The sequence below is a fragment of the Microcaecilia unicolor genome, unplaced genomic scaffold (genome assembly GCF_901765095.1).
Source record: "Microcaecilia unicolor unplaced genomic scaffold, aMicUni1.1, whole genome shotgun sequence".
Classification (NCBI taxonomy): domain Eukaryota; kingdom Metazoa; phylum Chordata; class Amphibia; order Gymnophiona; family Siphonopidae; genus Microcaecilia; species Microcaecilia unicolor.
Window position 1 is genome coordinate 1 of NW_021963743.1, and position 57,535 is coordinate 57,535.

Sequence of the window (57,535 nt, forward strand, 5' to 3'; positions counted from 1 at the left end):
GCAGACAATACAAAACTATTTAAGGTTGTTAAAACACGAGCGGACTGTGAAATACTGCAGGAAGACCTTAGGAAATTGGAAGACTGGGCATCCAAAGGCAGATGAAATGTTTAATGTGGACAAATGCAAGTGATACACATTGGAAAGAATAATCCAATCATAGTTACCTGATGCTAGGGTCATCTTGGGGGTCAGCACTCAATTCAAGACCTAGGTGTTGTTGTAGAAAAATAGGTAGAAATCTTCTGCTCAGTGTGCGATGGCGGCCAAAAAAGCAAAAAGGATGCTAGGAATTATTAGGAAAGCATGGTGAATAAAGACCAAAAATACTATAATGCCTTTGTATTGCTCCATGGTGTGACCGCACCTTAAGTATTGCGTTCAGTTCTGGTCGCAGTATCTCAAACAAAAGATTAGTGGAATTAGAAATGGTTCAAAGAGCAGCAACCAAAAATAAAGAGGATGGAACTCCTCTCATTTGAGGAAAGGCTAAAAAGGTTAGAGCTCTTCAGCTTGGGAAAAAAAAAAAAAAAAAAAAAGATGGATGAGGGGAGATGTGATTGAGGTCTACAAAATCCTGAGTGATGTAAAACAAGTAAATTGATTTTTACTCATTCCAAAAATAAAAAGACTAGGAGACACTCCAGGAAGTTACATGGAAATACTTTTAAAACAATAGGAGGAAATATTTTTTTTCACTCAACAAAAGCTCTGGAACTCATTGCCAGAGGATGTAGTAACAGTGGTTAGCGTATCTGGTTTTAAAAAAGGTTTGGACAAATTCCTAAAGAAAAACAGTCTGCTATTGAGAAAAAATGGGGAAGCAACTGCTTGCCCCGGGATTGGTAGAATGGAATGTTGCTGCTAATTGGGTTTCTGCCAGGTACTTGTGACCTGACTTGGCCACTGTTTGGAAAACAGGATGCTAGGCTAGATGGACTATTGGTCTCACCCACTATGGCTACTCTTGGTTATGTCCTAAACCAAACACCAGAGGGCGCCTATACCACAAGTGTAGCAAAATTGTTTCCATATGGCATTCTTGCATCTGGAAAGTACGTTAGAAACCTCTGATCCACTGGAAAGTCCAACAGGCATGAACTGATGGACAACATCTACAGGTTATACTCTTCAACTGGATGGCAGAAATTTGACCATTTTCTAATATCAAGTGAACCATAGGTTAAAGATTTCTGGGTCATACCTCATCACACATGTGAAGTGCAAATATCACTGCTAGGATGCCTGTCGATGGGTATCTGCCATGTCTGTTCATCCAAGTGTCAAACACATACTTCATAAAGGCTGGATTGTAGATCAATATCTGCATGAAGTAAAAAAAGTTATGGTTTTGAAAAAGTTACAAACTTGAGGCAGCATATGAATGAATGGATCGGGTGGATGTGAAGCGACTGTTCACGCTATCCAAAAATACTAGGACTAGAGGCATGAGCTGAAGCTACAGTGTGGTAAATTTAAAACGAATCGGAGAAAATTTTTCTTCACCCAACGTGTAATTAGACTCTGGAATTCGTTGCCGGAGAACGTGGTACGGGCGGTTAGCTTGACGGAGTTTAAAAAGGGGTTAGATAGATTCCTAAAGGACAAGTCCATAGACCGCTATTAAATGGACTTGGAAAAATTCCGCATTTTTAGGTATAACTTGTCTGGAATGTTTTTACGTTTGGGGAGCGTGCCAGGTGCCCTTGACCTGGATTGGCCACTGTCGGTGACAGGATGCTGGGCTAGATGGACCTTTGGTCTTTCCCAGTATGGCACTACTTATGTACTTATGTACTTAAACTGAACAGTTTTATCGGACCAGGTATTCCCCAATAAGGGGCTGATGCAGCATGAAGTAATAAACCCAGTAAAATCAGTGTCAAACCGCATGCCTGCAAACACACGCAACCCTCTTAATAAAAATAGCTCCAGAAGACAGACAACACTCATATCCAACAGTTTTTTTTTATTCCTATTCTAGTCCAGTGATTTATTATCCACACTAGTCTCATCAATAGCTTCTAGGCAGATAAATCATAGATATCTAACTAGATATAGACATTTACAACTATCATAGTCTACAGTTTAGGCAATATCATAATAATTAAATAAATTTTAAAAACTTTGACCACCAGGTTTTAGTTTTGGAGGGGGTGGGATTGGATTCTGAGGGGAGAAAGGCTTCAGCTGGCGGGGGTTGGGGACCCTCATCAGCCAAGAAATATGGGGTTGTAGCAAGGCCGGGGTGGTGTTGTGGCAGGGAGGCGGGTGAAACTGTGCCCCCCCAAACATTGAAGTCTGGCTACATCCCTGAGTTGTCCCACTGGGTCAGACCAAAGGTCCATCTAGCCCAGTATCCTGTATTTAACAATGGTCAGCCCAGGTTGCAAGTATCTAACAGGATACCTTATGGACTTTTCACCAGGAATTTTTCTAAACTTTTAAACCCAGTTATGCCAACTGCTTTTTGGCAACAAGATCCAGGGCTTAACTATGTTTGAAGGAAAAAATATTTTCTACTATTTAAGATTCATAGAGTGTCCCCTTAGTCTTTGTACTTTTTGGAAGAGTAACAATAGACTCGCATTTGCCCGTTCCACTCCACTCGGGATTTGTTTATCACAGTCCCCTCAGCCGTCTTCGCCAAATAAAGAGCCCCAAACTCCCTCAGTTTTTCTATCCTTCTATTCCCGAATTAATTTTTGCCACCCTTCTCTCTATCTTTTCTAATTCTGTTATATCTTTTTGGAGATGCAGCAACCAGAATTGTACACAGTACTCAAGGTGTAGTCTGACCATGGAGTGATACAGAGGTATTATGATATTCTTTGTTTTTATTTTCTATCCCTTTCCTAATTCCTAGCATCCTGTTTGCTTTTCTTGGCTACTGTCACATACTGAGCAGAAGATTTCAATATATTGTCCACAATGAAACCTAGATCTTTTTCCTGGGTAGATATTCCAAATGTGGACCCTAGCATCATGTAGCTATAATCTGGATTATCCTTCTCAATGTGCATCACTTTGCATTTGTTCACATTAAATTTCATCTGCCATTTGGATGCCCAGTCTTCCAATTTATTAAGGTCTTCCTGCAATTTCTCACAGTCCACATGCATTTTTAACAACTTTAAATTTGCAGATGATACAAAACACCTCACTCATCATTCTGATTTCCAGATCATTTATCAATATGTTAAATAGCAACGGTCCCAGTACAGATTCCCAAGGCACTCCACTATTCACCCCTCTCCACTAAAACAGCTGGCTGTGCATCAGGCGGCTCTTTAGACTAAACTACTGGTCCAGGAATACACTATTCACAAACTGTCACTTCCTCCTAAGGTCCCACTTGGAGTAATGTGTTCAGCTTTGGAGGCCGTATCTTGCTAAAGATGTAAAAAGACTGGAAATGTACGCAAGTACATAAGTAATGCCACACTGGGAAAAGACCAAGGGTCCAGCGAGCCCAGCATCTCGTCCACGACAGCGGCCATCCAGGCCAAGGGCACCTGGCAAGCTTCCCAAATGTACAAACATTCTATACATGTTATTTCCGGAATTGTGGATTTTTCCCAAGTCCATGTAGTAGCGGTTTATGGACTTGTCCTTTAGGAAACCGTCTAACCCCTTTTTAAACTCTGCCAAGCTAACCGCCTTCACCATGCTCTCTGGCAACGAATTCCAGAGATTAATTATGCGTTGGGTGAAGAAACATTTTCTCCGATTTGTTTTAAATTTACTACACTGTAGTTTCATCGCATGCCCCCTAGTCCTAGTATTTTTGGAAAGCGTGAAGACGCTTCACATCCACCTGTTCCACTCCACTCACTATTTTATATACCTCTATCATGTCTCCTCTCAGCCGTCTCTTCTCCAAGCTGAAAAGCCCTAGCCTCCTTAATCTTTCTTCATAGGGAAGTCGTCCCATCCCCGCTATCATTTTAGTCGCCCTTCGCTGCACCTTTTCCAATTCTACTATATCTTTCTTGAGATGCGGCGACCAGAATTGAACACAATACTCAAGGTGCGGTGGCACCATGGAGCGATATAATGGCATTATAACATCATCACACCTGTTTTCCATACCTTTCCTAATAATACCCAACATTCTATTCGCTTTCCGAGCCACAGCAGCACACTGAGCAGAAGGTTTCAGCGTATTAACGACGACACCCAGATCCCTTTCTTGGTCCGTAACTCCTAACGTGGAACCTTGCATGACGTAGCTATAATTCGGGTTCTTTTTTCCCACATGCATCACCTTGCACTTGCTCACATTAAACGTCATCTGCCATTTAGCCGCCCAGTCTCCTAGTCTCATAAGGTCCTTCAGTAATTTTTCACAATCCTGTCGCGAGTTAATGACTTTGAATAACTTTGTGTAATCAGCAAATTTAATTATCTCACTAGTTACTCCCAAAGCTACAAAAATGGTATGGGATTTGCATTGCAAACCATACGAGGAGAGACTTGCCGAACTGAACATGTATACCTTGGAGGAAAAGAAAACAAGGGTGACATAATACCAGTGTGTTTCTTCTACCAAAAAAGGTGCCAGTACTCAAATGTCAGGCCACCCTTCAGGGATGAGGTAATCACTGAGGGACTCACCCCACAATAGCCAGGACCCCTGCAACCAGTCACAGAATCTATGACAAGGCAAAATTGGTGTGTAGAGCCTGAGCTCTTTCATTAAAACATGGGGACCATGGGCCAATTTCAGTACACAATGGAAAAGGTGCCGGTACTCAGTACCCCCTCAAAAACAGCCCTGCATAATAGACGTTCAAATATTTGAAAGGCATTAATTCACAAACAAATCTTTTCCAGAGGCAGGAAGGTGGTAGACCTAGAGGACATGAATTGAGGTTGAAGAGGAGCAGACTCAGAAGTAATATCAGGAAGTACTTTTCACAGAGAGGGTGGTGGATACATGGAATGTCCTCCCGCGGGAGGTGGTGGAGATGAAAACGGGATATGGAATTCAAACATGCGTGGGATAAACACAAAGGCATCCTGTTTAGAAGGAATGGATCCACAGAATCTTAGCAGAGATTGGGTGGTAATGCCGGTAATTGGGAAGCAAGACCGGTGCTGGGCAGATTTCTACAGTCTATGCCCTGATCGTGACTGAATAGATATGGATGGGCTTGAGTGTAAATTTAAAAGGGGCTTCGACATTAGCTTCAGAACTTTTAGTACAAGAAGAGTGCTGAGCAGACTTCTACAGTCTGTACCCTGAGAATGGCAAGGACAAATCAAACTCGGGTATACATATAAAAATCACATACCATGTAAAATGAGTTTATCTTGTTGGGCAGACTGGATTGACTATACAGGTCTTTATCTGCCATCATTTACTATATCTCTCTATATAAAACGCACCTCCAACGTTCTAATGAAGCCTCAGAAATTTCTCTCCAACGTTCTAAAGTTGAAGTTCCTAGATTGCAGTATGTCTGCCCCGCCCATGCGTCACAACGTTATGACATCGAGGGCGGAGCACTGACACTGAACGAATCGGATCACACGGGACGCGGACCTATCAAAAATACCTGCATGCAAGAGGGAAGAGGTAGGATCGCCGAACCGTTGCTACGCGACGAAATGTAGATTTTGTTATAAGGAATTCTGATTTCTGTGTATTTTAGAATATGTCTTATAAGGATGCTTATTTTAGAATATGTTTATTCTGTGTAGTTAATATGTAGAATACCTTTTTAAATCTAATGTCTGTCCAACTCTTTGTCTGACTTTCTAAGTAAGACTGTAGTTGAAAAGGTCAGCATATGGTTTGAGTTAGCTGCAGTCCTGGCTAGGTGAAAGAGAAGTCAACTCTCTTCTCCTTGATTAATTAGGTAAAGGTAGGACTGGGCTTTCTGAAAGAAATAACAAACTATAGCTGTATGCTATTAAGTAAGACTGGCCCTTGACCCCTTAATGAATGCCAGAGTTCAGTTAGCAGTTAGTATGAAGTTGACTAGGAATATGAGATGTCCCTTAGCCCCTAAATGAACCCAGTTTAAGCTATAGCTGAGAAATTAATCATAATGAAAATGCAAGAGACTGGTGCCATATTGTCTAATGTGAGGGGCCCCAGGTCATAAGTCAGTTTGAGAAATATTAAACCTATGTAACTGATATTTGGAATATATGTATGGTAATAATTAGTTCAAGGCAGGGTAATCAATCTATTCTTTACCATCTGGAGAGTAAGGGGGGCTAGGAGGGAGATAGAACGGTATATAAGTGGGAGTAGAAGCAGCTTACGTCAGAAGGAACAGACAGAAGAAGAGAGCTGAAGGAAGACAGACAGCAGAAGAAGAGAAGAAGCTGAGACAGAAGCCATAACATCCAGAGAGCTGAGAAAGGGAAGAAGAGAGCTAGAACTGATGTCCTACTTTGTTTGCTGGCAAATAAAGAAGATTTCTCCCTCATTCTGGTGTGTGCTGTTTGACTCCTGAAGTACCACAGATTCTGCTAACAATAGGGGTAATTCATGCATCAATTCCTGCAACAATTCTTGGTGGCAGAGGTGGGATCCCGGACCCTGCATCAATCTCTGGCACCCAACTGACTGAGGAACATTAGCCGGGTATGTATTCTGTATTGTAATCCTAGCTAGGAAACTGTAAACCAGCCCCTCATAAATTGAGGGAAGGGGAGTCTGATCAACTCTCAGCGAAGGCCTTAGTAGCTTTTAGTCTAGTGGAGATTAGAAGCGAAACCGCTTGAGCTTATCTGTATCTGAGAAATTTGAAATTGTTGGGTGGGATTTTTTGTGCAGAATGTGTGATGCATGAATGAATGTTAAAAGAGTGCGGACTTCTTATAGCTGCGTTTCCAATTAACGCGAGTTCAATTGGCCAGCGACGGAAGGAAGCGATTGTTGTCTGTCTACCTAGTGTCTCGAGAGTGGGGACCCCTTACTGCACTCTCAAAAATTCCCTCCCTTTTGTGTGTTGTAACTGTAAGCATTATGGGAGGGAAATCGTCTAGACAAATTGATACTCCCCTAGATTGTATGCTTAAGAATTTCAAGAAAGGATTTTTAATTAGTGATTATGGACAGACTTTAAGCTCAAGTACTCTAAGAACCTTGTGTGAAGTTGAGTGGCCATCTATGGGAGTGGGGTGGCCCCCTAGTGGCAGCTTAGATATTGAAGTAATCCGGAAGGTCTACAGCATAGTTGTAGGAGAACCAGAATATCTTGAACAACTCCCTTATATAGATTCCTGGGACAGCCTTGTGACTGACCCTCCCTCTTGGTTGAAAACTTATATGGGATCCCCAGTAAAGTTCATGTTGGGCCGCGTTCAAAGAAAGATTAGAAAATCTAAATTGGAAGAGGGAAAGAGCCCTAGGAAGCCTACCACCCAATCGGTGGCTTCCGCCCCTACCCTGTCCGAGAAACCCATACTCTCTGATGACCCCTCAGATCTTGAGCCACCACCTTATGGCCCATTGTTGGGGTTTCGTGCCACCCTCAGAGATCCACGCCGCCCAGCCCAAGCTTCTCCAGCACAGGCTTCTCCGGATACTCCTCTTCTGTGCAAACCCCGTCACATCCTAGGGTGGACCTTTCAGCCAGCCTCTACCCTCCTTTGCCACATTCTCCCCTGTTAACCTCCCAAGACCCGCTTTGGGCTGCACCCCCTGACTCCTCAACTCCCGACAGCCCAGCCTTTCCCTCTAGTACCCCTACCCACTCATCAGGGGCCCGGCATCCCTTTCAATGGACTGAATCACCTGTGACCACCTCTCAGTCTATGAGTACCCCTCCCCATCCCTCAGGGTTTCAACACACCTCCACTGAATAGGTTAGACCTGCTGCAATCACCTTTGAGCATGATAGGAGGGTAGCTCCTAGCTCTACCTCAGGTTCCATTCCCACCTCCTCGAGAATTCTGCCCCTCCGCCAGGTAACCACCACTCGACCGGATCCTAATAATGAGGGTCAGGTTATACAGGCACAGGCCTACCAGTATGTACCCTTCACAACTACCGATCTCCTGAATTGGAAGACGCATTACCCCTCATACTGAAAAGCCTCAGGCAGTGGTGGACCTAGTGGCTAGCATTATGGCCACCCTAACCCAACTTGGACTGATTGTCAACAACTTCTCCTGACCCTCTTCACAACTGAGGAGAGGCGGAAGATTTTACAAAATGCTGAGGCCATCACGCAAGCGCGTGTCCCCGAGGGGACACAGAACCCAGAGGAATGGGTTAGAACTCGGTTCCCTCGTGCAGCTCCAGCTTGGGATCCAAATAATGCAGCACTATGAACTGTTGTCTGGCTATTGCCGGGACTTGCTGGAAGGTATGAGGAAAGGCATAAAGAGGCCCATTAATTTGGCAAAGGTCTCTGAAATTCTCCAAGGGGCAACTGAATCCCCTGGGGCCTTTTTAGAGCGACTAATTGAAGCCTACAGAACATACACCCCATTTGACCCTGAGGCACTAGAAAACCAGAGAATGGTGAATAGCGCATTGGCCCAGAGTACGCCAGATATCCTGAAGAAGTTGCAGCGTCAGGAGGGATTCGCAGGGATGAATACCACCCAGCTAATTGAGATCGCAACCAAGGTTTTCATTAATAGGGATCAGGAGGTGCGCCGAGAGGCTGACCGGAAGATGCAGAAGAAGGCCGACCTTTTAGCGGCAGCCATTACTAACTCCACCCTTAACCGAGGTCGACCTCTAGCTAATGGGAAGCCAAAGTGGGACCCCGGACCACCAGCCAGGCCCCGAGATTCCTTCAATCAATCCTGGCCACGAGGGGGAATCCCAGACCAAGATTGGAGAGGGACCAGTGTGCCTACTGCAAGGAAAGAGGGCACTGGAAAGATGAATGCCCCCAGAGGCGCCAGGGACTGAGAAGGGGACCAGGAGATCGAGGAAGCCGAGGCCGAGTTCGAGAGGGAAGGTATGAGCCTCCTGAATCTGACATCATCGGGATAGCCGAGATGGCAGAATGGGACGAATAGGACAGACCGGGTTCCTACAAACTGGGCTCCCAGGAACCTATGGTCAAGTTAACTATAGGGAGCCGCTCAATTCCATTCATGATTGATACAGGAGCTGAACATTCTGTTGTGACGGAGCGATTAGCGCCTGTGTCTGGAAAAACTGTCCGAGTGGTGGGAGCCACGGGGGTGCAGAACCGGAGGCCCTTTCTGACGACCCGTAGATGCCAATTAGGCTCACACACAGTCACTCATGAATTCCTGTATATGCCAGACTGTCCAATCCCTTTGTTAGGCCGAGACCTGCTGTCCAAGCTTAGGGCCCAAATTTCCTTTGACTCTGATGGCCAGACTTCAGTCTCCTTTCGGCCCCCGATATCCAGCCCTAAGGGTATATTGAGTTTCTGCTGCCCCCTTGAAGAAGAATGGCGGCTGCATCAGTCGCAGGGCCAAGTTGACCTACCTCTGGCAGACAGCTTTCAGGTTAGTGGGGTATGGGCAGAAGATAATCCCCCAGGGTTGGCCCGAAATATTCCTCCTGTCCATGTAGACTTACTTCCAAGTGCCCGGCCAATCCATCTTCGTCAATACCCAATTTCCCGAAAGGCTCTGGAAGGGATTCAAGCACACCTGAATCGTTTGTTATCCCATGGAATTATTCGTCCTTGCCAGTCTCCATGGAATACGCCACTATTGCCAGTTCAGAAGCCAGGGACTGAGGACTACCGGCCAGTCCAAGACTTACGAGTGGTCAACAAATCCACTATCTCATTACACCCTGTAGTGCCTAATCCATATGTCCTGCTAGGATTGATACCTTCTGGGGCTACCCATTTCACGACACTAGATCTAAAAGATGCCTTCTTTTGTATTCGGGTGGCCCCCGCCAGTCAACTGCTTTTCGCCTTTCAATGGGAAAACCCAGTAACAGGAAGGAAGCTTCAGTATACATGGACCCGCCTGCCACAGGGGTTCAAGAACTCCCCCACCATTTTTGGGACTGCCCTAGGACAAGACCTTAAGACTTTTAAATCTGAGCCTTCCAAGCGAGTTTTACTCCAGTATGTAGATGACCTCCTGATTGCAGCAGTGACCCAGGAAGAGTGTTTTGAGGCTACCAGAGAATTGCTGGAGTTACTCTTGGATGCAGGCTATAAGGTCTCACGCTCAAAGGCCCAACTCTGTCAGTCAGAAGTGAAGTATCTGGGCTTTTGCATTTCCCAGGGAAGTCGGAGACTGGATGTCAGTAGGAAGCAAGCAGTTGCTGCAATTCCCCAACCCAAGTCCAGAAGGGAAGTTAGGGAATTTCTGGGAGCAGCCGGATTCTGCAGAATTTGGATTCCAAATTTTGCATTGATGGCGAAACCCCTTTACCAGGCCACAAAGGGGGGTGAAAAGGAACCATTTGAATGGGGACCTACTGCTCAACAATCCTTCATTGCCATAAAGAAAGCCCTACTCCAAGCCCCTGCGTTAGGCCTTCCTGATGTGGAGAAACCTTTCTCACTGTATGTCCACGAGCGACATACAGTGTAACAGTGAAATTCAACATCTCTTTCTCTCTCACACACCCAAACACACCAACAGACCCCCTGCCCCCCCCCCCCCCTTGACTAGGCACACAGCTTCAAAACTGCTTAAAGGAGCTTTCAAAATTATTACACAATACTACAACAACAAAAAAAATATGAAAATATGGGAAAACAATACAGAAAATAATACAATTCAAACATTAATGGCAGAAACGAATTACCTTGCTAGCTCCCGTTTCATTTGTTACCGAAACGGGCCTTTTTTTTTTACTAGTGTTATTATAAGGTAACCTTCCCATGAGGGGAGTTAGGAATACCTTTGGAACTCCCCATCCTAAAGGTGCAGGCTCTCTTTTATACTAGTACTAGCCTTTGAGCCTGTAAAAATGGGCTATTATTTTTTACAACCGCTGTTCTAAGGCTAATATAAGAATTTAGCATTTTTGCATATTTCATCATTTATTTTATTGTAATATGATACATGTGTATATATAAATATGTATATAAGTTTATTAGGTCATTTTTATTCTGGATTCTTGGGTTAAGGGGAGTATTTCTGCATTTTACAAGTACAGTTGATCATATAGGTTAGAAAACACACACAACATAAAATCAGATGGGTACTATTAGGCCTACTGAACTTTAACTAGTTATATTCCTGGTGCATTGCCAGTTGAAGGAGATTTCAAATAATTTACAAAATGTTACAGCTATGTTGGAGAAATCTATAGATGATGCAAATGAAAGAGGGACACTGTTGGTGTCCTTTGTTTTTCAGCAAGACCTGAATGCAATTATGAGATTATACTTTAAATCAACTAATCATATTTTTGCAGGTCAAAAGATTTGGCTTTACCCCGATGTAACCAAATTGACCCAAGAAAAAAGGAAAATGTTTCTATCTATGAGGTCCAAAGTTGTTGATAAAGGGGGGAATTTCCTCTTGGCTTACCCGTGTAAATGTCTTATAAGGCTTAATCAGACAAAATATGTTTTTTATGTTCCTGATCAGCTTAAATCCTTTCTGGAAGCAGAACAGAGTCAGAGTTAAAAGAAATGTAGAGAACAACGACTCCAATTTGGATAAATTATTTGATAATTTGTTTATTGTTAAACTTCACTAATACCTATCCCCCTTTTCTTTTTCTTCAGCCTAATTTAGGTTTTGAGGTCTAAGTAAGCCAGACTGTATTGGACTGTAAGATTGAAATGATTTATGCTTGTTTAATTATTAAGGCTGTGTTTAACTTGACAGTTATTATACTTGTTAAAGTTTTGTAAATAATAATAAAAATTATTAATAATTCCTGGTGCATTGCCATAGATCCCAGTTGATCACTGGCTTTCCCTATCTTCCTTGCAGCTATGAATTCACTGTGCTTATTCTATAGTTTCTTGAAGTCCATAGAAAATAGTGAGAGTAAATCCTATGTAAATATGGAGAACCAGAACCATTGTGTTCTTCGATTGTCAAACGTGAAATAAACTTGTTTTAAATAATGATAAATGAATTTGCAATGCAACTCTTTCAGGCTAACAGAAAAAAAAAAAGAGCAGACTACGTAAAAGTAAGTCATCAAAACAGCAAACAATTTTCTTTAATCGCCCAACATGCCCATGTTTTGCTCTACAAGGGCTGCATCAGGGGCTAAACAAATAACCGGCAGAAGTCGTCCAATGTTTTCTCTGTGCGGTTACTGCAATACAGTACTAGAAACTAGCAAGAAGTTTGCTTTTATAAGTGGCGGTTGCAGCAGCCTAGCATACAGGCTGCCTTCAAACGCAAACAGCTTTTTCTTTGCATTCGAGGGCAGCCTGTGTGCTCGGTTGCTGTGACTGCTGCTTGTACTTGTGACCTGACTTGGCCACTATTTGGAAACAGGATATTGGGCTAGATGGACCACTGGTCTGACCCAGTATGGCTACTCTTATGTTCTTGTGACTTGTATTCCAGCAAACAAATCTTCCATTCTTAGGGCCTAGCAGGCCTGCCTTTCATAGAGAAGACATCAAACAAAATAAAACATGGAAAAGAAAATAAGGTGATACCTTTTTATTGGACATAACTTAATACATTTCCTGTATTAAGTTATGTCCAATAAAAAAGGTATCATCTTATTTTCTTTTCCATGTTTTATTTTGTTTGATTTCTATTGATAACCTTAAGAGTGGACTAACACGGCTACCACACTCCTCTACTCATAGAGAAGACAGAATCTTTAGAGCACCCCTGTTGCTGGTGAACACCTCCCTAAACATCAGGCCTCAATGTTACTCACTGCAGCCATTCTGTTTCCACTCAATTTACTGGGAAAGAGCACTATGACGAACACAGCTCCTGCAGTGTGAACTGCAGCAAGCAGCTCAGGATGTCTTTTCTGTAAATGGTAGCAGCAATCAGCCAACAGCATCTAGTTTCCCCCTTATACTCTACAGGTAAGATTTTTTTTGTTTTAAATAGTTACTGCAGCTCCTTGTGACTGTGGGCAAGTCACTTAACCTTCCATTGCCCCAGGTACAAAATAAGTACCGTATATATGTAAACCGCTTTGAATGTAGTTGCAAAATACCACAGAGAGGCGGTATATCAAGTCCCATTTCCCCATTACAAAGGAAATCAGCAGGTATTCAACTTAATGTCCCAGAGTGTCTGCCCCAACAAAACTAGTAACTAGCAGACCAGTTTCTGGACAATGTTCAGTACTTTAACTGCAAGCCAATACCTTATTTAGTGATTTGCATATTCATATACACAAGGGTTGCTCTGCCATTACCACCACATTTGTTGTGCAGTTTCTAATTTGAAATGCAAAACAAATTTCAGTTAGTTAATCACAAGAAAAAAAATATTATATTGCACTATATTGAATTAGCATTACAGTAAATAAAAATGAAGGTGAAAAGTACAGCATCAAAAGTACATGAAAAGAAACATTTTCACTGAACACCGCCTGCATCAGGCCACACAGCATGAGGAAAAAGCCTTCAGTGTAATAAATACCATCCTAAGGCTACTGGCTCACTTCTTTGTACTTCAGTGATGATGGCAAATGTTGAAAACAGGCCACTTCCTCCCTGTCCCCTGTCCCTCTGCCTAAACTATTTTCCTGTCTCCCATCTCTCTCCAAAACTAACCAGTGACTTGTGGTTCTGCATGCTGAAGAAATCCACCAATGTTATGAACACAAATGACACATACAGGAACTCAATTTACCTTCTGTTTGCTGACATCAATCTTTTCGGAACGAAAGTATACGTACTGCAAAGAGAAAAGGAAAAGGCATACGTTACTAAAATGAGCTGACATATGTTTCCTGAGAACACACATGCAGGTGTTTTACTGAATATGTTATAAAAGCAAACCAAACACACTCTCTGAATACAAGGAAAAAAAAAAACCCAGACAAGCGACAGTACAAATTTGTAAAATGCCATTACGACCAACAATTAGAACAAGAACTTCTCACACGGGAAGGCATTTACCTATGAAAAACAGGGGAGGGGGGAGAACTTCCAGTACCATTTTATTATGTTTTTTATCATTTTATTTGTTGCATTTGTATCCCACATTTGCCACCTATTTGCAGGATCAATGTGGCTTACATAGTACCGTGATGGCGAGCGCCAATTCCGGTAAGAGAAATACAGAGAGGTCAAGTGTTAATGATCATAGATGAGGGAGTATATTAAGTATTCAAGGAGAGAGAGTTAAGTTTGGTCCAGTTTCTGGTAGGAGTTTCGATTTGGATATCAAGACAAGACTAGGAGCAAGAAGTGCATTCTACAGCAATCTCTCAATAGGTAATTAAGGGGCCCTTTTACTAACGCACACTAACAACTGGATTCTACATAAGGCATTGTGAGCTAAATTGAGAGAATACCTAATTTACACATGCACCTTAATTGAAAAGCCAGTGATAACTGGCCAGTAACAACCAATTATCACTAACTGGCAATTGGAATTTAAGCTTGCTTCTTAGATGTATTCTACATGTGTAGCTGAAAGGGGGACACGGCCATAGGAAGAGGGTGGGTATAGGGGGCATCACTTAAATTTGTTATAGTATTCAGGGGAACAAGCCTACATTTAAGCATGGGTATTTACACCAGGTTTTCAGTGTTCCTCGGAAGGATGCATTATTTTATAAACCGCGCCTAACTTTAGGCGCGGTTTAAAGAAGAGTGCCAAGCATTTTTGGATGCGTTTGTTATTTTATACATGCCACTTACAGAATCTGGTCCTTAGTGAAGAAAAACAGGCTACAATAAAATGCATTAATGTGTTTTGCAGTGTTTTGCCTGTGCTAACCTGCACTTTAGGTATTTTTTAGGGGGGAAAAAATTATATATTTTTTTTTTTGGGGGGGGGGGGGGGGGGGGGGGGGGGGGAGTGAGTGTGCCACGGTCAGATAATATCCAGATAGTCAATCTGCACTAAATATAAATTGAAGGGAGCTCACAGTCATACAATTCAAGATATGCTCAGCTTCTTCACATTAATCTAATTTTCTTAAAGGTCAATAGGGTCAAGTCTCCAGCATTGAAAGCTTAGTGCAAGCTAAGTATTATCTTAAGATGGCTATATACATATAGCACAAAGTAAAGTATAGTACAGGGGTACGCAACTCCGGTCCTCGAGAGCCGCAGGCAGGTCAGGTTTTCAGGATATCAACAATGAATATGCAGGAGATAGATTTGCATACCATGGAGGCAGTGCTTGCAAATCTATCTCCTGCATATTCATTGTGGATATCCTGAAAACCTGACCTGCCTGCGGCTCTCGAGGACCGGAGTTGCCTAACCCTGGTATAGTACAAAGGAATTTGAAACTGATATATATGTATAATGGCCTCAACATAATGATATGTTCTATATATGACATGGGCTTCATGAAAAAGTAAATATTAATGAAAAATCATTAAAAAATATACTAAAGATTTAATGAGGATTGCGATACCACCCCTGAAACGTATGCTTGGCTCATTGAATAATTCAGCCAAATAGGGGTAGGTACGCTGATCTGAATGATCCTACTATGATTCCCTGACCCTACTGACCTTTAAGAAAATTAGATTAATGTGAAGAAGCTGAGCATATCTTGAATTGTATGGTCAGATAATAGGCAAAGAGGCATATTTTCAAAGCACTTTGGGAGGCTAAGTTCCATAGGTTTCTATGGAACTTTGGGAGGCTAAGTGCTTTGAAAATGAGCCTCATAAAGTGTTAACCAGCTAGTGTGTTTGCAGCAGTATGAGCTAACTGGCTAACATGGAGTTAATGCAGGAGCTCTTACTGCCTCTGAAATAGCAACCAGCATGGGCTGCTTTTACAGGTAAGGCACAGTAATGTGAACCAGGGGCGTAGCCAGACTTCTGTGGGAGGGGGGTCCAAAGCCCAAGGGGAGGGGGCACATTTTAGCCCTCCCCCCCGGCGCCCCACCCCCCCACCCCCGCCGCCATTGCCACCCCCCATGTCTTATCCGACCCCACTCCCACCGCGAACCCTCCCCCGCTGCCGCCTACCTTCACTTTTGCTGGCGGGGGACCCCACTCCCCGCCAGCCGACGTCCTCTCCGTCCTGCTCCTGCTCTTGTTGCGTGCAGGACGTCAGACTCAGAGAACAAAGTTCTGTTCTCTGAGTCTGACGTTGCACGTACAACGTGCAGGATGTCAGCAATGCATGCAACAGCAGGATGGAGAGGACGTCGGCTAGCGGGGAGTGGGGTCCCCCGCCAGCAAAAGTGAAGGTAGGCAGCGGCGTGGGCGGGTTCTCCGGGAGGGGGGTACAGGCTGGAATCTACGGGGGCCCAGGCCCCACGTAGCTACGCCACTGATGTGAACATTAGCCTATGATCTAAAATTCAAAAGATGGAAAATGCCCCAAAAAGGTACCACTAGATCTGAGTTTAGTGTGCAGAAAAGTCCAGAGTTAGAATGTGCTAAGCACAAATTTCAGCACATTTTAGTAAAAAAAACCCTCTAGATTAGGAAAAAAACACAATTTCTCCCCAATCCTGGTCTTTGTAGAGCCAATAAGAAGTCCCTTGGAGCAGGGTCTGTATAAGAAAAATCTATTACAGGAGATGAAAGCTAGCTCATATGAATGCACTGCTTGGATGTCTCAACGCCATCTGAAGCTTAACATGACCAAAACTGAACTTCTCATTTTCCCCCTAAGCCCACCTCCCCTCTTCCCCCTTTCTCTACCTCTGTTAATGGCTCTCACATCCTGTCTCCTCGGCTGGTAACCTTGGAGTCATCTTTGATTCCTCTCTCTCCTTCTCTGCACATATTCAACAGATCACCAAAACCTGTCGTTTCTTTACCTAGAACATTAGCAAAATCCACCCCTTCCTTTCTGATTACACTACCAAAACCCTTATTCACACCCTTGTCACCTCTCGTTTGGACTATTGCAATTTACTTCTCACTGGTCTTCCGCTCAGCCATCTCTCTCCTCTCCAATCTGTCCAAAATTCTGCGACACGACTTATTTTCTGCCAGAATCATTATACCCACACTAGCCCACTCCTCAAATCACTTCACTGGCCCCCTTTCCGCTTCCGCATAGTTTAAACTTCTCTTACTGACCTTTAAGTGCATCCACGCTACAACCCCCCATTACCTCTCCACTCTTATATCTCCCTACATTCCTTCCCATAAACTCCGCTCACTGGACAAATCTCTCTTGTTGTCCCCCTTCTCCCCTACTGCTAACTCCAGACTTTGTTCCTTTTCTCTTGCGGCACCTTATGCCTGGAATCGACTTCCTGAACCTATACGTCTAGCTCCATCTCTTCCTGTTTTCAAATCCATGCTGAAAACCCACCTTTTCACTGCTACTTTTGGCTCCTAGCCTCTACTCATTTGCCCTCCCTTGTTCCTTCCTTCCTTCTCACCCAGTACTTCCCTCATCCGTAACTGTCTTGTCTGTATTATTTAGATTGTAAGCTCTTTGAGCAGGGACTGTCTCTTTGTGTCAGGTGTTCAGCGCTAAGTACGTCTGGTAGCGCTATACAATGCTAATAATAGTAAATTTACACCTGTCACAGCCAACATTAACATTAGCAATCACAAGACATAGTAACATAGTAGATGACGGCAGAAAAAGACCTGCACGGTCCATCCAGTCTGCCCACCAAGACAACTCATGTATGCTACTTTTGTGTATACCCTACTTTGATTTGTACCTGTGCTCTTCAGGGCACAGGCCGTATAAGTCTGCCCAGCACCAAATTTTCCTATGTTCTTGAACTGATCACAGGTCAGGAAAAAAATGACTTTGATGATGGAGATACAGCCATAGGAGGGCAGTCTTATCTTGTAGGAAATCAAGTTGCTATTAGTTTTCTGCACATTTAAACTTACTCTGAACTTCTGGAGATCAGACAAGAAATTTAACTTTCCAGTGTCAAGCCAGGGCTAAACAAGGGCAACACTCACTCTGGGTTCAGGCCCACCCAGGAGCCCACCTCGCTGTTGCTGGAAGGGATCCCCGACAGCTGAAGACATCCTTTGCAGAGCCCCTCAGGCAATTTAAACAGTGGGTAAGTTAGTAGCACACTTCCAGTCACTGATGCAGACACCCCCTTCTGCATGAATTTAGCATGTGTGATGGGGTATTGGTGTCTGGAAGCGTGCTGCCAACTTGCCCACTGTTCAGACAGCCTGGGAGGGGGGAACTGCAAAGGCTATCTTCAACTGACAAGGCTTAGGGATCCCCACCAGCCAAGGTATTATTTTAATGCATCTAAGGAGAGAGGGGTGGAGGTGGAGCGTGTGGGCCCAACCAGAAATACACTCTGGCTACTCTACTACTTAAACTCCAATTACAACTTCCTCCTTCAATGTTGTACAAGGAGTGGGATTTAAGCCCTGGCCTTCCTGTTTTCAGTCTCCTGCATGCCAAGTTTTGCTGGAGTACTGAACCCCCCCCCCCCCCCCCCCCCCAAAATCATTGGACTTTGCAAAACACATGAACTTAACCAGTTACAGACTGTGAATGACTGGAAGCTACTGCACACTTTGCAATCTCCTTTCTTCTCCAACACAGGCCACACTTTGTCAAACTGGCTGCATCGGGGAGAGCTGGCTGAGAGATACATCGCTTCAAGAGTCACCAGGAAACTCTGACTAGTTGTTAACGCACTCAGTGTCCAGAAAAAGAGTGGGACCCCCAGCATTTCCCCCCAATAACCCCAAAACAAAATGTACTATTAAAAATAACTATTACTGACAGGTGTAACCGCAAGATGCTGTAAAAAGGGAAAGGGAAATGGGACTTGATATACCACCTTTCTGAGGTTTTTGCAACTACATTCAAAGCTGTTTACATATAGTCAGGTACTTATTTTGTACCAGGGGCAATGGAGGGTTAAGTGACTTGCCCAGAGTCACAAGGAGCTGCAGTGGGAATCGAAACTGAATGATTCCTGTTTTCAAAATGACAAGCTCAAAGTGGCTTACAATATTTCATGGATAATGGAAATGAGAAAAGAATATATATTTGGTGTTACAGAAGGATTTTGGGATGTGTGGTAAGGAAATACATAATAAAGCAGAAGGCATTATTAGACATTTTGGATGTAAGTGGGGTATTTCACATGTTGTTGATCTTTGTGGTAGGTTTTGTCAAAGAGATGGGTCTTCAGTAGTTTGCGGAAGTTGGTCAGTTCATAGATCACTCTTAGGTTGCGTGGTAGTAAATGACAGCAGATAAAGACCTGTATGGTGGTCCATCCAGTCTGCCCAACAAGATAAATTCATTTTACATGGTATGTGATACTTTATACCTGAGTTTCATCTGTCCTTGCCATTCTCAGGACACCGACCGAAGAAGTATGCCCAGCACTGTTCTAAACAGGATTTCTTTGTGTTTATACCACGCACGTTTAAATTCCATTACCGTTTTCCATCTCCACCACCTCCCGCGGGACGGCATTCCACATATCTACCACCCTCTCTGTGAAAAAAATACTTCCTGACGTTACTCCTGTCACAGGTTTACATAAAACGAATTTCTGGACATTACGTCAGTCAGGCAGTGCAAAAGAGTCAGTCTAAAAACATTCCCACTGGAGAGGCGATGTGTGATTTATTTGCTGTAGGCCCAAACCTAGGTACAGTGAGGTGAACAGATGCCTGACAATCCAAAGAAAGCGGTGACAAAACTGTTTTCCAGCCAAGACTTCTCCCAGATTGCCAAGCTGTCGGCCAAGATAATCCAGGCAAGTGCCAGGAGACTTTTCAGGAAGGCAAGGCAGCCGTTAATCAGTGCTGCTGGAAGAGGTTTAATAATCTCTGCTGATTAAGGGCACTTCCTCAGCATTCTGAATGTGTCCATCACATCTCCCTCCTCCCCCTTTCTGCAAAGTTAATTATGACACTAGGTGTGGAAGGAATACCTCTGGTGAGCTGCAGTTGCTATTTGTATGTGGATTTTGAATTGGTGAGACACAAAAGCATCAATGCTCTGCAGGCAGCCTTGCACCCAATTCTAAGTGAAATACAAGTTTCACAGCATGGAGGGAAGCAGTGGATCTTTTTGGAATTTCACCTTTCCTATCAGTTTATGAGTCACTCTTCATGCACAGAGACTGCCATGGAGCGAGCTCTTTTCCCAATAGCGCATTTTTAACACAGTGGTAATCTGTATGCCATTAGTTTACTGCATTCAGGAGCAAAAATCGTGCATTTAGCTCATGTCAGAAGACATGTGCTAAGCCATCAGTCCCTTAGTGTGGTTTCTGGTGTTCCTTCTCATGTGTTCAAACAAGGGACAGCAGACTGGAGGGTCGTGCATTTCTTTATGGGAAGTTGAGCAGAGGAGGGCCAAATTTATTGGATTAAAAAAAAAAAAAAAAAAGAAAAAAACCCCACCTCATTCACAGTTTTGCAAACTGAGCTAGTCGCATAACCAGACACAGTAATTTGGATGGTCCCAGAACTAGCTTAGATGGGCATTTCCACGGAACGGCACTCTGTAGCTCTCTCCTCCCACCGAGATATTTAAAACAAAATTATAGATTTTTTTTCACCTACCCCACATCAACATCTTTCCTCTTCCACTGCGTCCCAGCATCTGACCACCCGTCGCTGAACCCCATCCCCAATGCCTGCAGTGATTCAATTATTGATGCTTGTGCCGGTTACGCAGGATTCCGCCAGAAGGAATTATGAAAGTGAGGGTGGGACCCAGCCGAAGGAAGCCTGCAGGGTTGGCACAGGCATCAATAATGAATCACTGCAGGCGCCGGGGATGCCTGTAAGGTACATCAGGGAAGGACGGGGTTCAGCGATGGGTGGGCCTGTGCCCACCCAGGCCCACCCATAGCTACGCCACTGAACTGAGCTAGGTAGGACTAGTGAGGAGTGTGAACAATGAAACATGCAGCCACAAAAAATATAGACTGAGGAATGAAGGTGAACAGCACAGAAAGATGACAAAGTAATGATTTGCCTGCAGGTTGCAATTCCCTTTGGACAGTACAATAATTATCCACAAGCAATATGCTGAGTGGACTAGCAGCCTAGTGGATACAGCACCAGTTTTGACATCCAGAAATGGGCAGTTCAAATCCCACTGCTCTTCCTTGTGATCTTGGGCAAGTCACTTAACCCTCCATTGCCTCAGGCACAAACTTAGATTGTGAGCCCTCCAGGGACACAGCAACACCCAGTGTAACCGAATGTAATTCACCTTGAGCTACTACTGAAAAAGGTGTGAGCAAAATCAAAATAAGCAAAATCAAAATAAATGAGTGCCCTCAAGTCTTCTTCAGAAGTGGCCTTTGTGACCTGGAAAAACCCCACATGCAGTGGATATATATCTTATGCTGATCCAACAACAGGTTATTTTGGACTCTGCGTGTTCTAAAAGTCTGTAAATATTAACAGAAATCCTTGGTACCCCAGATGAAGTAACTCGGATTCCACCTGCAGCTTCTTGCTACTGCAACTGGGTGCTCCCATGCTGCCATCTAGTGGATACAATATGGATGGTCTTGCTACATTCAACAGGTGCTATACTTGTGTCCTCAACATTTTCTTTTAGTAACAGATATTCTCCGAGGACACGCAGGCTGCTTGTTCTCACTGATGGGTGACGTCCACGGCAGCCCCCTCCAATCGGAAACTTCACTAGCAAAGGCCTTTGCTAGTCCTCACGCGCACATGCGCACCGCGCATGCGCGGCCGTCTTCCCGCCCAAACCGGCTCGTGTTCGTCAGTCTTCTTTTGTCTGCGCTCGGGACGGACGTGTTTTGCCGCCGTTTCGTGCCCCTCAAGTGGACCCTCGCGCGTATTCGCGATTTCGCTTAAAAAAAAAAAAAAGAGACCTTTGGTCTTTGTCCCTTCCCGTGTGTCCAGTTTTTTCCCCGGCGTAAGTTTCCTTTCGCTTTCGGGGTAGGCCTTTTTTGGCCTCGGTACGGGTTTTCTCTCCCTTATTTTTGGTGCCCTTCGTCACCATCGCGAATTTTGATTTCGCCGGTGTGATTTTTCCGCCCATGTCATCGAAGTCTCCCAGCGGCTTCAAGAAGTGCACCCAGTGCGTCCGGGTAATCTCGCTCACTGATAGGCACGCTTCGTGTCTTCAGTGTCTGGGGGCTGGGCACCGCCCGCAGCCTTTGGAGTCTTTGTGTTCTTTTACAAAAGAGGACTCAGGTAGCGAGGTTGGCCCAGTGGAACGTGTTGTTCTCAGGCTCTTCGTCGACAACAGCACCGGAGGCATCGAGTGCATCGATGTCGACAGCATCAAAGTCTTCGACCTCGGCATCGACTGCATCGATGGCATCGAGGTTTCGACCCTCTGCATCGTCGGTACCGAGACATCGGAAGACTGCATCGGCGGTACCGGGACCTCCGCTGTTGCTGATGTCGTCGGATGGTGGTGCTTCGACTGGATTGCAGGTGAGGGCTGTCCATTCCCCTGCTGGTGGCGGTGAGCCTTCGGGTGGGTCTGCTCCTGCCCTGAGGGCTCCTGCGGAACAGCCCCTCCGAGACCGACCTTCTTCGGCCTCGGCCCCGAGGAAAAGACGGTTGGATTCTACGTCCTCCTCGTCGGTACCAGGAAGCTCTGGTGACATGCTTCGTTTGAAGAAATCAAAGAAGCATCAACACCGGTCTCCTTCCTGCATTGGTACCGAGAGCTCTGGGTCGCCGAGGGAGTCGGCACCCAGTAGGCATCGGCACCGGGAGGATCGCTCACCCTCTGTTCAGGAGGTGTCGGTGCGTTCCACCTTGGACAGCCCGGAACTGCCTCCACGCCCGGAACAGACTTTGACCTCGACGCCTGCATCAGTTTCCATGTCTTTCTCCACAGCCGCTCTGCACGAGAGTCTCCGGGCCGTTCTTCCAGAGATTCTGGGAGAGCTGTTGCGCCCTTCCCCTCCGGTACTGGGGGTGCTTGCGCCACCGGTACCGTCGAGTGAGGCGCCGGCTGGCCCTTTGCCCGGGGTGAGGTCTCCGACATCGGTACCGCTTGCGGTACCGGCTGCGGCCGCCTCCCAGGAAGACTCCCCGACGACGTCGGTGGAGGGAGCTTCGCCGGTGAGGGAGTCTACCTCTCGGCGCTCCCACCGTGGCCGTGATTCCACGGAGTCGAGTCGGGCACGGCTGCAGACGCAGGTTCATGAACTTGTGTCTGATACCGATGGTGAGGCCTCGTGGGAGGAGGAGGAGGACATCAGATATTTCTCTGACGAGGAGTCTGATGGCCTTCCTTCTGATCCCACTCCCTCCCCTGAAAGGCAGCTTTCTCCTCCCGAGAGTCTGTCTTTCGCGGCCTTTGTCCGGGAGATGTCTACGGCCATCCCCTTCCCGGTGGTCGTGCAGGATGAGCCCAGGGCTGAGATGTTTGAGCTCTTGGACTATCCTTCTCCACCTAAGGAAGCATCCACAGTACCCATGAATCATGTCCTAAAAAAGACATTGCTGGCGAACTGGACCAAGCCTCTAACTAATCCCCACATTCCCAAGAAGATCGAGTCCCAGTACCGGATCCTTGGGGACCCAGAGCTGATGCGCACTCAGTTGCCTCACGACTCTGGTGTGGTGGATCTGGCCCTAAAGAAGGCTAAGAGTTCTAGGGAGCATGCTTTGGCGCCCCTGGGCAAGGACTCTAGAACCTTAGACTCCTTTGGGAAGAAGGCCTACCATTCTTCTATGCTCGTGGCCAAGATTCAGTCCTACCAGCTCTACACGAGCATCCACATGCAGAACAATGTGCGGCAGTTGGCGGGCTTGGTGGACAAGCTCCCTCCTGAGCAAGCCAAGCCGTTTCAGGAGGTGGTCAGGCAGCTGAAGGCATGCAGAAAATTCCTGGCCAGAGGGGTATATGATACCTTTGATGTTGCGTCCAGGGCCGCTGCTCAAGGTGTGGTGATGTGCAGACTCTCATGGCTGCATGCCTCCGACCTGGAGAATAGAATCCAGCAGCGGATTGCGGACTCCCCTTGCCGAGCAGACAACATTTTTGGAGAAAAAGTCGAACAGGTGGTAGAGTGGGATAACGCTTTCGATAAATTCTCCCGCCGGCAGCCTTCAGCATCTACCTCTTCAGGTAGACGTTTTTATGGGGGAAGGAGGACTGTTCCCTACTCTTCTGGTAAGCGTAGGTACAATCCTCCCTCTCGACAGCCTGCGGCCCACGCTAAACCCCAGCGCGCTCGCTCTCGTCAGCAGCGTGCGCCTCAGCAAGGCCCCACAGCTCCCCAGCAAAAGCAGGGGGCGAGCTTTTGACTGGCTCCAGAAGAGCATAGCCGATGTCAACGTGTCCGTGCCTGGCGATCTGCCGGTCGGGGGGAGGTTGAAAGTTTTTCACCAAAGGTGGCCTCTCATAACCTCTGACCAGTGGGTCCTCCAAATAGTCCGGCAAGGATACACCCTCAATTTGGCCTCGAAGCCTCCGAATTGTCCACCGGGAGCTCAGTCCTTCAGCTTCCAGCACAAGCAGGTACTTGCAGAGGAACTCTCTGCCCTTCTCAGCGCCAATGCAGTCGAGCCCGTGCCACCCGGGCAAGAAGGGCTGGGATTCTATTCCAGGTACTTCCTTGTGGAAAAGAAAACAGGGGGGATGCGTCCCATCCTAGACCTAAGGCCCCTGAACAAATATCTGGTCAAGGAAAAGTTCAGGATGCTTTCCCTGGGCACTCTTCTTCCCATGATTCAGGAAAATGATTGGCTATGCTCTCTGGACTTAAAGGATGTTTATACACACATCCCGATACTGCCAGCTCACAGACAGTATCTTCCATTTCGTCTGGGATCACGTCACTTCCAGTACTGTGTGCTACCCTTTGGGCTCGCCTCTGCGCCCAGAGTGTTTACGAAGTGCCTGGCTGTGGTAGCAGCAGCGCTTCGCAGGCTCGGAGTGCACGTGTTCCCTTATCTCGACGATTGGCTGGTGAAGAACACTTCCGAGGCAGGAGCTCTACAGTCCATGCAGATGACTATTCGACTCCTGGAGCTACTAGGGTTTGTAATACATTACCCAAAGTCCCACCTTCTCCCAGTACAGAGACTCAAATTCATAGGAGCTCTGCTGGATTCTCGGACAGCTCGTGCCTATCTCCCGGAGACGAGGGCCAACAATCTGCTGTCCCTCGTCTCCCGGGTACGAGCGTCCCAGCAGATCACAGCTCGGCAGATGTTGAGACTGCTTGGCCACATGGCCTCCACAGTCCATGTGACTCCCATGGCTCATCTTCACATGCAATCTGCTCAATGGACCCTAGCTTCCCAGTGGTTTCAGGCTGCTGGGGATCTAGAGGATGTGATCCACCTGTGCACGAGTTTTCTCAAATCCCTGTACTGGTGGACGATTTGGGCCAATTTGACTCTGGGACGCCCCTTCCAAATTCCTCAGCCACAAAAGGTGCTGACTACAGATGCGTCTCTCCTGGGGTGGGGAGCTCATGTCGATGGACTTCACACCCAAGGAAGCTGGTCCCTCCAGGAACGCGATCTGCAGATCAATCTCCTGGAGTTACGAGCGGTCTGGAACGCTCTGAAGGCTTTCAGAGATTGGCTGTCCCACCAAATTATCCAAATTCAGACAGACAACCAGGTTGCCATGTATTACATCAACAAGCAGGGGGGCCCTCTCCTGTGTCAGGAAGCCGTCAGCATGTGGCTCTGGGCTCGCCTTTACGGCATGTGGCTCCAAGCCACATATCTGGCAGGCGTAAACAACAGTCTGGCCGACAGGTTCAGCAGGATTATGCAACCTCACGAGTGGTCACTCAATTCCAGAGTAGTGCGCCAGATCTTCCAAGTGTGGGGCACCCCCTTGGTAGATCTCTTCGCATCTCGAGCCAACCACAAGGTCCCTCAGTTCTGTTCCAGACTTCAGGCCCACGGTCGACTGGCATCGGATGCCTTCCTCCTGGATTGGGGGGAAGGTCTGCTGTATGCTTATCCTCCCATACGCCTGGTGGGGAAGACTTTGTTGAAACTCAAACAAGACCGGGGCACCATGATTCTGATTGCTCCCTTTTGGCCGCGTCAGATCTGGTTCCCTCTTCTTCTGGAGTTGTCCTCCGAAGAACCGTGGAGATTGGAGTGTTTTCCGACCCTCATCACACAGGACGAAGGGGCGCTTCTGCATCCCAACCTCCAGTCTCTGGCTCTCACGGCCTGGATGTTGAGAGCGTAGACTTTGCTTCTTGGTCTGTCAGAGGGTGTCTCCCGTGTCTTGCTTGCTTCCAGAAAAGATTCCACTAAGAGGAGTTACTTCTTTTTATGGAGGAGGTTTGCCGTCTGGTGTGACAGCAAGGCCTTAGATCCTCGCTCTTGTCCTACACAGACCCTGCTTGACTACCTTCTGCACTTGTCTGAGTCTGGTCTCAAGACCAACTCTGTAAGGGTTCACCTTAGCGCAATCAGTGCATACCATTACCGTGTGGAAGGTAAGCCGATCTCAGGACAGCCTTTAGTTGTTCGCTTCATGAGAGGTTTGCTTTTGTCAAAGCCCCCCGTCAAACCTCCTACAGTGTCATGGGATCTCAATATCGTTCTCACCCAGCTGATGAAACCTCCTTTTGAGCCACTGAACTCCTGCCATCTGAAGTACTTGACCTGGAAGGTCATTTTCTTGGTGGCAGTTACTTCAGCTCGTAGAGTCAGTGAGCTTCAGGCCCTGGTAGCCCAGGCCCCTTACATCAAATTTCATCATAATAGAGTAGTCCTCTGCACTCACCCTAAGTTCTTGCCGAAGGTAGTGTCGGAGTTCCATCTGAACCAGTCAATTGTCTTGCCAACATTCTTTCCCCGTCCTCATTCCTGCCCTGCTGAACGTCAGCTGCACACATTGGACTGCAAAAGAGCACTGGCCTTCTATCTGGAGCGGACACAGCCCAACAGACAGTCCGCCCAATTGTTTGTTTCTTTCGATCCCAACAGGAGGGGAGTGGCTGTGGGGAAACGCACCATATCCAATTGGCTAGCAGATTGCATTTCCTTCACTTACACCCAGGCTGGGCTGGCTCTTGAGGGTCATGTCACGGCTCATAATGTTACAGCCATGGCAGCGTCAGTGGCCCACTTGAAGTCAGCCACTATTGAAGAGATTTGCAAGGCTGCGACGTGGTCATCTGTCCACACATTCACATCTCATTACTGCCTGCAGCAGGATACCCGACGCGACAGTCGGTTCGGGCAGTCAGTGCTTCAGAATCTGTTCGGGGTTTAGAATCCAACTCCACCCCCCCTAGGCCCATTTTTATTCTGTTCCAGGCTACACTCTCAGTTAGTTGGATAAGTTGTTAGGTCAATCTCAGTTATGTCCTCGCCGTTGCGAGGCCCAATTGACCATATTTGTTGTTTTGAGTGAGCCTGGGGGCTAAGGATACCCCATCAGTGAGAACAAGCAGCCTGCTTGTCCTCGGAGAAAGCGAATGCTACATACCTGTAGAAGGTATTCTCCGAGGACGGCAGGCTGATTGTTCTCACAAACCTGCCCGCCTCCCCTTTGGAGTTGTGTCTTCCCTTGTCTTTAAATTGCTACATATGGGACTGACGAACACGAGCCGGTTCGGGCGGGAAGACGGCCGCGCATGCGCGGTGCGCATCTGCGCGCGAGGACTAGCAAAGGCCTTTGCTAGTGAAGTTTCCGATTGGAGGGGGCTGCCGTGGACGTCACCCATCAGTGAGAACAAGCAGCCTGCTGTCCTCGGAGAATACCTTCTATAGGTATGTAGCATTCGCTTTACACTACAAGAAATTCTACTCCTTTCCTAGCAAAATACCATTAAATGAGCACAAGAACAGGAAAGGCCAGGAGATAGGCAAGGCAGGCTGCTGAACAAAGGATTCCCAAGGACACCGGTTGGGCAAGGAAGTTCCACTACATTTCATGTAGATGCCTTGAGATTTCCACAGACATCTAATTGAGTTGTTCTTGAGCATAACACATTCATATGCTATTTCTATCTGGATTTCTTTAAGATGCACTCAAAGACTCCAAATTGTTTACAACACAAATCAAGTCACAATGGGGAAAATATAAGTGACCAATACAAAATACACAGTATCACGTTAAAATTAAGATTTACAAAATATAAATTTCCCCAAGTCTGGAGTTACCCGACCACAGGGTTGGGTGACAACTTTTCAACACAAAAGGTGTGAATAACTCAGAAGAATCTGTCAGCAAGTAGTAAATTCCACATTTACTTCCCTGCTTACTAAGCTGTGCTGGGAGGGACACTGGCAGGTCAGGCGCGAGTGTTCTAGAATACTACTACTACTACAAATCACTTCTATAGCGCTACCAGTCCTACGCAGCACTTTACAATTGAACATGAAGAAGACAGTCCCTGCTCAAAAGAGCTTACAATCTAAATCAGGACAAAGATATATAGTGTGGATCCACGCCCAACTTGAACACTGAGATTTACACCTGGACCCTGGCACTACGCGCTATTCTCTAAAGTGCGCCCATCCTGGACATATGTCATAAAGGAAGAACTGAAGCACCAGCATATGCCTTTAATGACATATGTCTAGCTACTGTGACCTGGCTGAGATAAATCTTGCCGACTGGACCCTGACGCAGGTTCTACGAAATGCTGGCCACCGTTGGCCCAGTTGCAAGTCTACATCATTGTTAGACCCCATTGAAGTTGTGCTTAAGTGTTTTTTTTGATGTTATATTATACATGTTTTTGAACACTTTTACTATTGTATTTTGGCACTTCATTGGGTGTGTTGGAAGTTTTTTTTTTGCCTATGATGAAGTTAGGATCATTTAGATCCACTTCACTCTATATGACCATTGAAGGTTAGAGCGACTGAGGCTTTTTCCTTCCTTTTCCTGTATGCACTTCTGTATGGGCTCATAACTTTTTTTCTGTGGATTATTATCTCTGTGTTGCTTAAGCATTTGATTTTCCACAACCCCTCAACCCCTAATATATACATACATACATATACATACTTAATAAAAAAGATTGAACATGAAAACACATTCATATAAAGAATTTCACAACCTGAAAAAAAAAAGAGAATCCATTATGCTTTACTCCACTGCTGATAGACACAAACAAAAAAAAATAATTTTAAACAAAACTTTGCACCACCTTAGAAGTTAGATGGCCAGAGAGAACAATAAACTCATTCTTTCATTGAACATGCCAGCATCCAACTGCGGTCGAGAAATCCTGCTCTCACTCTTGTACAAGTACTGACAGCTCTATTTTACTTACAAATTAATTGCACCAGTAGTAAGGGCGCTGACTACCCACTGTAGGTCCAGCGTTTTGAAGGGGATGAGTATCATGCTGGCATTCTGTGCCATTTTGGTGTAACTTTCTGGGTACATGAAGTGATGAGTCGTTCTGCTACCAACATCAGTCTCAAACTTAGCTGTTGGGGCTTGATTCATCCTGGGAGAGAAAAAAAAAAGCGTCAGGAAGCAAATTATTGAATGGAATTATCAGTTGATAAGTAAGGAAACCTGCAACATGCACACTGGTTATTATGAAGCGGAGGTGGGGGGGTGGGGCATGAAGGGATGTCTGCTTTTGAAAGGTTGAGAGACTATCCTTAATTTCTCCAATTAACGTAACATAAGCACACAACTATGGAACGCATTACCAAAAGCTGTGAAAAAAACGTATAACCACCTAAAACTTCTGGAAATCAATAAAACAAACAAACAAAAAAAAAACCAAAAACTTACCTGTTCAAAAAGGCATACCCTACCGATCCAACTTAAATGCCTGAACCCTGCAACACTACGAAACCAAAACACGTAATGGACATAACGTAACTCTTCCTCTATACAATTCCCTAATATGTCTTGTTCCTCATGAACCTCTCGTTCTACCACATCACTGTGTAACTGTTTATACCGGAATTGGCGAACGCCTTGGTACTACAGTGGGGGAAATAAGTATTTGATCCCTTGCTGATTTTGTAAGTTTGCCCACTGACAAAGACATGAGCAGCCCATAATTGAAGGGTAGGTTATTGGTAACAGTGAGAGATAGCACATCACAAATTAAATCCGGAAAATCACATTGTGGAAAGTATATGAATTTATTTGCATTCTGCAGAGGGAAATAAGTATTTAATCCCTCTGGCAAACAAGACCTAATACTTGGTGGCAAAACCCTTGTTGGCAAGCACAGCGGTCAGACGTCTTCTGTAGTTGATGATGAGGTTTGCACACATGTCAGGAGGAATTTTGGTCCACTCCTCTTTGCAGATCATCTCTAAATCATTAAGAGTTCTGGGCTGTCGCTTGGCAACTCGCAGCTTCAGCTCCCTCCATAAGTTTTCAATGGGATTAAGGTCTGGTGACTGGCTAGGCCACTCCATGACCCTAATGTGCTTCTTCCTGAGCCACTCCTTTGTTGCCTTGGCTGTATGTTTTGGGTCATTGTCGTGCTGGAAGACCCAGCCACGACCCATTTTTAAGGCCCTGGCGGAGGGAAGGAGGTTGTCACTCAGAATTGTACGGTACATGGCCCCATCCATTCTCCCATTGATGCGGTGAAGTAGTCCTGTGCCCTTAGCAGAGAAACACCCCCAAAACATAACATTTCCACCTCCATGCTTGACAGTGGGGACGGTGTTCTTTGGGTCATAGGCAGCATTTCTCTTCCTCCAAACACGGCGAGTTGAGTTCATGCCAAAGAGCTCAATTTTTGTCTCATCTGACCACAGCACCTTCTCCCAATCACTCTCGGCATCATCCAGGTGTTCACTGGCAAACTTCAGACGGGCCGTCACATGTGCCTTCCGGAGCAGGGGGACCTTGCGGGCACTGCAGGATTGCAATCCGTTATGTCGTAATGTGTTACCAATGGTTTTCGTGGTGACAGTGGTCCCAGCTGCCTTGAGATCATTGACAAGTTCCCCCCTTGTAGTTGTAGGCTGATTTCTAACCTTCCTCATGATCAAGGATACCCCACGAGGTGAGATTTTGCGTGGAGCCCCAGATCTTTGTCGATTGACAGTCATTTTGTACTTCTTCCATTTTCTTACTATGGCACCAACAGTTGTCTCCTTCTCGCCCAGCGTCTTACTGATGGTTTTGTAGCCCATTCCAGCCTTGTGCAGGTGTATGATCTTGTCCCTGACATCCTTAGACAGCTCCTTGCTCTTGGCCATTTTGTAGAGGTTAGAGTCTGACTGATTCACTGAGTCTGTGGACAGGTGTCTTTCATACAGGTGACCATTGCCGACAGCTGTCTGTCATGCAGGTAACGAGTTGATTTGGAGCATCTACCTGGTCTGTAGGGGCCAGATCTCTTACTGGTTGGTGGGGGATCAAATACTTATTTCCCTCTGCAGAATGCAAATAAATTCATATACTTTCCACAATGTGATTTTCCGGATTTAATTTGTGATGTGCTATCTCTCACTGTTACCAATAACCTACCCTTCAATTATGGGCTGCTCATGTCTTTGTCAGTGGGCAAACTTACAAAATCAGCAAGGGATCAAATACTTATTTCCCCCACTGTATGTAAGCCACATTGAGCCTGCAAATAGGTGGGGAAATGTGGGATACAAATGTAAAACAAACAAATAAATAAATAAACAGCTGATATTAAACACTGTGCCATTCCCCAGTGTCCCACTGTCTCCTAAATCCAGTACCTTAGGATCTGTCTCTTCATCCCCTCTCCCTCACACCCAAATATGGGTTCTTCCTGCCCACCCTCTGGCCAGCAGTGCTTCATACCATGTCAGCCTCCTCTGCTACCAGCTTCAGGCTGTTTTGCGATCTGGTGGCATCATGCCATTCATACCATAAAAATGTCATAATATGAAGTGTTGCTCTCCTCCTGTAGGCCAGTAGGGGGTGATAAAGGCCAGGACAATGGGCACTGAAAAGTGGAATTATAACCCTGCTATAATAAATGCATCCTCTGACCTTCAAGTGCACAGGTACACAAATTCAACCAATGTTAAGTTTCACCACAGATGCCATTTTATTTTAGAAATGCATTATGCTAGTATATTAAGGTGCTCATTTTCAAAGTGCATAAACTTTCAAAGTTACATAGGAGCTCATTTTGAAAGAGAAAACATTCGAAAAGTGGTATAAATCAGTATTTGGATGTTTTTTTCCTCACAAACGTCCAAATCAGTATTTTTGAAACCTGTTTTTCAGCCTTTTTCTATACTGTTTGTCTGCAGTGCGTCCAAATCTCAAGGGAGCGGGGATTTGGGCATTCCTAAGACTTAGATGTTTTTCAGCCATAATGGAACAAAAACAAAAAACTAAAACTAAGATGCTTTGAGCTAGACCTGTTTTTATAACAAGGCACAAAAAGGTGCCCTAAATGACCACTGGAGGGAATCAGGGATGACCCTCCAGTGGTCAATGACCCCTTCCCACCCTCCAAAAATGTGAATAAAAATATGACTTACCAGCCTCTATGACAGCCTTAGATGTTATTGCCAGGTCTATTAGAGCAGAAAGCAGGTCCCTGGAGTAGTGTAGTGGTCAGTGCAGTGCAATATAGAATGGGGACTTGGGTCCCTATCTCCCTCTACCTCACACTTGTGGTGGAAACTGTGACCCCTCCCAAAGTCACCAAAACCCTACTGTACCCACACATAGGTGCCCTCTTTACCCATAAGGGCTATTGTAGTGGTGTACAGTGGGGGGGCAGTAGACTTTGGGTGGTTTTTGGAGGGCTCAGAGGACAATATAAGGGAGCAAAGGCGAGATGTGTACCTGGAAGCATTTTTCTGAAGTGAAAAGAAGTGCCCCCTAAGGTGCCCCACTGCTCTCCAGGGATGTCTGGGGGACCTGTCTGCTAAAAATGCTGGCTCCTCCTACATCCCAATGGCTCAATTTTCTACATTTTGCACTAATTCGTTTTTTTTTTTCCGAAAATGGACCAAAAAACAAAATGACCAAAGTATAAAAGTTTGAAACAGTATTTTCGGAAAAAAAAAAAAAAAAAAAAAAAAACATTTTTCTTTTTCAAAAGTGACTTTCTTTCCTGTTCGGGTTTTGGACGTTTTGCACAAAACGTCCAAAGTCTGACAGACGTCATATCGAAAATGCTCCTCATAATAACCTGTGTAGCTTTTGTAAGTATGTGCTTTGAAAAATGAGCCCCCATACTTCCCAGGGTCTGATTTAATTGTGGGTCTTTCGCCCCAATACCTCAATCTGCAACGAGTCACCATGGCATCTTCATGCCACCAAATTACTACTAGAAACTATTCCAATGCCCATCTAGTCTTCCTTTCAATCACTACCAGTTACTGTCCAGCTGAAAATGAACTGAATTTTGCCATTTCATGTACACTGTATACAATCAATGAGCGCTTTGGAATCAAATCAAAAAGGACTCATGAATTATGTCCTATTTGGAGTGGGGGAGAGGTAGTGTAGTCTGAGCTGTAGACATATGATTTTAGGAGCAGTCAATCCACTATTCTGTCCATGACATGACCTGCTCAACTAAATATTCAAATCCAGGGGCGTGTGCTGCTGTACCGGGGGGGGGGGGGGGGGGGGGGGGGGGGGGGGGGAGAGAGATCCGTGTTAAAATCAAATACCATAATAGAATTACGGCTTTGACTTATTCAAGTAGAGGTGCTTTAGGGAAGTAGTCTCAGATTATGTCTTTTTGTTTCTCCTACAAATAGGTTATTATACTAAGATCTTAATCCAAAGTAGTTTTGCCAACACAGCTCTAGAAACAATCAAGTCATTGTGAAAATCCCAGGGAAAAAAAAAAAAAGCTTATGTTAGCATTTTTAAATACATTAAGCAGCTAAAACGGAGCCGCAACCAATGCATCAAATTACTACCCAGCCTTTCAGTCACATCTTGTTCTCACCTCATAATAAAATTATGACCATCTATTATTGAGCCGTAGTTTGAATTCTTCAGATTCCCGGAGTTCCCCACTACTGCACACCTTCGGCATTGTAATGCATTTGGGGTCAGAAAGTCACTTTCACCCGGAATGAACTCAAAGAGCTCTTCAAGACTTTCATTGATATTTTTAGGGTTTCTTTCCTGTTGCAGCTTCTATTGATAGAGAAAATACAGAACACAGATAAAGTTTTACATTTGCCAAGAACATACACTAATGTTACTAATGTCCCTGCTGTTATCAAGCAACTTTACAAGGTAGATGGTCATGGGAGGAGGGGGAAGTGATGCAGGGGCCACAAGACCCAGAATTCATGTTTTAGACAGATATTACATTGGCAACTAGTCTTCATAATCATGGTGAAATGGGTAAGTCAAGATGTTTTACAGAATCTACAGTCTACTCACACTGATTTGATGAATTTTTAAACAAATCTCTGCATTAGCTTGACATTTCAGGTACTCAAGGAGATGGGCGTTTTCTATCACACAGAAACAGGAAGATAGCATATTCTTTTGAATGGCAGGAAGTAATCTATTCTACCTGGGATTCAGTAGCCATTAGAAAAGCTGTTCTGGGCTAGGAAGCCCAAGTTGAACTCTGCTTGCAGTCTAGTTAGACAGAAAGAACTAAATTGATCTCATTTTCCTGTCTGCTTCACACTAGAGAGATTGTGGTACCAAATTATTCCTGTTATAATAGCGCCATGAAATCTACTATAACTCATTTAGCTCCAGAAGTTCAACTTTACTCCTATTTAAAGGGATAATCTTTGGTGGTTGATATTTGTCATCATTTCTATTTAGAAACAGCAATGACACTTGCCAGTCTGAAATAGTATTGGGGTATTTGGCTCTCTCACTCTGAGCAGAGCTCTCTTACTTTGGTCAGAACCGAAAGGTGTTGGCAATAATAGCCTTTGGCCCAAATTGATATTCTACTGTTTCACTACCATCGCCTAACATTGACTTAAGCCATAAAAACGTGAACTCTAGCAAATCATTTCTCGTTTTCTCAGGCACCCACTTCAGACTCTGGGCAAAGGCTTACCACACTTACATTCAAAGAAACGATAGTTGGAAAGTCATGCTAAAATCCCAAAGTTATTCAATATCTAAAAGCTGGTGAGGAATAATGCCACTTCACAGAAGCCTTTATGTGCAAAGTCCTGCACCTTTTGACGTCTCAGAGGACACTCTCCCAAATCCCAGATGACATGAATGATGTCCGTTGAATTCCAAGTTTTTGCTTCACACCGAGGGAACTGCTGGGGTAAAACTGTTATGTTCTGGAAAAGGGCACCCCCCCCCCCAACACATTATTTATCTCTCAAGTTCATGACTTAAAAGGTGTTGATGTAGTAAAATACTAAAGTCTATGCTAAAGATTCAGCACAGTTTTGTTTAACTACTTATGTTAACCCTGCACTGTGTTCCAGCTTTGACTTTCAGAAATCAGTTGAAGGCTCGTTCCTCCCCCCCCCCCCCCCCCCAACCACCATCACCAACAGGCCTTTCAATAATATGCAAATTTATTGGTGGCTATGTTTGACTTTCATCCTTTGTGGGTCTAAATTTATAGTCAATGTACTTTGCAATTCAATATGTTGATTACTTCAGACAAATCTTTCTATTTGTTCCTTTGATGTAATTGAGTTTTTCTTACCCTTTCCTATTGTATTCTCAAATGTAAGCCACATTGAACCCGAGCTTACTTGGGATAATGTAATGTGGAAAATAAATGTCAAAATAAATAAATACTATGCAGGCAGCTCTAGCTGTAGATTATTGGTGGGGTATAAGCTTATTTACTGTCTGCTATATGATGATGATTTTATATTTTTGATTATGTTATGAAATGTAGATGGGCATGATATAAGATTATGTAAAATAAATAAACTTGAGTCTTGCTAAGTCTAAGTGGAACTGACATTTCAGCCATTAGGCTGTGGCTTTCTTCAGGGTATGCCGCGAGGTCTGCAAGTTCTCTTTATACAGTGGCTGAAACATTGGCTCCACTTACTCGGACATGACAAGACCAGGACAACTGGAACAATCACGATGCCAGCTACAGAAGCCTAAGACCTAAATTTGGTGTAAATTTCCAGGACACAAGTGGCCATACTGGGTCAGACCAATGGTACATGTAGCGCAGTATCCTGTTTTCCAAACAGTGGCCAAGCCAGGTCACAAGTACCTGGCAGAAACCCAAATTGTGGCAACACTCCATACTACAAATCCCAGGGCAAGCAGTTGTTTCCCATATCTGTCTCAATAGCAGACTATGGACATTTCCTCCAGGAATTTGTCCAAACCTTTTTTTAAACCCAGCTACTCTAACTGCTTACCACCTTCTCCGGCAAAGAGTTCCAGAGCTTAACTATTCATCGAGTGAAAAAATATTTCCTCCTATTTGTTTTAAAAGTATTTCCATGTAACTTCCTCGAGTGTCCCCTGGTCTTTGTACTTTTGGAACGAGTGAAGCGTTGTTCTGCCACCAACATCAGTCTCAAACTTTATTACCAACATAATAAGCTAATGACATGCAAAGTGGTGGGTTTTTTTTTTTAATTTCTTATATACAGCCTGTAACCTAGCTATTAATTCACATTTATAACTCTCAAAGTAAAAAAAGACAAAACAAAAAACACAAACCCCTAAACCACCCATAAAATCAGGGGGCTAATTATTCAGTGAGGTTTATGTAGGTTGAAGAGGCTCCTGCCCACTTAAAAAAACAGGGTCCCAGCTGCCCATTTTCAGTGGCATTTAACAGGGCAGTGCAAACTGAACAGCAGCTCCAACTACCACGGCACTAGTGCCGGGGTGGGCTGTAGGCAGAGTTGGTGTTTATATAGGCATCAGGCCGTATTTAGTGCTGGTGCTGACATAGCTAAGTGGGCAGACAGGACATTCAAAATGCAATCCTATTTGAGTGGTGGAACTGAATATCAGCCAGCACCCACATAGCTTCCGGATTGGTTGCTGACCCCTAGATATTCAATGCTGGCGCTTAATTCTGCCCTCAGCACCTTTAAAACCACTGACCGCTGCAGCTGAATATTGGCAGTCAGATTACAGCTGAGGTGGGGGAGGCGGGGTGACACTATGCTCTGCAGCTCTCTGGCCCAGGACTACTGCAATGCACTGTACGCTGGCTGCAAAGAACAAAATATTTAAAAACTCCAAACAGATCAGAACACCGCCACCAGACTCATGTTTGGAAAATCCAAATACGAAAGTGCAAAACCCTTAAGAGAGAAACTTCATTGGCTCCCACCCAAGGAACGCATTGCGTTCAAAATCTGCATGATTGTACACAAAATCATTCACGCAGATGCCTCAATCTACATGCTAAACCTTGTGGACCTGCCTCCCAGGAACGCCATAAGATCATCCCGCAAATTTCTCAACCTGCACTTCCCCAGCTGTAAAGGACTAAAATACTAGCTGATACATGCCACCACCTTCTCTTACATGAGTACGCAGCTGTGGAATGCATTGCCTACACCCCTGAAAGCAATTGACGAAATAACTAGCTTCCGCAAATCTTTGAAGACTCATCTTTTCAACAAGGCCTACTAAGAGAACCCACAGCCTCACAACATTACCTCACCAATATTCCCAATTATTACAACATTACCTCACCAATATTCCCAATTATTAAAGTCCACCTTCCATACCATCTGAATAACACCTTCCTTCTTTCTTCCTTTACTTAATCTCTGTACAATACTAAGTGTTTTTGTTATCATGAAATGACTATACCATAACAAACTATGTAAGCCACATTGAGCCTGCAAATAGGTGGGAAAATGTGGGATACAAATGCAGTAAATAATAAATAATAATAATGTTGGTTCTAGCCAAGGAGGTTTTATGACAGGAGATGAAGTGAGTCTATCTAACCCCAAACATTCAAAGACGCTATTGAAAACAATAGCAAACGTGAGGTTTATGACTGCCTATGTATGTGTGTGGGGGCTTTTTTGTTGTTGCTTTTCTTTAAATTTGACACTTCGTTTTCATTCATTTGAAAGGTTCCCATATGTAACCCGAGGGTTCTTTCTTTTTACCTCGGGGGTGAGGGGGGTGGGGGCAGGGAAACCGGGTGCACCAGAGTGGCAGACTTTTTGGACTCGCAGAATTTCCCACAACTCAGCCCCAAGGCTCAGCTACAATCAGGGCATGATGTCTCTTAAACCTGCCCCCTACAAAAATCGAGCCTACAGTGGCTCCAAAAACAAGTCTGCTGCTCTGGAGTGCCCACACCAGGAAAGCAGCTCAGGTCCCAGGCTTCCCCCTCCACCTCACCAAGGTAAAAAAAAACAAAACCTCAAATTACATAGAGGAAGCTTTGAAATAAATAAAAACACTGTCAAATTTTAAAAATATATAAATGAAACCACAGGCAAGTCATAAACCTCAGAAGTTTGCTATTGTTTTCAACAGCATCTGTGAATGTTCGGGGGTCACACAATACGGCATCTGGGTGGGGGAAACGGCTTCAACTTTTTGACATCATGCCATCTCCTGTCATAAAACCTTCTTGGTTCTAGCACTCCCATGCCTATGAACCCTGTGAAGCAGGTCAGCCTGAAACCAAAACCACCCAGGCTTGGATATTTTTTTTCTTGGAAAAAACAACTCATATTCCCAGTCAGTATAATTTAACAAAACAAAAACAAAACACTGCAGTGCTCGTAACTGGGCATAAATTATAGCAATTTAATTATGTAGACTGGGACTCAAAATAGAGCACACTGACTCCCTGAAACTATACTGTTATGGTGTTAAAATGTGAATAAATTCTGTATCTACAGAAGCCTCCGGCCTCTCCATTATGGATGCAGAGCAGAACTGGGACATATTTCCCATAGCACTTAACATTTCCCATAACAAGAAACTTCAGAAAGGAACATGAGCAACAATATCTGGAAATACTGAGAAATTGGAAAGAGAAAGCAAATATACAAAATGGAAGAAAAAACAGCTAATAGGGTGAAAATGAAGAGCACAACTTTTTAGAGAGAGGAACAAGTGCAGAAGTGGCACTTTGAGACTAGGACATTAGTAGCGGTTGAGGAGGAAGAGGCAGAATTGCTTAATAAATATTTGTGTTCTGGGTTAAGATGATTAACTGGGAATCGAGCCACAGAAAACAAATTTAGTCATGGAACCAAGATCAACCTCAATTTTTCAAAAGACACTTTAGCTAGTGTAGAAACTTTAGGAGTTCTGCAGTTGGGATGCCTGAAATAATCCTTAAGGCCCTACTGAAAGCATTCTAATACTGCTACTTTTCATATCACGGCACTAAAACTTACCTAAAACCATCAAATGTACAGATGATTATTTGTTATTCCAAAGTCTACTGAAAACTCACTTCTTCAGTCTAGCCTTTAAGGAAATAAGCACTCTTCTCAAATAAACTCATGGCATTCATTATTACCTCATCCTACCTCCCACTATTCCTGTCTATCCCAGCTAAACCAGCTGTTATTTAAATGATTGTGTGCGTTTTTTTTACTTATGTATGTTTTGTTGTTACCTGCTTAGGTTAAAGCGGTGTATAAATATTTCCAAATAGCTTAATTTTACACATAACATGGCAGGAATAAACCTCGCCCTTATACTAGGGTATGTTTGAGAAGATCAGTCTCTGATTTGCTCCTAATTCTTGTCTCGACACCTGCATTGTGCTAAAGAGAGCTGCTTCTCGGAAGTCGTGAGACAGGGCTAGACAAATCAGTTTGCCTACCACTACAGTTGCTCTGAAATTCCTGTACCACACTGCTCAAGCTTGAGCCCATTAGTGCTGTGTAAAGAGCAGGAGGCCATTGGGATAGCAAAAAAGAACATTTGCCAAAAGGGAGAAAGGAAAGGGGTGGAGGGAAGTAGGGCTAGACAGAAAAAAGTAGGTAAAGGAAGAAAGCAGGTAGGGGGAAAGATTAGAAAGAGAAAAAGATAAAAGGAAAAACAAAAAATTGCACAAGGCAGATGAAAGAAAAAAGGGAAATAAGCCTGCCTTTCCTGTAATCTGCCCACTGGGGTTGGGGTTTAGTAAGGCTGAGATTACTGGAAAGGTCAGAAGAGTTGAGAGGAAATGGTCTTGAAAGAGTGGCATTGAGAAGGGAAAGGTGGAGGATGAGGAAGGGGGAAACAGAGTGGGCAGGGTGGGAGGGGTAAGAAAAAGGAGAATGAAGGATGGGGAGAGAGGATGAACGAAGCAGCTGAGAGGGCAGGATGGCGAGGTTGATGGAGACTCTGAACCAAAGGGAAAATTCATCACTGCTCGCTATTGGGGGTGTTAACAGGTTACTGATGGCAACATCTTGAGGAGGGGCATTGCTGATTTCCATCAGTGATCTGCAGTGGTATATTAGGAGCCTGTTTTACTGAACCTTAGGGGAAAATCCACTGCTTATTTCTAGGATAAGCAGCATAAAATGTATTGAAATGTTTTGGGATCTTGCCAGGTACTTGTGACCTGAATAGGCCACTGTTAGAAACAGGATGCTGGGCTTGATGGACCTTCGGTCTGTCTTAGTACGGCAACACTTATGTACCTTTTGTAATCCTAGCCCTTACCTTTTCCTCAATATTTCAATTATCTAGCTTAAATCATGAAGGAATATGTCTAGTGTTAGTGCACGCTAAAAACACTAGCACGCCTACAGCACAGCTTAGTGAACAAGGCCCTAAGTATTTAATTACATCTGCTCCTAACTCAAGATTTACTGGTCTAACATTATATGATGTATTTTACTTTCTGTTACTATATTTTGAACATGCTCATGTTTTTCTAATTGCTACGTAAACCATATTGAACCTGAGTTCTACTCAGGCTAATGCAGGATATAAATGTCATAAATAAGTAAATTGTAGAGAAATCCATTATTGAAGCAATAGGAGTTTGACATCACTGGTCACTTGGTCAAATGTTAAGAGTTTAGTGAAAGATCCAGCCAACCTTGAAATAGGAGGAGGATCCCAGGGGCAGATATTCAAAGAGATTTAAACCAGCCAGAAACGGCTCACTTTTCAGGGCTAATAGGACATATTCAGTGGCACTTAACTGGATAGTGTCGCTGAAATTGTCCGGTTAGTGCCAAACTCAAAACCAGCTATTTTGAGGGAGTTCCGGGGTCAGAGTCAGCACTTGGTCAGTTAACTGCAGATATTCAGCACTTAATTAGCCATGGTAACTGCATAAATTAGGACCACATAGAAAGTTAGTCCAATCTTTATAAGACTCACCGTAGCCAGTTAAGTGATGAATTTTACACTTAACTGGCTATTTTATTTATTTATATTTTGCTCACACCTTTTTCAGTAGTAGCTCAAGGTGAGTTACATTCAGGTACACTGGATATTTCTCTGTCACAGGAGGGCTCACAATCTAACTTTGTACCTGAGGAAATGGAGGGTTAAGTGACTTGCCCAAGATCACAAGGCGCAGCAGCGGGATATGAACCAGCCACCTCTGGATTGCAAGTCCGGTGGTCTACCACTAGGCCACTCCTCCACTCCACTCTTATGTTGTCACTGGCTCTATATACCTGCAAATTCAACGACGGAGCCCAGCACTGAATGTCTGGGGATAACACCGGCGGCAGTCAGCAAAATGCTGATTGCCACCGACTATCGAGCCCTTACTTTCTAGTATTTCAAACAGGATGGGGGGGGGGGGGGGGGGGGGGAGGGGAGAGGAACAGGGGACTCCAAATCCCTTGTGTAAGATTCAAACCTTCCTTCTGGCCTACACCCTTAATATAAAGGAAGGGCCTCCCTGCTTTTAGGTGCTAGACGATCAAGCTCCATTAGTCATAGTGGATAGAGGAACTCAAATCTGAATAAAGAGATCTAGGAGCATCTACAGCAATTAGGATTCCTTAAACCCTCTGCTGTATTAGAGTCAGTGGAAATGGGGAGCTCACTGGAGACAGAGAGAAGTGGGCTTATTATGCAATTACAGGTGAGCCTTCAGAGCTTTTCTAAATCTAACGTTACAGTTCTACACCACTGTCTAAAGGCAGAAGATTCTAGAACCATTTACAGCAGCCATTCATTTGGAAGAACAAATTCTTCATGACAATACAATAATTAAATACTTATACTATGTCATTGTTCAGAACCTGTTGAATGAGGACTTGCAGCACAAGAGGACCAAGACATGTCTAGGAACTTACATAAAATCAGTGTTTTAAGAAACTTTTCTGGAGGAGAACCTTAATGGTTAGTGTAGTGGCCTGAACCAGGGGAACTGGTTTCATTCTCATTGCAGCTAATTCTGCACCTGACTCTGGCTCCTCAGACCACGAAGGCCTGCCAGAACTCTCCGAATCCTCACAGCCCGACCACGGTGGGGGGGGGGGGGGGGGGGGGGAGGAGGTGCACCACAATCTGAAGGGGAATTAGCCCTTCTACGCTTTTCTTTATGCCAATTATCAGGGAAAATAGCCTCAGCGGGCAGTCCCAGGCCAGAATCCACTGGGGGGAGCAATAGAAGGGGCCTCAGACAACCCTTGAGGGAGAGCTCTTTTCAGCATGTATGCTTTATGCAATAACACAAAATCAGGGGAGAAAAACTCGCCCTGGGCACCCAGATCCCGTCCGGGGCTAGCCGCTCCCTGAATAGCCTCAATTCGAGGTCCCCCCCCCCCCGGGCTTAGGGCTCTCTGTCTCTACGGAGGCCGCGCCATGCGGAGAATTCAAAATGGCGTCCGCTGCCAGCTCTGAGCGGGAAGAATCATCGCTCGCCATGCTTGGGCCGGCTCTTACACCTGTACAGCATGATTTACAGAGCCCCGCTGCTGATTTGCGCTTGCCACACCGGGAACAGCGCTTTACATTCTCTGCAGCCATCGCCGAAAACGTTGGGAAAATTCAAAATGGCGGTTTCGCGCCAAAAACGCCCCAATCGCGGGCCCACCCCGGAGGAGTTAGAAAACACTCTTAACTCACCGGACCAAGTATCACAGCTCCGGTCCCATAGAAGAATCAAAGGAAAACTTCTGTTCCATTTTTTTTTTTTTTAACGCTGTGAGGAAAGCAGAGGTAATAAGAACTCCGGAGGCTCAGATGAGTGGGAAAGGCAAACCAATGTGCCTGCATCCACTGAGTGGGAAAGGACAGGGAAAAGCAAGCTAATATGTCCACATCCACAGGGGCATGGGTAAGGCAGGGAAAGGGCTAACCTATGTGCCTTCAAAGTGAAGCTGCTATAGCCTCTAACACCCCGGCTAACAACTGGCAAGCCAGGAGCCACCCCCAGGCAAATTTCTGATGGAGCTCGAAAAAGCTGCAGCCACCCTGCTTGGGGAGATAGAGAATACTGAAGAAGCAGTGGAGCTGGCTGGCCATAAGGCACTGTGAAAAGTTGAGTGCTCTCTATCTCCCCCTGCTGGTTGATGGACACAACCCATACGTAATGGCTTAATCTGCTTGATGACAAGGAATCAGTGTTTTAAGAAACTTTTCTGGAGGAGAACCCTAATGGTTAGTGTAGTGGCCTGAACCAGGGGAACTGGTTTCATTCTCATTGCAGCTCCTTGCGATTCCGATACAAAACAAGTACCTGCATATAATATGTAAACCGCTATGACTAACCCCAGAAAGGCGGTGTATCAAGTTCCATCCCCTTTTGAAATGACGTTTTCAGGTTCTTTGAAAAAACATGTGTCTCCAATTTAACCTCCCAAGGCAGGACATTCCAACTTTGACCAAGCTGATAGGGACGTGTATATAAACATTTAAAAAGCACAATATATTTATTCATATAGCTGGGGGCAAGACCAAGGAAAAATTATGCCTTACCTGATTTTCTTCAGTCAGCGTCACTATTCTAAAACCAGGTGTTATACCTTCCCACCAGCAGATACAGGTAGAGAACTGAACTCGACCTGTAACATCATCAGTAATAATCTGTGGTGCTCTATGGAACAATCCATAGATTGCATCTGCCCACGCAGGTGATGGTCCCTTTGTAACGCACCCATGCCCCACCAACCACTAACTCCCGAATGACTGCTATGCCAAAGTCCAAACAGACCCTGGCCAGAACATCCAACTAGTAAGGCTTCCGAGAGCCATGAAGGAGCACAAATAGGTGATCAAAGACAAAAAAAAAAAACCGACTAAATTTGCCTCCTCCAGATACTGGAGAAGCGCCCTCTGGATATCCAGTCTGCGGAGCCTTTGGCCCACAGGAGAAGAACCTCCCGACCCAAAGGAGAACAAACGTCTCCTGATTCACATGGAAGGGAGAAACCACCTTTGGCAGAAAGGATGGGACCATATGCAAGTCCACTGAATCCGCCGCAAAGGACAGATACGGATCCCTTAACGGTAGTGCCTGAATTACTCATTGCTTTCTTGACAATTGCCCTGGTTCCCTCTTTTCTTCTATTCCACCTGAGGTAATTCAGTACATAATGCTTAGACTTAATGAGTTGTTAAAGTCAGGTACTCTTCCGTTAGACACGTTGTTCTTGCCCCTTTGTTGAAGGGATCAAGGTTGGATACATCAGTGGAGGCAAATTATCACCCAGTAGCAAGAATCCCTCGTTCCAAGATGGTTGAAACTTATGTCAGTAGGCAATTTTCTTGTTATTTGGACAGATTTTCTATCTTACATTGGTCATAATTTGGTTTTAGAAATGCACAAAATACTGAGACTTTTGCTTAACTACATATGTTAAATAAGCTTGCTTGTCTTAAGTACATATGTTAAATAATATTTATGCCTATGTGATCTGGTAATATTGCTTCAGTTTGATATATTGGCCACGTTTGACACAGTCGATGAATTGTTGCTGGAACAATTTAGTCAGATAGGAATTGCTGGAACTGTGTTTAAATCCAGAGGTGGCCGGTTCAAATCCCACTGCTGCTCCTTGTGATCTTGGGCAAGTCACTTAACCCTCCATTGCCTCAGTTACAAACTTAGATTGTGAGCCCTCCTGGGACACAGAAATATCCAGTGTACATGAATGTAACTCACCTTGAGCTACTACTGAAAAAAAGGTGTGAGCAAAATCTAAATAAATAGTTCAGGGAATTCCTATCTAATCGGAGTTACTCTGTAAAACAAAATAAACAACTCTCCAGGTATTGGTTTCCAGGTTGCAGGGTCACTCAAGGCTCCCCGCTTTCTCCAATTTTGTTTAATTTTATGTCATCTCTTGGTAACATATAGTTGGGGTTAGGTGAATATATTATGCTGATGATATTTTATTACTACTACCAGTGCCACCTTTATATCAAGATTTGATTACTTTGTAACAACTGGGATGAATGCAATCCAGAATTGGGCCTTGATGAATAGTCTGTTCAGCTCTCAAAAAAACAAGATTTTGTGGTTTAGGAATCAAGGTGTTGATACCCCCTCTTTGCTAACACTGTTTAACAACAAAGTTTTTGTGGTAGAATCTGAAGCTAGAGTATTAAGGGTGTTTCTTAATTCCTCTTTAACTTATGCGTCACATATTAATTATGTAAAAAATGTTTAAAAATGAGGCAGTTACGATTAGTTAGACCACTTTTTGGCAAGCAAGCTTTTGCATTGCTAGTACAGATACAGATAGTACACCCCTGTGGGCCAACACTTTACAAGACCAGAACACTGTACCAGTGATTTCATAGCAAGAATCCTGAAAGGTAACTTTAAAACAATACAGGAATGTAAGACCTTTGAAGTCAGAATGATTGAATATTTTGTCACCCAACAGACAGGACTTAACAAGGATCTGGGTTTTCTAGCCCATTATAAACCATAAAGTTGTATTTCTCTGTTTATCACCCTCCTCTCATCCTGTTAGACTATCAATGAAATGCTTTAATGTCCCCTTGCATACCTCCTACCCACCCCCACCCTGCTAGACTGTCAATGAAATGCTTGGATGTTTCACTTATATATACTATCAGCTACCACATTTGCTTTATTTCCGATCTGACGAAGAAGGGCAACCTTCTAAAGCTAATCAAGAAATGTATTATGTCCAATAAAAAAAAGGTATCATCTTATTTTCTTTTCCATGTTTTATTTTGTTTGATTTCTATTGATAACCTTAGTACAGATACTAATTCTGCCACACTTAGATAATTACAATGTTTTATTTTCTGGTATAATGAAAAATCAGGGGGAACTACAATACAGAATACAGCAACAAGATTGATTTTTAAATTGAACATATATAGTAGTGTCTCCTCATGTCTTACAAATTGCATTGACTTCCTATAGCTGAGAGAATCAAGTTTAAAGTTACTTGCTTGGGTTTTTTTCATATTTTATATGGTTTTACATTGGAATTGTTGATCAATATTGCATCATTATTTATAAGTTGTTAGGTCGTTCTGTTCATTAATGTTAACAGTTGGTTTTATGTCCACCTGTTTAAGAAGGTTCAGTTTCAGAGAATATTAAATTCTACATTGGCTCAGGAGTTTCTTTATGAAATTCACTACCCCTTTTTATTAGATTAGATAATAACTATCTTAGTTTTAGGAAGAAGGTAAAAACCTAAACATAAAGGAATCCTGTTCAGAAGGAATGGATCCTAAGGAGCTTAGCCGAGAATGGGTGGCAGAGCTGGTGGCGGGAGGCGGGGATGGTGCTGGGCAGACTTATACGGTCTATGCCAGAGCCGGTGGTGGGAGGTGGGACTGGTGGTTGGGAAGTGGGGATGGTGCTGGGCAGACTTATACGGTCTGTGCCAGAGCCGGTGGTGGGAGGCGGGGCTGGTGGTTGGGAGGCAGGGATAGTGCTGGGCAGACTTACACGGTCTGTGCCCTGAAAAGGACAGGTACAAATCAAGGTAAGGTATACACAAAAAGTAGCACATATGAGTTTATCTTGTTGGGCAGACTGGATGGACCATGCAGGTCTTTCTGCCATCATCTACTATGTTACTATGTTCTATTTCCAAAGAGCAATATGCGATTGTTTTTAACTGTTATCGATTGTTTTATGAATTGCTGTACGATTATGTATAGTGTACACCGCACTGAGCCTTGGAAAGGGGATATTGACGGTATGTAGGATTGTTTTGATTCAATGAAGCTACATAGGACCAGAGAGAGAACCTATGATTTGTGCCTTATCTTCAACTACTGGCAGATTTTTATTTATTTATTGCATTTGTATCCCACATTCCCCCACCTATTTGCAGGCTCAATGTGGCTTACATAGATGGGTATAAACCCGTTAGTCTGGACTGAAGTTTCAGAGGGTGGCTATGAAAATGGTCCATGGTTCTTGCAAAGCATATGCAAACAAGACACCGGAAAAGGAAAGGGGATGGGATTTGACATACCGCCTTTGTTACAAACAAAGCGTTTACATATTATATGTAGGTACTTATTTTGTACCTGGGGCAATGGAGGGTCAGGTAACTTGACAAGAGTCATAAGGAGCTGCGGTGGGAATCCCGTTTTCCTGGTCCTCAGATTGCTGCACTAACCATTAGGCCACTCTTCCAGTTCAAAAGGCAGAATAGGGAAGATTACTACTACTACTATTTAGCATTTCTATAGCGCTACAAGGCACTGTAGAAGATATAGGGAAGATATGATAAGGACATATAAATACATTCATTCTTGCATATGCTCAAAAAACTCCAAGACAAATGCACAAGAGGTAGAGGGTGCAGTTTATAGGAGGAGGAGGAGGGTAATGGGTCAGGAGTTATCTAAGGAAATGTTCCTTTACAAGGATGCTGGATGCTTGAACAGTTTCCCACATGGAGGCGGTAGAGATGACAACTATGTCTGAATTCAAGAAAGCTCAGGACAAATACAGAACCCCAGAGTGAGGAAGGGATTGTACAGCCCAGCAGTTGGGTTGCATGGGCGAACCAATAGGCCAAATGGTCATTATCTAGTGATAGGTTCCATTTTTCCCCCCACTTAGTTTAACACAAACAAAACACCTCGTTTTTAGCACTTTGGAGGAGTGGTTAGCACAGTGGTCTGAGAACCTGGGTTCAATTCCTTGTGACTCTGAGCAAAGTCACACCCTCCGTTGCCCCAGGTACAAAGTAAGTACCTGTATATAAGATGTAAACTGCTTTGATTGTAGCCATAGAAATGCAGTATATCAAAGTCTCATCCCCTTTCCCTGTCCTTACTTTCCACGTTTCACCCAAAAGGCTTTCAGATATTTGAACCTTCCTCCTTCTGAGAAGCCTCAGACTTTTTGAAATGCTAAACCACTCGAACTTAACACCTCTTTAAAAAAAAAAAAGGTTACATCTCTCATATTTCCACCCCTTGATATCAAATAAATCGGCTTTCACAATGCTGCCGTTCTACTTAAAGGAATACAAGAGACCCTCTCCTTCCAAGTACTGGATTAATTACCGAAACTGAGCATTAATGTTCATTGTTCTTTGTCCCCTTGCTCTTATTATTTTGAACCTCCCACTTGTGTATTTCTCCAAGTACCTCATTCATTTGGCAAGAAAAGTGGAGAGCAAATGGAAGCTGTGTTACGATGTAACCCCCACCAAGGCAGAAGATGAACTGTTCACAAAGAAGACCGCTAACTGCACCTCAGATAAACGCAGGTCACTATTATTTGAAAGCCTGCTGTCCCCTTTAGGCCAGTAGTTCCCAAAACTGAACTATCCAATGATGTTGAACCTGACAGATTATTTTTGTGAAAGTGGAGCATTTTAGAGTTGGATTGTATTCTTATTGTTGAATTTTTTTTTTTAAATTGTACAAAGAATTGGGTTTGTGTGTAAATATTTGTTTTAGCCTAAGTAGGTAAGTAAATAAATAGGGAGTCACAAATGGTTCTGGTGGAATTTAAGTCAAACCAACAGCTGCATGGTTAACTAAGAAGTTAACAGGTCTCCAGAGCATTTAATCAGTAGCACTCTGGGGCTACCAGTAGGACACTTCACATTTGATATCTCCCTGGCAGAAAAGCGTGGACTGAGCGGCACACTTACCACTCTCATAAAAGCATAAGCATTGCCATATTGGGACAGACCGAAGATCCATCAAGCCCAGCATCCTCTTTCCAGTAGTGGCCAATCCAGGTTACAAGTACCTGGCAAGATCCCAAAGGAGTAAAACAGATTTTATTCTGCTTACCCTACAAATAAGCAGTGGATTTTCCCCAGTCCACCTTAATAATGGCTAATGGACTTGACTTTTCTGAAATTAGCCAAAAACTTTTTTAAACCCTGCTAACTGCTTTTACCAAATGCTCTGCTTACAACCTATGCTTCTCTAACCTTCTCTCATAATTCCAGGCAGGTACAGTACAGAGCCCTCAAGAAGCCCCTTTTGTCAGCTGCAGACTACATTGGGTAGAGTTGTGGAGGGTGTGGGGGGAGGGGGGGGGGGAAAGAGACTGGCAGAGATCAGCAGAGGCAAGGAAGGTTAAGAAAGTAATATGCAGGAGGAAGGGTATACCAGAGATAAGCACTTAAACTTGCTTCCAGTTATTATGCAATACTAAAAAAAAAAAAAAAAAAATGGTTACAGCAGCAGTTTTTGGAGTTTTTGGTGAGGGGGTGGTTCAGCTCTACCTCCCCCCACCTAATTGAAAACATCTATGCTTTTTCCTGACCTATTGGTTATTGAAAGCGGATTCTGTTTTGGTAGTCATCTGGGGGAATGGGACTTTAAATAAGCATAACAATTTTAGCACTTAAGCTAAACTAAAGACGATGATCCTATTTTGCCACAGGGCCTCTGTGCTTGTCAGATACAGGGTCCCTATCAGTTCCTTCTCTTAAAAGGGCTCATTCAAAAGTACAATCATGCATTTTCAACTGCAGGTTATAGAATTTATGGACTCAAATCCCTGAGGATGCCAATTTGTTGTTTCAAAAGCAAGTCTAGGTTTTCTTGTTTTCATTTTAAATTCCTGCTTTGTGATCTGCTCTGAACATGGTTTCAGAATGGTAAAAAGTCTTCAGGGCGATGTACATAAGTAATGCCACACTGGGAAAAGACCAAGGGTCCATCAAGCCCAGCATCCTGTCACCTAAAAAAACAAAACTGGGTTGGGAAGCATTGCTCTATACAAGACCTCCATCCTTCAAAGAAAGGAAACCCCACACCCTCCTACTTGGACCAGTTCTGAAACCAGGCAGTGTAGATTCTTGGGTACAGAGAAATATCTACAGCATCAGGAGTTAAATCTGAATAAAATTATGGTACTGCATTAGCATTGGTACAGTCAAAGATATTTTAAAAAGTCTGTAGCATTCTTTGGAGAACAAAAAAAAAAAAATTGTTCTTTCCTTAGGAATACAATCTCCGCTTGAAAAAAGTAAGCTAGTTAAAATAAAAAAGAATAACCCAAACCAAGACAGATAAAATTCACAGCATACAAACTGCAATTTAAAATTACATTGGCTCCAAAAAGAATTAGGGGCCCTTTTACTAAGCTGCAGTAAGTGCTAACGTGCGCTTAACGCAGCTTAAAAGGGTATACTGTGGGACATACTCAAATGTCCTGCTTTAAGTTCCACATTGGCGCATTAAAATAATATTTTTGTTAGAGGGGCGTGTCTGGGGCAGAATGGAAATTCCTGCACTAATTGGTGCATCCACATTACTGTGAGCAAGATCATGTGAACCCTTACTGCCTACAAAATAGGTGTTGATAAGTGCTCACATGGTAATTTAACAGCTGCACATTAATGGTGACATTAGCAAATGGCCACTAATTTAAAAAAAAAATGGAAAAATCGGCCATTTTACTGCTGCAGTAAAAAAAAAATGGCCTTAGCGTGTGGGAAAAACCTGCGTAAAGGTGTAAGGCCACTTTTACCACAGCTTAGTAAAAGGACCCCTTAGCTAGCAAGAGGCCCATGAACAAGAAATCCTGTAATCCCTCCCTTGAAGAAAGTCAAGTCATTGAACCGGTCTTTTAACTGGGCACAAGCTTATGACAGTTCATCAGTGTCTTCTTCCAAATGAAACAAAATTAAAATCCTTTGCAGAACCTTAACAGCAGAAAACCAACACAAAACAGGTCAAGATATACAGGCAGCAGAATGTTAACTACTTACCGCCCACCACTTGTAGATATCTGTAGAAATCCGATGACTAGATCTGGTCAGCAAAGGTGACACCGACTGATTGAATCTCTCATCAAACCACAAGGAAATGCCCGGATCCGAGATGCACCTGTTGCAGCTGCACGGTCGCCAGGTGGATTTGATCCACCTCTTGATCTGCTCCGAGATCCGGCCAAAATATTTTTCGGGGTGCCAGGTGATACCCCCCACGTGCTGAGTGTAGTTCAGCACAAAGGACATCACAGTGAAGGCAAACAAGGACAGCGCCAGGGTGAACACCTTCCGATTCCTGTTGCGCAGAGCAACCATTTCATCCACGTTAAATCTTCAGCTTTCTCCCTTAGGCCCCAGAAGTATTTCAGATTTCGAGCGGGATTAAGATGAGATGGTGACAAGGTTATTTGGTGCTGCTGTGTAGTCAGAAGTTAGAGTATATTTTCTTGCAAATGGTACTTGTTCTGTTAATACTACGCCCTAAAAGCTGCGTAGAGGAGCAGCATCTGTTTGATATCTAGATTAAAGGTTTCCAGGATCACTTTCATTGGTGTGTTTTTTTTTTTTTAAACAGCTACTAATTTCTCCCAGCTTTAAATCAGCACTGCCAGGGACTTCCTGTCCCCATCTAGAAACTGGAAATTACCAGCAGAATCAGTGCCACCTTGACCCACAAAAGAAAAAAGGCTGGAAAGATTTTAGTTTCTTTTCTGCAGAAGATAGCTTCAATATTCAGGCATCAGGATGCTCCAGTCACCTATACACAAAGACAAAAGAAATTAAGCCGCAGTTAGACTCTGCAACAAGAAACCATCATTTCCAGGCTGAGGGCTGCAAAAAGGTTGGTTTTACTTGGGGCATGGCTTGGCAGCCAGCTTTTCCTCAGCAAGATGAAACAGGTTAATACTGTCACAGACAATGGTGCTTAACTTTATGAAAAACTTTTCTCCGCCTCCCTAGGCCTGTCTGGCACTTGCAGAAGAAAAAGATCCCCAAGTGCTTTTAATTTGAGTTTGCAGCCGCACAGCTTTGACTTGGTTCATTTCCCAAGGCTGACCTTGCTGTTTACCTGCCAGGGTATTTCTAATTAGCAACAGCTGAACGGCAAACAGAGTAATGAGAGAAAAGAAAGAACCGGACCTGCAGATGCATCCCCACCATGCACACACAAACCAGGAGTAATAAAAACAATTTTCAAGATGTGTAGGCCCCTCAGCATTTGGCACCTGCTCTGCAGTGTATGTTTTTCAAGTACATCCCACCTTGTACATGCTCATTACACATCACTATAAGTGCCTGGAATTGCTGCAGCTTTATTAAAAGTACAGCAATGTATTGTGAGGAGGCTACTTCACCCCCGCAGGGATAGGTTGCTTTCAGCAGCTGTTATCTCACAGCAGCAGAAGGCAAGAGACATCACACACACTCAAGGCAGAATTGGCACAGGCACCACTGGGACATTCACCTTCAAATGATACAAGTTTCCGAGCTAGGCACATAACATCTGCATGGAAACCATAAAGATCTGGCTTAAATTTGGGACAATTTCAGTCTTTCCCTGACAGGAGGGCATATTGCGGATTTTTAAGACAGTGCCCAAAACAATTTGAAAAGTGAAAATGGCCCAATGCATGTCAATAATTTAGCTCTGTCAAGCAGGGACTGTCTCTTCATGTTCAAGTGTACAGCGCTGCATACGTCTAGTAGCGCTACAGAAACGATAAGTAGTAGTAGAAGAGGGAAGGAAGGAAGGAAAAGCGGTCGTTTTCCCAACAGTAGGTTTTCCCTGAATTTCTACAATGAGCAGAACAAGGCACAGAACGGTAGCTGACAGCAGATACCCAAACTGGTGTCTATATTGTTCCCAGCCACTTTGATGAGGTCTTTTAGCTGCCTGATATAGAAGCAGTAGACAGAGCTAAAGGCCAGAGAAGTGGCAGGATGTGGCTGCCAGTGCCGGCTTTACCATTAGGCCATCACCTGTGGCAGCAGCAGCAAAGAACAGCTGCAGTCAAAACATGAAATAGGTCTTAAATCGTATAAATTCAGAATAACCACAATGGAGGGTCCTTCTGCCAGCAGGAAGTGTAAGCTGTTTTCACACAGCCAATTTAGCCAGTTTTTTTTGTGGGGGGGAGGTGTTGTGTAGGTGAGGTTATAATAGAGAAGACAAGGGGCCTAAAAGTAGGGGAGAAGGTATAAGGCTGAAGGTGTGCCCAGGGCACTTAATATCCTTGCACCAGCCTGGTGGCCAGCTAGCAGGACAATATCCAAAGGGATGCTGGGGAAAAGCTACACTGCAGCCAGAAGAGCAACGGATGGAAAGTTTATAAATTTTGGTCAAGACTACCAAGTCCTGCAACTTTGAAAAGGCAGAAGGTCAGAAAAATTAAAACAAAGCAAAAAAGGTTTTCAAACAGGGTCCCCCACCAGGGTAAAATGTAAGAAAGTGTCATCTTATTTCTACTTAAATGACTGGTAAAATTCTCTGCTACAAAACTTGCATAGACCATACTTAACTTGTGAACCATACTCAAAATCAACTGGAAGAGGTGTTCCCTCCCCCCCCCCCCCACCCCCCCCCCCCCCCCCGTAGTCATATATTTTGTGTATTCTGCCCGAGAACACAAGAATGACTATACCAGGTCAGAACAAAAAAGGTCCATTTAACCTACAATCCTGTTTCTAACAGTGGCCAATCCAGGTCACAAGTACCTGGCAAGATCCCAAAATGTAGCAACATTCCATGCTTTTTTTCCAGGTCTACTTTAACTGCTTATAGACTTTACCTCCAGGGATTAGACCAAACCAAGAACTACAATAATAGGAAATGGAGCAAAGGTCAAAACAGCATAGTAAAAGGTAGGAGAGCCGAACTACAGTTGCGATTGTTTAAACCAAGTGATGGAACTCATCTTGTATGAAGAAAGACTAAAGAGGTTAGGGATGTTCAGCTTAGAAGAAAAACAAATGAGGGGAAATATTAAGGACTACAAGTGGTGCAGAATGAGTTGAAGAGAATTGATTTTTTTTTTACTTTTTCAAAAAGTACAAAGATTAGGGACACTCAATGAAGTTACATGGTAACACTTAAAACAAATTGGAGGAGGAGTGAATTCACGGTCACGTGACAAGATGGCGGCACGTAAGATCGTGGGTTGAGAACTCCAGAGTTTAGTTTGCTAAGACACTTTTTCTTCTAAGTATGCCGCATACAAAGCGAAAAGGTTCTGTCAGGGGCGAGTCCTCGCTGCCCAGACAGCCTGTTCGGCAACAAACAATGGAGCGATATACCACGACCACATCTACCCCGAAATCCGGAGGTAGTCCAGCTGCCCCATTGGGAGGAGACCAACGGAGCTTTGGACCCGATGTCACCTTATCGCCTCCGGAACTCGACCCACCGCCCCAGCCCGAAGGACGCTACCCTCAGACAGGGTTCCCGGGACCGGAAGTGGTTTTGCAGGGGCCCTTGGAGCGAGGAGTGGAGGTGGCGATTACCGACGGAGGGAAGGGAGAGAATGTTCCCCTTCCTCAGCCAAGTGCTTCAATCATTAGAACCGGGACGGTGACGCTGGAGAGAATTTGGGAAACTCTCCAGCGTTTGGACATGTCAGTGGTCAATTCAACTAAAGAAGTTTCATCTCTTGTGAGTAAAGTTGATTCACTATCTATAAATATGGAAAATATAAAACAAGAACTTGGTTCGCAGGTTAAAGATTTAAAATTAGAATTGAAAACTCTTCAGGAGTTTAATATAACTACAATCAAAGATAGAACCTCTATTCACCGGAAAATAGAACAAATAGAAAATTTTCAGCGCAGATTAACTCTACGTTTTTTGAATTTTCCAAAGTCCGTGGGAGTCAGTCCTCTGGATGCATTTAAGAAATACTTAATGGAGATTTTACATTATTCCCCAGAAACTTTTCCGCCTATAAGTAAAATTACTATATTTTACCAAAGAAAGATTTACAATCTCCGGAGGTTTCTGACCCACTAAGACTACATAAGATACTTTGAATTTGACTGATTTCCTAGAGGCTTCTATTTCCGAGGAATCTGAAAGGATGACTTTGATAGTGATGTTTGTATTTGAACAAGATCTGGAGGCTATCAAACGCCTATATTTTAGAAATTCAAAGACACTCTTCCTGGGTAAAAAGATTTGGATGTTTCCAGATGTAACTAGATCAACCCAGGAGAGAAGGAGAGCTTTTCTAGCTCTTAGGGCTGAATCTTTGGCTCTGGGAGCGTTTATTCTATCTTAACTATCCTTGTAAATGTGTGATTAAATTTTTGGGGATAAAATATATTTTTTTTTCAGCCTGAACATCTTAGTGAATTTATAAAATGAAGAAATTGGTTGCTGGCTAGAACCAACTAATCGGGTATAATTAGTTTGGATAGATGTGTGCTAAGCTATATTGTTTATGTTTTCCTTATATTTCTCTATGTAATTTCTTTCATGTGGCTTTCTCTATAGTGGTCTAAAGAGGGGGGAACAAGTTTTTCTTATAAAAATATAATTGTGTTTATAATTTAAGCTCCGTATTGCTTGTTCAAGTATGTATATGACTTGTAAAAAATTTAAATGCATTAAAAAAAAAAAAAAAAAAAAAACAAATTGGAGGAAATATTTTTTTTCACTGTAAGAATAGTTAAGCTCTCGAACTCTCTGCTGGAAGATGTAGTAACAGCAGTTAGTGTATCTGGATTTAAAAAGAAGGTTTGGACAAGATCCTGGAGGAAAATTCCATAGTCTGCTATTGAGACGGACATGGGGAAGCCACTGCATGCCCTGGGATTGGCAGCATGGAATGTTGCTACTATTTGGGTTTCTGCCTGGTACTTGTAACTTGGATTGGTCACTTTTGGAAGCAAGATACTGGGCTAGATGGGCCATTGGTCTGACACAGTGTGGCTTTTTACGTTATGTTCCCAGTGCACAAATTAGCTATCCCTTCAACTAGAAGTCTGGCTGTAGCTCCCAGGTACAGCAAACCGAGTCCGTTTAATACGATGGTGTGTACATGGTCCGTGCTCTAAAATCGACAAATTCCCCTCTGCCTGCCACTTCAGTGCATAAGTTATGCCACGTTTTGTAATTAGTAAATCACTTGTAGATTGCTTCCATCCAAACTGCTGTACAATTAAATCAAGGCCACAGACAGTAACAGAGGGCAGTGGAAAAGTTTGTTTGGTTTTTTTTTCTTTAGTGTAATCATGCCTTCTCTACAGTGAGATTTTATCAAGATTATATTACCCCAGTTGGAATTTTGCCAAGATAGTGGATTAACATCTTCTCTATTAATGTCACATGATATTTAATTCCAAAGGACAAAATACAGGGGAATTTTACAGGGAGCTTAAGGAACAAAGAGGTCATAAGAAGTGGCATGTGAGGTGGGGAATTTCAGGATTATAACAGGCCAACTGTGGTTTTGAAAAGGAGGAAACTACTCCGAAAATACTCAAATGCATTGGTGTGTCTGGAAATTGTTTTGAACCAGGCTCACGCAATTTTTCATACCCACCGAGATTTTTTTTTTTTAATCTTCCACAAATCAACTTCATTACCATCCCTGCACCCTGGTTCTTGTGGTCTCTCATGGAACGGTTTCAGATAAATGGGACAAACCAGAAGACCAGAGTTAACTCTATCCCCCAACTTACAAAGACAACTACATTTTTCTCAAGATTCTGTCTTTTCTTTCAGCCAAATCAAAAAGGTTGTAAACCCACACACCTGAAAGCCCTACACAGCTACCAATATGTTGGGTTAGGCACCAGTGTGTTGAGCAGAATTTTCTGCCTTTGTCTTCATCTCCCCCCCCCCCCCTCCTCCCAAATTCTAGAGGACCTGAAAAATCTCCAACCTGGATGTCCACTGCTAAAGGATGAAGTGCTAGCCACAGGGCTATCAGGCCAGCCCAAGATAGGTTCAAATTTACAAAAGGCACCATTCTCTTCAAGCTGCACAGATACTGTTCAGGAAGTCTGTAAAACTGGATGAGAATGTGGCATCTCTTATAGACACAGCTCTTAGACTCAGCTCTTATAAAGCTGCCAGAACTCTATGGGGTAAATTCAGTAAATGATACCTAAAGACAGGCATGGAGATAGGGTGCTAAGCACAAGTTCTAACATGGCAGTTCCTCATAGTAGCTTAAGTCCACATTTTTGTGTCAAAGGCTGGCGTAAATGCTTACGCAAACCTACTGTGTGTGTGCAAAAAACAGAAGAAACCAGTCTTAGCAAAAATAGCAACAAACAAAACAGCGAAGAGGTACCAACAAAAGACAAAATAAGAAAAAAAAATAAAAAAATAATAATAAAAAAACACAAAAAAAAATCCAAGTATATATAAAAAATTGTAAGGCGTCAACACTTAGTTGTTGAAATTAAAAAATAAACTTTATTTATCAATGGATAGCAGGGAGAAAGGGACTCGACACAGCTGTGTTTCGGCCATACAGGCCTGCGTCAGGAGTCTCTTTCTAATGTGATAGCGCTGTACAGTATTCAAACCAAAATCAAGCGGGGATCAGAGTAGCGTCTCGTCTCTCTAAGGTTAACCTACTGGCATTTAGGCACATACATACAAGTGTTTTATAAAACTGTGCCTAAATACTAGGT

At 44.0% G+C, this 57,535-nt stretch overlaps 1 protein-coding gene across 1 annotated transcript; it reads right to left on the reverse strand.

Annotated features, from left to right (window-relative positions):
* Positions 1-13,751: 13,751 nt before the first annotated feature.
* Positions 13,752-52,118, reverse strand: LOC115459609 (CMP-N-acetylneuraminate-beta-galactosamide-alpha-2,3-sialyltransferase 1-like; the record flags this gene model as incomplete). Its single annotated transcript, XM_030189419.1, has 5 exons — positions 52,037-52,118; positions 50,894-51,653; positions 33,820-34,013; positions 29,209-29,388; positions 13,752-13,767 (listed from the first exon to the last, which is right to left on the reverse strand). Coding segments are annotated over exons 2-5 (708 nt in total), but the record flags the coding sequence as incomplete, so codon positions are not given.
* Between the last annotated feature and the right edge of the window lie 5,417 nt (positions 52,119-57,535).